Below are 72089 nucleotides of genomic sequence, written 5' to 3'. Positions count from 1 at the left end.
CCTTACCTTGGCTATATCGAGCTAAGTGTAGAGCTCTGTGACAAGTTTCTTCCACAGTGTGGCGTGTTGGTCGTTAAAGATCCTCCAGGTGCAGGACCTTCCACGGTTCCGGGTGTATTGGGGATGAATGTCATTCGGAAGTGTTACCACGAGCTTTTTGGGCAACACGGTGAAGCATTGTTTAGTTTGGGCTTTGTCACCGAGGCCCCTAAACCCCTTGTGCAGGCGCTGCAAAAGTGCCATGATGTTAGTATAAGAGCCCCACTGGATTTGTCTGGCCATGTGAGAGTGAGGGGTAAGCGAGCATGTTGCATTCCGGGTGGTGTAATGAAAGTAGTGGCCGCCACCTGTTCGGAGCAATATTCAGGTGCCACCGTGTTATTTGAATCTAATGATGTTAACTTGCCTGCTGGACTTTTAGCGTCCCCTGCATTGGTTCGAGTGGTTAGAGGTACTGCATACATACCAGTTGTTAATGTAGGGACCACGGCGGTCTTGCTTCACCCCAGGACCGTTATAGGGACCCTGGAAGATGTTCATGTGGTCAGTTTGCCCGCTGGTGTGACAGAAATACCCCCTAATGTAGCCACAATGGCATCTCACCCCGCCACTCCTACTGTGCAGGATCAGATGGAAGGGATTGATTTGTCTAAACTGTCAGCAGAGGAACAGGGACAGGTGAGGTCTCTCCTTAAGAAATACAGCTCTGTCTTTTCTGCTCATGATACTGATTTGGGTTGCACTAACTTGATCTCCCATGACATTCCAGTCTTAGACGATATCCCCGTGCGGCAGCGTTATAGGCGCATCCCCCCTTCAGAGTACGAGGTTGTGAAAGAGCATATTAACCAGTTGTTAGGGGCCGAGGTGATTAGAGAGAGTAGCAGCCCCTATGCTTCTCCCATTGTGCTCGTTAAGAAGAAGGATGGCAGCCCGCGCATGTGTGTTGATTATCGGCAACTGAACAACAAGACAAGGAAAGATGCATTCCCCCTGCCGCGCATTGAAGAATCCTTAGATGCGCTGACTGGTGCCCGTTGGTTTTCCACCATGGATTTAGCAAGTGGCTATAATCAGGTCCCAGTTACGGAAGAGGATAGGCCCAAGACTGCCTTCTGTACTCCTTTCGGCCTATTTGAATGGAACCGAATGCCATTTGGGCTCTGTAATGCCCCTAGCACCTTCCAGAGACTAATGCAACGCCTTTTCGGTGATCAACAGTGCCAGTCTCTGCTTCTCTATCTTGATGACATTGTAATCTTTTCATCAACAGTATCGCAACATCTTGAGCGGCTGGATGTGGTGCTAGGTCGGCTTCAGCAGGAAGGTTTAAAAGCCAAGCTTGCCAAATGTGCCTTTTTCCAGCGGGAGGTTCGCTACCTAGGCCATGTCATCTCCGATCAAGGTGTCTCTACGGACCCTAGCAAGGTGGAAGTGGTGGCTAACTGGCAGCCTCCTAAGACTGTTTCGGAACTACGCTCCTTCCTTGGGTTTGCCAGCTATTATCGCCGTTTTGTGGAGGGTTTTGCCAAGTTGGCGGCACCTCTGCATAGACTGGTGGCAGAGTGGGGAGGCAGAAAATCAAAGAAGAGGTCAGAGCATGGTGTCGCGGAGAACTGGACTGCAGAGTGTGCTCAAAGTTTTGAGGCATTAAAGACTAAGCTGACGACAGCACCAGTGCTGGCTTATGCAGATTTCTCTTTGCCTTTTATTTTAGAAGTGGATGCCAGCCATGCCGGCCTAGGGGCAGTGCTTTCCCAGGAGCAGGGAGGTAAAGTGAGGCCAATAGCCTATGCCAGTCGGGGTTTGAGGCCCCCTGAGCGCAATATGCTAAATTATAGCTCCATGAAGCTGGAGTTTTTGGCACTTAAGTGGGCCATGACTGAGAAATTTAGAGAGTACTTGTTGGGCCACAAGTGTATTGTTTACACCGACAACAATCCTCTTAGTCACTTGTCTTCTGCTAAACTTGGGGCTACTGAACAGCGCTGGGCAGCTCAGCTCGCTTCGTTCGACTTCGACTTAAAGTACAGGTCAGGAAGGAGTAATAAGAACGCAGACGCTTTATCTCGCCAGCATCCACCTGATCCTCAGGAGATTAAAGCCATGGTTCCTGGTACAGCCTTGCCTGGACCTCTTCAACAAGCCTTGCAGCTGGGACCAGCTGAGGTATCACAAGCTGCCATTACGGTTTTGCCCCATCTCACTACTCCTGATCTTCATGCCCTCCAACAGGTCGACCCAGTGATAAAGGAGATCTTGGTGTTCTGGAGACGGAAGCAGCGACCCAGCTTTGAGGAGCGGCAGCAGCTTGCTCCACCTGCTCTGGTGCTGCTACGACAATGGGATCGTCTGATTGAAAGGGAAGGAGTTCTGTATCGTCAGGTTCATCGCCCTGACGGTGCCGAGGTGGTACTTCAGCTTTTGCTGCCTAGTGCACTGATTGAGCAGGTGTTGATTCATGTTCATCAGGACCATGGCCATCAAGGGGTGGAAAGGACCCTAGCGCTTCTCCGCTCACGGTGCTACTGGCCCGGTATGTCTGCTGAGGTAGCTCGTTGGTGTCAGAGATGCGAACGTTGCCAAGTTGCAAAAGACACCCAACCAGCAGCTCAAAGTTTCATGGGACATTTGTTGGCTTCTCGACCAAATGAAATCTTGGCCATTGATTACACCTTGCTCGAACCTTCCCGGAATGGGCTGGAGAACGTTTTGGTGATGACTGATGTTTTCAGCAAGTATACATTGGCTGTCCCCACTCGTGACCAATGTGCTGCTACAGTGGCCCAGGTTCTCGTGACTGAGTGGTTTTCGAAGTTTGGTGTACCAGCGCGTATCCATTCCGATCAGGGTCGTAACTTTGAAAGCTCCCTGATCCAGCAGCTCTGCAGGTTTTATGGTATCGAGAAGTCCCACACTACTCCTTATCATCCGGCTGGAAATGGTCAGTGTGAACGTTTTAATAGGACTTTGCACAATTTGTTGCGGACCCTGCCAGTATCCAGAAAAAGAGACTGGAATGTATGTTTGCCCCAGTTACTCTACTGTTATAATACCACTCCCCATCAGGCTACTGGGGAAACCCCATTCTTATTGATGTTTGGGCAAGAACCCAGGTTGCCAGTGGACTTTCTGTTGGGCAGAGTACCGGACCCCATCAGTGGAGATGTGCACGAGTGGATTCAGGAGCATCAAGCCCGGCTACAGGTTGTACATGAAGGAGCCAAGGAACGATTGCAATTGGCTGCCGACCGCAGAAAGAGGCACCATGATAAAAAGGTGAAAGAGGCACCATTGAACAATGGCCAGTTGGTGTTCCTGCGCGATCTGAGTGGAAGAGGGAGATGTAAAATCCAAGATAAATGGAAACCCGTGGTATATAGAATCCTAAAGGCACCTAAAGGAGGTGGGGCAGTATATACCATTGCACCTGCAGATGATCCCAGCAGTGTGAAGCATGTTCATCGTACCTTGTTGAAGGCTGTGATAACGGCAGCCACACCATCAGAAGGGCCTGCTCCAAGCAGTAGCCCACGTGGCCCAGAAATATCCTCCCCAGAACCAGGACATGACTCATCAAGTGACAGTGACCTGTTATTCCTGAGCGTAGGAGCTCCTCAAGTAAATGTTTCACCATCTTACAGCCCAGTGGCAGTGATTCCAAGTAGCCCTGAGTTGTTGCTCCGGCCAGAAGACCGAACTTCCGATGTCCCAGCCACTTGTACAGTTACTCCGAGTGTAGCACCAGTTCCATCTAGCTCTCTTCCTGCTCCCTCTACGAGTTCTGATACAAGAAATGTGGTGGTGCGAAAAACAACCCGGTCCACAGCTGGCCAGCATTCAAACATCCATCATCTCCCAAGACCAACAGGGGAGGTGGCACAAGGGGCTGCTAACTCTATTTCTGAGCCTAGGGTACATGCTGTCTCTGCATTTTTTAGGCCTTGGGACTAATCTGGGTGTCTTTGTAATTCATCGTCGGGGCGACGATGCAAGAAGGAGGGGTAGAATGTGGCAGGATGAATGTTATCCCTCGGTCCAACCCACTTTCAGCCTGGCCCATTAGGGGGCGCTGGTATAAATAGTGGCCATTTGAGTGTCTCTGCATTGCTTGCCTGTGATCTCCTTTTTGGTCACCTGACTTCCTCGGGGTGGTAGAGATCGTTTGTGGGTTACTCCTCTAAAGTCTCCATCGCGGCTGGTCGTAGCTATAGAAGCCTCCTCTGAGCTATTCTGCTTACGTTCTGTGACCCGGCTTACTTGGTACGTAATCAACTTTTGTTACGCTCTCTGCCTTCTATTGTTCTTTTATAGTAATTATTTATTATGTTTCGCAGGAAGTGTGGGCCTTAGTTTTGCGCCAAGTTACGTGAACTGAAGTGCTGCTGTTTTGCCTTGCTGTGCTTTTACCGTCTGTTCCCGTTGTGAGAATTCTTCCCTGCTGCTGTCAGCTTTTACAGTGGACGTCGGCGTGGACAACGGCCATATGCATGCCGGTTATCGGAGTCAGCTGGCGTGCATATTAATTGACTGTTAACTTATCGTCGTGTGGACGGCAAGTTGGAGCAGTACGGTGATTCCGTTTGCTCCAGATTTTAGAGTTTTATCCAGATTGTATGTTGTTTTATTGCTTTTGATTTGTAGTTTGGAATTTTGTTACACCACTGGTGGGAGGCCCTTTTTCTAGCTGTAGATCACCAGTGTGGTCCTGCAGTTGGGTTATCCCCCGGTGCTACACATTAGTTTGTTGTAATATATTAAAATTTTCTTTGTTTCTTTTTATTCAGATGCGGAGTGCCGACGTGGAGGAGACTAGGGTGCCTTGGTGGTGGGATCCCTTGAGTGTACACACCTGCCTTGTTTAGTTTATTAGTGTGTGTGTGATAGTCTGTTGCACTTGTGTTTTGGGTGTGTTTTCTTTCTTTAGTTTGTGTGTGGCATCCCTGCCCCTCCACTGGTAAGCCTCAGCTCTGAATACCTTTTTAAGCATATTTGTATTTGAATATTTATGATTGTGCTTTTATATGGTGTTTTAAATAATTATTAATAAATTGTGAATTTGTTGATCATTGAACATCGTCTCTGGACTGAGTATAGCGAACCTAAGTGCCTTTCTGGTGATTTAGTGTTACTTTCAGTATTCTCTGGGTGAAATTCCCAGGGTGGCGTTGTCTTTTTAAAACTGCAAAGAGTATTTACTTTATACCCCATCCTCGTCTCGCCACAAACTTGGCGTTGTTGTCGACAGGATATACTCTTTAAAACAGAGACGTGTGTTCTTCTTTTTTTGTTTGGTGTAACGTAAATTGTTTTTTTATATTATTTTGTACAGAATAAAGGCAAAGCAGCAGCTACTTTGGTGTGGGATTTCACAGCTGTGTTACAGAGATGGAGGAAGAGTTACAGGAACTCAGGGACTTGATCGCGCAGCTGAAAGCAGACAATGAGAGGCTGCGTCAGGAGAGGGCTGATGGGTCAGGTACTAGTGCTACACCTTCTACTTCAACTGCATCATCTGTTAACCCCCCTACGGCTGGTGTCTCTGTAGCAGAGAGACTAGTTTTTGTGCCCCGTGACAGAAAGTGCCCTATGTTTAGAGGAAAATCAGGTATAGGGTTGAATGAATGGTTGGAGGAAATAGAAGGTTGTGCTAGAGCACGTCATTTGTCTTTGGCTGATAAAGCATTTTTCCTGTTTGACCACCTAGAAGGGGAAGCACGTGAGGAGATCAAATATCGCTCTAGTGCAGAGAGGACTGATCCTGCTAAGATAATCACTATATTGCAAGAACTGTATGGCTGTTCAGACTCCTATGTAGCATTGCAGGAAGCTTTCTTCTCTAGAAAACAGCAGGAAAGTGAGACACTGCAAGAGTTTTCCCTCGCTCTCTTGGGTCTTATGGAAAAAGTTAAATCGAGTGCCCCCAATGGCATGCCCAATGCTGACGTTTTATTAAGAGATCAATTTGTTGAACAGGTCTTAGATAGTACCTTGCGGCGGGAGTTAAAGCAGCTAGTAAGGAGGCAGCCAACACTGACATTGCTGGAGATTAGAGGGGAAGCTATTAGGTGGGAACGTGAAGGGTTGCCTAGTGGCGTTAGGCATAGAAGCAGTTCTGTCCCTTCTGTTTATGGCATTCAGTATGGGGTCCATAGCGGTCCCTCAGGAATAGCTCAGTCTACCCATTTGTCTGAGATGAGCGAGATGAAGGAATTGTTAAAGCGCCAGCAGGAGCAACTTAATCAGCTCACTCAGAGCATTGCTCGATTGCAGGGCCCCCATCGAATGCCTCGCTCAGGACGGGGCGACTCCATTATATGCCGTCGTTGTCAGCAACCTGGACATTTTGCTCGGGAGTGTGATGGGGAACGCGTCCCTCGTTCCCGGCCTCCTTCGCAGGCCCCTCTGCATAATCGCAGGCACTCTCCTTTAAATACGGCTTCGGAAAACTAGCACCCTCCGTATTGCCGAGCCACAGTTCGGGTGGGGTGTCTATTGGCTCAAGGGTTGCTTCTAATGGTCCAGAGGCAGTCTCCAAATTAATTTCATCCTGTCCTCATATAGATGTGGACATGGGCGGTATAAAAGTACCTTGTTTGGTTGATACGGGGTCCATGGTCTCCACCATTACTGAAAGTTTTTTCCGCCAGCATTTTGAGTCCTGGGGTCAAGAGCGTCTCCAAGCTTGTCATTGGTTGCAGCTTAAAGCGGCTAATGGGTTGTCCATTCCTTACCTTGGCTATATCGAGCTAAGTGTAGAGCTCTGTGACAAGTTTCTTCCACAGTGTGGCGTGTTGGTCGTTAAAGATCCTCCAGGTGCAGGACCTTCCACGGTTCCGGGTGTATTGGGGATGAATGTCATTCGGAAGTGTTACCACGAGCTTTTTGGGCAACACGGTGAAGCATTGTTTAGTTTGGGCTTTGTCACCGAGGCCCCTAAACCCCTTGTGCAGGCGCTGCAAAAGTGCCATGATGTTAGTATAAGAGCCCCACTGGATTTGTCTGGCCATGTGAGAGTGAGGGGTAAGCGAGCATGTTGCATTCCGGGTGGTGTAATGAAAGTAGTGGCCGCCACCTGTTCGGAGCAATATTCAGGTGCCACCGTGTTATTTGAATCTAATGATGTTAACTTGCCTGCTGGACTTTTAGCGTCCCCTGCATTGGTTCGAGTGGTTAGAGGTACTGCATACATACCAGTTGTTAATGTAGGGACCACGGCGGTCTTGCTTCACCCCAGGACCGTTATAGGGACCCTGGAAGATGTTCATGTGGTCAGTTTGCCCGCTGGTGTGACAGAAATACCCCCTAATGTAGCCACAATGGCATCTCACCCCGCCACTCCTACTGTGCAGGATCAGATGGAAGGGATTGATTTGTCTAAACTGTCAGCAGAGGAACAGGGACAGGTGAGGTCTCTCCTTAAGAAATACAGCTCTGTCTTTTCTGCTCATGATACTGATTTGGGTTGCACTAACTTGATCTCCCATGACATTCCAGTCTTAGACGATATCCCCGTGCGGCAGCGTTATAGGCGCATCCCCCCTTCAGAGTACGAGGTTGTGAAAGAGCATATTAACCAGTTGTTAGGGGCCGAGGTGATTAGAGAGAGTAGCAGCCCCTATGCTTCTCCCATTGTGCTCGTTAAGAAGAAGGATGGCAGCCCGCGCATGTGTGTTGATTATCGGCAACTGAACAACAAGACAAGGAAAGATGCATTCCCCCTGCCGCGCATTGAAGAATCCTTAGATGCGCTGACTGGTGCCCGTTGGTTTTCCACCATGGATTTAGCAAGTGGCTATAATCAGGTCCCAGTTACGGAAGAGGATAGGCCCAAGACTGCCTTCTGTACTCCTTTCGGCCTATTTGAATGGAACCGAATGCCATTTGGGCTCTGTAATGCCCCTAGCACCTTCCAGAGACTAATGCAACGCCTTTTCGGTGATCAACAGTGCCAGTCTCTGCTTCTCTATCTTGATGACATTGTAATCTTTTCATCAACAGTATCGCAACATCTTGAGCGGCTGGATGTGGTGCTAGGTCGGCTTCAGCAGGAAGGTTTAAAAGCCAAGCTTGCCAAATGTGCCTTTTTCCAGCGGGAGGTTCGCTACCTAGGCCATGTCATCTCCGATCAAGGTGTCTCTACGGACCCTAGCAAGGTGGAAGTGGTGGCTAACTGGCAGCCTCCTAAGACTGTTTCGGAACTACGCTCCTTCCTTGGGTTTGCCAGCTATTATCGCCGTTTTGTGGAGGGTTTTGCCAAGTTGGCGGCACCTCTGCATAGACTGGTGGCAGAGTGGGGAGGCAGAAAATCAAAGAAGAGGTCAGAGCATGGTGTCGCGGAGAACTGGACTGCAGAGTGTGCTCAAAGTTTTGAGGCATTAAAGACTAAGCTGACGACAGCACCAGTGCTGGCTTATGCAGATTTCTCTTTGCCTTTTATTTTAGAAGTGGATGCCAGCCATGCCGGCCTAGGGGCAGTGCTTTCCCAGGAGCAGGGAGGTAAAGTGAGGCCAATAGCCTATGCCAGTCGGGGTTTGAGGCCCCCTGAGCGCAATATGCTAAATTATAGCTCCATGAAGCTGGAGTTTTTGGCACTTAAGTGGGCCATGACTGAGAAATTTAGAGAGTACTTGTTGGGCCACAAGTGTATTGTTTACACCGACAACAATCCTCTTAGTCACTTGTCTTCTGCTAAACTTGGGGCTACTGAACAGCGCTGGGCAGCTCAGCTCGCTTCGTTCGACTTCGACTTAAAGTACAGGTCAGGAAGGAGTAATAAGAACGCAGACGCTTTATCTCGCCAGCATCCACCTGATCCTCAGGAGATTAAAGCCATGGTTCCTGGTACAGCCTTGCCTGGACCTCTTCAACAAGCCTTGCAGCTGGGACCAGCTGAGGTATCACAAGCTGCCATTACGGTTTTGCCCCATCTCACTACTCCTGATCTTCATGCCCTCCAACAGGTCGACCCAGTGATAAAGGAGATCTTGGTGTTCTGGAGACGGAAGCAGCGACCCAGCTTTGAGGAGCGGCAGCAGCTTGCTCCACCTGCTCTGGTGCTGCTACGACAATGGGATCGTCTGATTGAAAGGGAAGGAGTTCTGTATCGTCAGGTTCATCGCCCTGACGGTGCCGAGGTGGTACTTCAGCTTTTGCTGCCTAGTGCACTGATTGAGCAGGTGTTGATTCATGTTCATCAGGACCATGGCCATCAAGGGGTGGAAAGGACCCTAGCGCTTCTCCGCTCACGGTGCTACTGGCCCGGTATGTCTGCTGAGGTAGCTCGTTGGTGTCAGAGATGCGAACGTTGCCAAGTTGCAAAAGACACCCAACCAGCAGCTCAAAGTTTCATGGGACATTTGTTGGCTTCTCGACCAAATGAAATCTTGGCCATTGATTACACCTTGCTCGAACCTTCCCGGAATGGGCTGGAGAACGTTTTGGTGATGACTGATGTTTTCAGCAAGTATACATTGGCTGTCCCCACTCGTGACCAATGTGCTGCTACAGTGGCCCAGGTTCTCGTGACTGAGTGGTTTTCGAAGTTTGGTGTACCAGCGCGTATCCATTCCGATCAGGGTCGTAACTTTGAAAGCTCCCTGATCCAGCAGCTCTGCAGGTTTTATGGTATCGAGAAGTCCCACACTACTCCTTATCATCCGGCTGGAAATGGTCAGTGTGAACGTTTTAATAGGACTTTGCACAATTTGTTGCGGACCCTGCCAGTATCCAGAAAAAGAGACTGGAATGTATGTTTGCCCCAGTTACTCTACTGTTATAATACCACTCCCCATCAGGCTACTGGGGAAACCCCATTCTTATTGATGTTTGGGCAAGAACCCAGGTTGCCAGTGGACTTTCTGTTGGGCAGAGTACCGGACCCCATCAGTGGAGATGTGCACGAGTGGATTCAGGAGCATCAAGCCCGGCTACAGGTTGTACATGAAGGAGCCAAGGAACGATTGCAATTGGCTGCCGACCGCAGAAAGAGGCACCATGATAAAAAGGTGAAAGAGGCACCATTGAACAATGGCCAGTTGGTGTTCCTGCGCGATCTGAGTGGAAGAGGGAGATGTAAAATCCAAGATAAATGGAAACCCGTGGTATATAGAATCCTAAAGGCACCTAAAGGAGGTGGGGCAGTATATACCATTGCACCTGCAGATGATCCCAGCAGTGTGAAGCATGTTCATCGTACCTTGTTGAAGGCTGTGATAACGGCAGCCACACCATCAGAAGGGCCTGCTCCAAGCAGTAGCCCACGTGGCCCAGAAATATCCTCCCCAGAACCAGGACATGACTCATCAAGTGACAGTGACCTGTTATTCCTGAGCGTAGGAGCTCCTCAAGTAAATGTTTCACCATCTTACAGCCCAGTGGCAGTGATTCCAAGTAGCCCTGAGTTGTTGCTCCGGCCAGAAGACCGAACTTCCGATGTCCCAGCCACTTGTACAGTTACTCCGAGTGTAGCACCAGTTCCATCTAGCTCTCTTCCTGCTCCCTCTACGAGTTCTGATACAAGAAATGTGGTGGTGCGAAAAACAACCCGGTCCACAGCTGGCCAGCATTCAAACATCCATCATCTCCCAAGACCAACAGGGGAGGTGGCACAAGGGGCTGCTAACTCTATTTCTGAGCCTAGGGTACATGCTGTCTCTGCATTTTTTAGGCCTTGGGACTAATCTGGGTGTCTTTGTAATTCATCGTCGGGGCGACGATGCAAGAAGGAGGGGTAGAATGTGGCAGGATGAATGTTATCCCTCGGTCCAACCCACTTTCAGCCTGGCCCATTAGGGGGCGCTGGTATAAATAGTGGCCATTTGAGTGTCTCTGCATTGCTTGCCTGTGATCTCCTTTTTGGTCACCTGACTTCCTCGGGGTGGTAGAGATCGTTTGTGGGTTACTCCTCTAAAGTCTCCATCGCGGCTGGTCGTAGCTATAGAAGCCTCCTCTGAGCTATTCTGCTTACGTTCTGTGACCCGGCTTACTTGGTACGTAATCAACTTTTGTTACGCTCTCTGCCTTCTATTGTTCTTTTATAGTAATTATTTATTATGTTTCGCAGGAAGTGTGGGCCTTAGTTTTGCGCCAAGTTACGTGAACTGAAGTGCTGCTGTTTTGCCTTGCTGTGCTTTTACCGTCTGTTCCCGTTGTGAGAATTCTTCCCTGCTGCTGTCAGCTTTTACAGTGGACGTCGGCGTGGACAACGGCCATATGCATGCCGGTTATCGGAGTCAGCTGGCGTGCATATTAATTGACTGTTAACTTATCGTCGTGTGGACGGCAAGTTGGAGCAGTACGGTGATTCCGTTTGCTCCAGATTTTAGAGTTTTATCCAGATTGTATGTTGTTTTATTGCTTTTGATTTGTAGTTTGGAATTTTGTTACACCACTGGTGGGAGGCCCTTTTTCTAGCTGTAGATCACCAGTGTGGTCCTGCAGTTGGGTTATCCCCCGGTGCTACACATTAGTTTGTTGTAATATATTAAAATTTTCTTTGTTTCTTTTTATTCAGATGCGGAGTGCCGACGTGGAGGAGACTAGGGTGCCTTGGTGGTGGGATCCCTTGAGTGTACACACCTGCCTTGTTTAGTTTATTAGTGTGTGTGTGATAGTCTGTTGCACTTGTGTTTTGGGTGTGTTTTCTTTCTTTAGTTTGTGTGTGGCATCCCTGCCCCTCCACTGGTAAGCCTCAGCTCTGAATACCTTTTTAAGCATATTTGTATTTGAATATTTATGATTGTGCTTTTATATGGTGTTTTAAATAATTATTAATAAATTGTGAATTTGTTGATCATTGAACATCGTCTCTGGACTGAGTATAGCGAACCTAAGTGCCTTTCTGGTGATTTAGTGTTACTTTCAGTATTCTCTGGGTGAAATTCCCAGGGTGGCGTTGTCTTTTTAAAACTGCAAAGAGTATTTACTTTATACCCCATCCTCGTCTCGCCACATAAGGTTTTAAAAACTGAGCTTTAAAATGTATAGTGATGATAAAAACCGAGAGAAGCCAACAGGGATCACTGACTTTTTTAGGGGCTTGTTCTGAGTAAATACAACAAAATATAAAGCATTAAAACATGTTAAAAATACAACAGGAGTAGTTTGGACCCAGAAGCAGGTTTCATCAGGTCATCACTTAAAGATTGGATATCCCAACTGTTGTGAATGTTTTAATGCAGTACAGTTGTTATTATTATCACATCTTGTTTATGACAGTTAAGATAAATAACATTCATATAAGAAATAAAATTGTCTCGTGTAAACTGTATGTGGTGTTAAATAGGCCTATACTGCTGTACTTTAATGTCGGTCATAAGGGTGGCACTTCAAGAGCCATATATTTTATGAGGTGGTACTCATTGAGAAAAGTTTGAGGATTGAACAGATCAGTGGTTCTCAATCAAAGTTACTTTTGAATTAGGGTCAAAGACCAGAGATCCAACCTAGTCAGTCCTGATCATGTAAAAGGTCCCTGAAACGAAAGTATCTTTTACACCCAACAATACTTGCAATACACTGAATCTACTTCAAAACAAGGTAGAAAAACTGAGATGTCAAATTGACTGTACCTTAAAAACACACCAGCAAACAGAAAAATGCTGCAAGAAGAGCATTTTTAAGTTTAGTCCAGTTTGGGTTGTTTGGTTTGTTATTAGGTCCCTTTTCATGCCCTGGTCTTCTCTCTGTGTCCTTTTTGTCTTGCCACTGTGTGTCCTCCCCAGCATCACCTCCTATGGGTGCCTTCCTGTGAAGAGCACACACAGGAACACTTGTCTTCATGTTGCCTAGTTGTCTGTTTCTCCATTTAATTCTCTGTGTGCTCTCTCATCCCGCTGTTTATGTTCTTTGGCTGTTTTAGTTTTCTTATCTATTCTGTAGGTTTCTGTTGTCTTGCATTTTGTATACTTCGTGTTTTACCTTGACAGTCACTTGTTCGGTTTGTACTATATTTCGCTGTGCTTCCCCTGTCTCTTCAGTTGATTGTGTTCAGCCGTGTACCCCAGGTGTTTCCTCTCTGCCCTGAATCCATCTGGTTTGGTGTTGTTCCTCATTCTTGGCTGTGTATTCTGTTTGTGAGTTTACTTCCTAGTTTTTCCCAGTTGTATTCATTCCTTCCAGTTAAGTTCTGCCTGCCCGAGTCTGCATTTTGGGTCCAATCTCTTTCCCTCTTTACGACAAAGTTAACAGTTTTGAATAGATAGATTTGAATAGTGGGGATAGGTTAATTGGATAATCCAAATTTCCACTAGGTCTGAATGTGCGAGTGAACGTGAGTGCGAATGGTTGTCTGTCCCTGTGTGTTGGCCCTGCGACAGACTGGCGACCTGTCCAGGGTGTACCCTGCCTCTCGCCCTATGACAGCTGGGATAGGCTCCAGCGCCCCCCGCGACCCTGAAAAGGATAAGCGGAAGCGAATGGATGGATGGAGGGAGATTTGAATAGATTAGTCAGAGATTTCAGATTACACAATAGATATAAAATCAGTTTGTGTCTAGAGTAATACATTTTTCGATCTTCATAACTGAGATAACAAGTGACAGAACAACACCATACCCCCAAGTTTTATACCTAGTTGCTCATTTTCTGAAGCACTAATTCCTGAAGTCAATTCAACATTTTGGTTAAACCCTTGAAAGTCAGCAGTTTGATCACATCTCAATTGTTTGAACACCACTTTACTGTGGTGATGTTCATAGGCAAAATTAGAAAAACTTTGTTGTTCTTCAAATAACTATGTTACTGTCTATATATTTGTGTATATTTGTTTAGGGTAACCAGCAATCTTTCCATGAATAAGGTTGTGAAAGGAGCCTTTAGAAAAATGCAAGTAAGTTTTTTGGGTCTGCTAGTTTTCTTCTCCAGAAAATCTAGAGAAGGTGGTCAAGAATTCAGAAACGGGTCAAATCAGCTTTAAATCTCTTTGCAACACAGGGTAACACCTGGTGGGGAGTCTTTGATCCAATTGTGTAAAAGGCACTTCTGAGCAATTAAAATAAACTTCTGAAGATGTTTGTAGTCTCATGCAGGGATATACAATTCCCTTGAGAGAATGCCCAAGAGGAAATCAGCAAGTTCTTTTTCTTACATTTCGTCCTAAATATTCCCCCAATTTCCTTTGAATTAACTACTTTAAAAATAGATTGCACCCCAAAAAGTAGTGGAAATATTTTCCACTATCAGTGTGGCATTTAGGAGCGAGGAAATGTTACCATTTGTGCATAGTAAGATGGGATAATATATTTGAACATTTTATATAGATAATCGCACGCATCACAATCGCAAATACATATGCACAAGAATTAACCTATCAACAGTCAGTGTCAGAGGGCTGCAATATAGATGACCATATCTGATCAAACTAGGAAAGGTTATGCAAATAGGATCACTGTAATTAAACCAAATTCATGCATAAAACATTGAGCTACCTTACTCTCTCTCTGTCTCTCTCTCTGTGTGTGTGTGTGTGTGTGTGTGTTTGCAGAAAGTCTGCCTCCCTGCTGCTTCATATCCTTGGGACAAAAAAATGGGTGGGGCCATTATTCCTGACACTGCATATAATATTGAGATGTTAGATAAAGCATTGTATGCTTTATCTAACATCTAAAAAAAACACCCTCAAAACACACAGGATGTGTACACATACTTGTTTAAATACTATCTAAAGTGAAAAGAGTTTCTATTTTTTTTTCTCTTCTAAACCAACATTGACGATAAAAGCAGAGCTCAAGCACTTTCATGTAGATAAGTGACTCAGCAGCATGATTATTCTTCTGAAACATAAAAAAGGCTTGGAAGCAAAAGTAAATGCAAATATATTTAGACAGATAGATAGATAATTAAATAGATAATCTTAGACTACAGATCATCAAATTTCATACAAAAAATAAAACAGATTATTATTGTATGGCTGGGGCACTTGCTTACAGACTTCACTATTCTCTGGCTGTCTATGTGACTCACTGTAATTATGCTTATCCTCTGTTGGGGTGACGCCCACCCACAAAACTCCATTTGGCCCTGAAATCTTTCTGGATCCTGATTCAGTTGTCATGGAAACAAGGAGAACGCCAGGCACGTGGTTGTGCCTTTAAATCCAATTAATATGCAGTCTGACTTATCTGTTTTTCTTAGAATGGGGTGTATGTCTTGGGTGACAGGGTGAATGGGGTCTGGTAGTTGGTGTAAAAAGAAAAGTTGGACAGGGGAGATTAATTATTCTTTATTCTGATTTTGGGGTGTGAAAGTGAGAATGTGTGCTTAAATGGTGTAAGGACAACTGGAGGATCAATTCATGTTATTGTGAGTGATGGGTAAAGATATGAGAATGAAGGGACACAAGATAATTCACAGAGCTCTCACAATTTTCTATGATATATGTCTATCAACTAGCACTACACATTATCCTTTCTTATTAGACACAATGTAAGGGTCCTTCAGGTGCAAGAGAGGCCTTGATCTTACAAGGGGGGCCCTGACACCACGAGCGCGCAAAGATGAGGAAAGAGAAAGAAAAGTAGAAGAATAAAAAAATGAACATAAGGAGGAGTGAGAATATGTGAAAAGGAGAAGTGATGCAAAAGAAATAGGAGTGGAGCCAGGTGACAGCCTTGTAGAAGCAGCCAGCTGGAGAGAGCCAAACACTGAAACCAATTAATTCCCTCCACATGTTTTGAGACAAAAGTCTGCACTTGACCCTGCTCAGAGCTGAGGAAAAAGCAGGAAGGGTGTAGACACCAAGGGGGGTGCAGGTTGTGGCGACAAACAGTGCACTATAGAAGTACGAGGATTAAGGAGCTAGAAGAGAGCAATTGAGAAGGGAGCTAGAAAAGAGTGACACAGACAGTGTATGTAAGGGGAGTGAGACAAGATGAGTGTAGGAAAATATACAGCATGTAGAAAGATTCATACAAAAAGGAATAGGGATTATGAGACAGCTTATTTCATATATATATATATATATATATATATATATATATATATATATATATATATATATATATATATATGAAATAAGCTGTCTATATATATATATATTTTTTTTGTTCATTTGTTTTTTGTTTTGGAATATACTGATCCTTGGTTTGCATTTAGTGCACTTTTATGTTCATTTGTAAGTCTGTACAGCAATATGGTTTAAAGTAATTGTTTGTGCACGTCAACCTCGGAACTTAGACATATGTATTATCTCTTGGCTGCTAGACTGCAATTTACAATGGTGCTTTCATAAAGACACACCTTAACATCTTTATGAAAGCACAGACAGAGTCTTCACATTTTTTTAGAAGAGAGTAAATATAATAAGCTCAGCGATCATTTAGGAATGTACTGGACCATGACAAAAAGTCAACTGTAGTTTGCACAACACTATTTAGAAAAAGGGTGTACAAAGCCTTGGGTATGATCATGTTTTTTAATGATTACAAGATAAAACTTAAGACAAAACTGTTTTTAAACAGTGTGCATTTTACAGGATCTTGGTAGCTAATAAGCAAAAGTTGATATGACTTACTATAAATGTGTTGAATTTAAAAAAGTTAACAAATTTGTTTCATTTTCATTTTTGCATCTTTTTTTTGACCTTTAGGGTGAAACTGCTGCTCCAGTGTATAAAGTGACATTAGAAAAGGAAGGTATTTTTTCTGTTAATTATTGGTAAATAATGCACACCAGAAATCTACTCGAATTACACAGAAATATGCGATACTTATTGGATTAACAAAGAATCTACTTAGCTGGACTTTTAATGTTTTAAGCAGTTAATTACATATTACACAGACTTTGCAAAACAATTAATGAAAGAGTTATATCTATATTACAAATAATGCCTGAACAGGCTCAGGCGGAAGCGATGTCTATTTATATGCCTGGCCTATATTCTTATTATTAAAGCTACCCTACCTTCCAAGTAGAAAAAAGAAATAACATCAACAAACAGTTAAAAAAGAATATTCTCACATGTAACATTCAAAAATATATTTGTTGAGCATTCTATTGAAGACCACAAATAAATATTTAACGCAAAGTAAACACTATATTTACTTAAAATAGGGATACTGAGAAAACTTGTGCACATATTTTTGTACTATGCAATACTGATTCATTATATATTGCCTTATTTTATGACAATATATAATGTGGTTTTATACTGTAATAAGATATTGCGTTGTGTTAGCATCTTAAATAGCTTTAAAAAAATGAAAATATATTTTTCAATGCTATTTATGTCATTTTTTGCATGACAACAAATGTCCCGGTGGATAAGAAGAAATAATTAGAGCATATGGATATGTCCACAAACAATTGCAAACCAAGCCAAAATGTTGGTGAAACCATAAAAAGTGTTATGTATATGACTCTGTCCCTTAAAGTAAACATTGTGGCTGCAGTGGTAAAGCCTATGGCGACTACTTGGATGCACAGTAAGAGTGTAGGGCACACCCACTGATGTCTGCTCTTCAACACAAATGACAAAGAGATTTGTGCATTCTACTGAAACTATGCCGTCCCTTTGTTACTTATCACATGTCAGTCATTGGTGACACAGTCTTTTAATCCCACTTAACCTTATCTAAATGTGGGTGGTACTTCTACAGAAAGCAAACAACGGTCACTGCCTCTAGGATTCCTGTCTTTTTAGGCTCATTATAGACTGTTTGTCAAATCATCATTTTTCATATTTTAAACTTGAAGTGTAAACACTAATGACGTGTCAAAATTTAAACTCTAATTCTGTCCTAAAGAACTGCTATTAAAAAGGACCAGACAATTCTAAAACAAAATAATGTTTGCAATAATTTTTTTCCTCCTCTTCTTCTTAAATTTGATTTCAGTTTTGAAATCCTGTGTGAAATGAAATAATATATATCTTATATTTGGAAAGGAGAAAGACCATAAAAACAGATCATTTGAAAATATAAGTGATCTTTTTGGACCCAAAGTCAAAGGGCATAAGGGCAGTTTCAGCTAGCAATGCTTTGTCTTCTCTTTGGCGCATTCAAAGCCAGGGAGAGAAAAAAGACAAAATGATTGGAAGAGAAAATCCTATCATTTGATTGTCTGACTACATCACTCCACCTCCACATGTTCAACACCCCATGATAGGAACATCTCTCTGGGACAATAGAGTGAAACAAGTACTTGAGCGGGGGAGGCAATCTGGAGCTAGAGATGTCATTACGGAGGACCTGAGAGCAAGCAATTGAGCAGAGTGCTTCCCTGGAGAGTTGGTTCTTTCATTGATATTCCCTCTGAACATTCCTCGTCATCTTTCTTCCTTTCTTGCTTGCTTCTATCGAATATATGGTATCTTCTCAGGTTTAACAAATATATGAAGCTATTTTTATGCAAATTGTTTCTTTTTGAAAACTGAGTCTGCTTTGCTGGAATTCTCATCTGCACACTCGTGATACAGTTCTGTTAATTGTCCTTGTGGAGTCATCTAATCAAATTAATTATTTTGCATTTTGTACTTTCATACCTACTACAACAATAACAGTAAAAAAAAACAAACAAAACAAAAACTTCTTAAACAAATAATAATTTCAGATATTTCTTGTGGGACGCTCAGTCAACATGACACTTAGTTATACAACTCTCCAAATAGGGAGACTTATGCTTTAATTTCAGATATTTAGTTTTCTTCTTGGTACTTTTTTTTCTTCTTTTTTTTGAGAATATGCCTCTTCACTACATTAACATTGTACATTGAAAAATTTGGTGTCTTGATCAATCGACTATACTGTGTGTAACATATCTGTAATGAAATTGGTCTGAAGTGTCATGGCATAAACTCCAAAGGAAGCACCATGTTCCTGTCATTCAATTGAAGATTCGTCTAACCTTTTTCACAATCTATCAAATAGAGTCAGAATCAAATTTTTTGTTTGTTTGTTTTTATTATGATGAAAAATAAATCATGTGTAATAATATTTACAACCAAACCAAACAATTGTCAGCAATTTTACATACCATCTTCAACTGTGAAAGCAAATCCATCTTTCAAAAACACTGGGAGACGCTGTAAAATGTAAATAAATAAAATAATCTCATAAAACCCTTTCTATTTACTATAGAACATAGAAACATATCAAATGTTTAAACTGAAACTTTACTATTTCATGAAAAATATTACCTTATTTTGAATATTGCAGCAGTGAAAAGTCTAAAAAAACAATTCTACAAATTTCAGAATAATGCTCCTCAAAATTGAGAAGTCTTTGAATATCTCATTATCTGGAGTACATAATATTATTAAAAGATTCAGAGAATCTGGAGAAATCTCTGTGCACAAGGACATCAATACTGGATGCCCATGAGTTTCAGGCGCTAAGGTGAAAATGTATTTAAGGCATGATTCTGTCATGCCTTTTTAAATACATGGCATGCAGTGGGCTAAGAAACAATTCCTGAAATCACTGTCTATGAACACAGTTGGCTGTGCCATCTATAAATGTGGTAAAGCATGTTATGCAAAGAAGTCATATGTGAACATGGTCGAGAAACCTCCTCTTCTCTGGGTCATAGCTTATTTAAAATGGACTGAGGCAAATTGTAAAACTGTTCTGTGGTCAAACAAATTGAATTTTGTTTTTGGAAACATGGATTTGGTATCCAGACTAAAGAGGAGAGGGTCCATTCAGAGAGGAGATGCACCATCCAGCTTGTTATCAGCATTCGTTACGAAGTCAGCATCTCTGATGGTATGGTGGAACATTAGTGCCTTAAACTGACAGCTTACACATCTGGAAAGGCACTATCTATGATGTAAGGTGTATAAAGTTTTTAGAGCAACAAATGTACCTATCCAAAGTATATCTTTTTCAGTAAAGCATATCTCTTATGGTATTTTTCAGCAAGACAATGGTAAACTGCATATGGCATTACAACAGCAACGGCCTGCCTGCAGACTGCCTGGGCACATCGTGAAATAAAAGATATGGCAAAGAAGACACAGGACTATTGAGCAGCTAGAATTCTTTATCAGATAGGAATGGGACAATATTCTTATCCCTAAAGTCCAGTTACTAGTCTGCTCAGTTCATGGATTATTATTGTAGAATTCTTGCTGCTGTTTTTGATGATGATGATGATGACGTTGATGAACGGTTTATATAAAAATGTAAATATGAAACAGATACATCTCTTTAACATATCCTTCAATTGGATATATTGACATTTGACAAGACTGTGTATAACAGTAAGCAAACTTACAAAAAAATCCCAAACAATTATTATTTCAGCAGGATGGTCATCAAACGTTTCTCAACAAACCTCAGCATAGGAAAATAAATGGTAAATGGTCTGTATTTGTATAGCTCTTTGCTTGGTCCTAAGGACCCCAAAGCGCTTTACACTATACAGGGAGTGCAGAATTATTAGGCAAATGAGTATTTTGTCCACATCAACCTCTTCATGCATGTTGTCTTACTCCAAGCTGTATAGGCTCGAAAGCCTACTACCAATTAAGCATATTAGGTGATGTGCATCTCTGTAATGAGAAGGGGTGTGGTCTAATGACATCAACACCCTATATCAGGTATCAGGTGTGCATAATTATTAGGCAACGTCCTTTCCTTTGGCAAAATGGGTCAAAAGAAGGACTTGACAGGCTCAGAAAAGTCAAAAATAGTGAGATATCTTGCAGAGGGATGCAGCAGTCTCAAAATTGCAAAGCTTCTGAAGCGTGATCATCGAACAATCAAGCGTTTCATTCAAAATAGTCAACAGGGTCGCAAGAAGCATGTGGAAAAACCAAGGCGCCAAATAACTGCCCATGAACTGAGAAAAGTCAAGCGTGCAGCTGCCAAGATGCCACTTGCCACCATTTTAGCCATATTTCAGAGCTGCAACATCACTGGAGTGCCCAAAAGCACAAGGTGTGCAATACTCAGAGACATGGCCAAGGTAAGAAAGGCTGAAAGACGACCACCACTGAACAAGACACACAAGCTGAAACGTCAAGATTGGGCCAAGAAATATCTCAAGACTGATTTTCCTAAGGTTTTATGGACTGATGAAATGAGCGTGAGTCTTGATGGGCCAGATGGATGGGCCCGTGGCTGGATTGGTAAAGGGCAGAGAGCTCCAGTCCGACTCAGACGCCAGCAAGGTGGAGGTGGAGTACTGGTTTGGGCTGGTATCATCAAAGATGAGCTTGTGGGGCCTTTTCGGGTTGAGGATGGAGTCAAGCTCAACTCCCAGTCCTACTGCCAGTTTCTGGAAGACACCTTCTTCAAGCAGTGGTACAGGAAGAAGTCTGCATCCTTCAAGAAAAACATGATTTTCATGCAGGACAATGCTCCATCACACGCGTCCAAGTACTCCACAGCGTGGCTGGCAAGAAAGGGTATAAAAGAAGTAAAACTAATGACATGGCCACCTTGTTCACCTGATCTGAACCCCATTGAGAACCTGTGGTCCATCATCAAATGTGAGATTTACAAGGAGGGAAAACAGTACACCTCTCTGAACAGTGTCTGGGAGGCTGTGGTTGCTGCTGCACGCAATGTTGATGGTGAACAGATCAAAACACTGACAGAATCCATGGATGGCAGGCTTTTGAGTGTCCTTGCAAAGAAAGGCGGCTATATTGGTCGCTGATTTGTTTTTGTTTTGTTTTTGAATGTCAGAAATGTATATTTGTGAATGTGGAGATGTTATATTGGTTTCACTGGTAAAAATAAATAATTGAAATGGGTATATATTTGTCTTTTGTTAAGTTGCCTAATAATTATGCACAGTAATAGTCACCTGCACACACAGATATCCCCCTAAAATAGCTAAAACTAAAAACAAACTAACAACTACTTCCAAAAACATTCAGCTTTGATATTAATGAGTTTTTTGGGTTCATTGAGAACATGGTTGTTGTTCAATAATAAAATTATTCCTCAAAAATACAACTTGCCTAATAATTCTGCACTCCCTGTACACAATCATCCACCCATTCACACACTCGTGATGGCAAGCTACAGTGTAGCCACAGCCACCCTGGGGTGCACTGACAGAGGCGAGGCTGCCGGACACTGGCACCACTAGGCCCTCTGACCACCACCAGTAGGCAACGGGTGAAGTGTCTTGCCCAAAGACACAACGACCGAGACTGTCGGAGCCGGGGCTCGAACCGGCAATCTTCCGATTACAAGACGAACGCCCAACTCTTGAGCCACGATCGCCACCACCAAAATAATAGATTTTCTTATACAGACTGGATCTATTTTCACTCCTGGACTTCTAGATGTGTTTTCATATTGCAGAATGATCCCTAATTATTCTGCATTTTTTTATTCTATGTATCTGCGAGTGCCCTGCCCAGGGTGTACACTCTCACCCTCTATAATTGCTGGGATAGGCTCCAGTCCCCCTGCATCCCTTCTGAAAGCTGATGGAAGGATGGAAAAAAAGTTGGGTTTACTACAGACGATTCAATTTTCAATTCAATTCAATTCAATTTTATTTATATAGCGCCAAATCACAACAAAAGTCACCTCAAGGCGCTTCATAAATACAGAGACAAACCCAACAATCATATGACCCCCTATGAGCAAGCACTTTGGTGACAGTGGGAAGGAAAAACTCCCTTTTAACAGGAAGAAACCTCCGGCAGAACCAGGCTCAGGGAGGGGCGGCCATCTGCTGCGACCGGTTGGGGTGATCATAGTTTAAAGATATAAGGCCTCCCAAACGTTTATGTGTAATGGGATGGAAGGATGGTACGTAAACATTGTGATTCCAGGAAGAAAAAAACATCTCACACTTTGTGAGGTAGAAGTTGATGATACTGTAAACAATCCATGACAGACCCAACCACATCTCAACGCTTTTCAGCACACTTTATTATGGTTGCTTGTTTACACGCTGCTGCAGCTTTTCAGCCGCCAACCGAACACACACCAACAAGAATATAGCTCAGGACCCAGTACAGACTTTTAAGCTGTTGAGGCGTGATTGTGGATGCTGCTCAGGTGTGTCCGTCCACCTACCCTGCAGACCAAGCCAGAAACGAGGTTTCTGTAAGGCAGAGTAAATTGATGTAATCGAGTAATGTTTAATAATAACAGTTCTTCCTGGTGCAGATGTGGATACTGTATTGTTCTTTCTTTGTGATTTTTCATGTTTTTTGCCAATTTTTAGTTTGTTGCTTGTCTGTTTAGGAGCAGACACGGTCTCTAAGGGCATGGGGGCTCTGGGGGTGATAACAGGAGGGGAGAAACTGCAGAGAGGCTTGTAAGACTGCAACTTTGCTTCCTGGCCTCAACTCTGGATAGTCACGTTTTAAGGGGTTTAATAAATTTGGCCAGATTTCTAGAAATGAGAGCTGCTCCATCCAAAGAGTTATGGATGCCATCTCTCCTAACAAGACTGGGTTTCCGCCAGAAAGTCTCCCAATTATCTATAAAGCCCACATTGTTTTCTGGACACCAATCAAATAGCCAGTAATCTCAAGAGACCATGTGGCTAAACATGGCACTCCTGGTCCGATTGGGAAGGGGATCAGAGAAAACTACAGAGTCTATCATTGTTTTGGCAAAGTTACACACCAATTCAATTTCAGTTTTAGTGATCTTCGATTGACGTAGCCAGGTGTCACTACTGCCAAACTGAATTATAATTTTACTGAATTTACCTTTATCCTTAGCCAGCAGTTTTCAATTTCCCTCAATGTCACCTGCTTTGACCCTTGGAGACAATTGACCATGGTTAGGGTTAGGGTGTCTCTGGCTTTACATGTCTGAAAACAGAATCACCGATTACCAGAGTTTGATCCCCAGCAGGTGTGTCACCACGTGGGGAAAATGTCTCAGACAGATAAGACTATGCTTCCTCCTTACCGTCACCTAGCCATATTGCTTTCCTGGCCGTTGGGGACAATTTGCCAGGGGAGAGCTAACGCTACTTTCGGGTTAGCTTAGTGGGGGCCTGGTTAGCTTCAGGTTTTTCAAGGGTCCGAAGCCGAGTCTCCAATTCAGTTCCAGAGCTGCCTTTGAGGCCAAGAGCCTTGTCACAGCTGGTTGCATTAGATAGTACCTGCAGCCCATTCTGTTTACTTACTCTAGGTAGTCCATCTCTTTCAATTGTGCCATCAGCTCCCAACACAATGTTTATATTGTCAAGGAAACCAGAAAAGTAGCTGTTACATGAGGGAAGCTAGACTATAGAAAAGGATCAACCGAGCAGCAGGAGTAGATAACTACTCCTTTGTATAAGAAGGAACAGGAGGAGCACTTCCCAAACCTTATAACATGACCTCCATCAGGCTACTTCTGCACATATTTCTGAACAACAGGTGAGAGACAGACTCTGTGAGGGTGGCATGAAGGCCTGCCATCAGTTAATGGGACCTGTTCACAGCCTAACACTGTGCTACTCAAACACAGAATTGGCAGAGACACTGTACTGTATGTATACTTTATGTTGTTTAAAATGTCATCTAGCATGACTTGTTTGGGAAACACAACAAATAATGGCACACATGGATGTGCCATGCTGCAGGAGCTGGAGTATCTCTGGAACCTCAGAGGGTGGAAGAAAAATCAGTCAGGAGGTAGAAGGAGCAATGATCTGTAGCCACCACCTGGTAAACCGTTCCATTTTGGGAGTTGCCTTGTTATTGCCTGTCCAATGCACATGTTGTCACTTTTTAATTCAATTCAATTTAGTTCAATTCAATTTAGATAGTGCCAAATTACAACAGCAATTACCTTAAGGCACTTTAAAGCACTATCGCAAGGTATAGATCCTTCAATATTACAGAGAAAAAAACCCAAATCAAAGGAACCTTCTTTTGAGTAAGTACTTGGTGGGAAGGAAAAATTCCCTTCTGACAAGAAGAAGTCTCCAGCAGTATCAGGTTGAGGTAATAGGGGAAAAAAATCACACTGTATAACTTATCAATGTCAATCTGCCCAATTTGACAGAGCCAAAGAGTGAAAGCCATGGTCTGTCTGGTTAGGCACCAGATGCTTGCCATCCAGATTAAACACCTGGTTAGACAATATATTTCTAGTGAATTTATTTGGATTTAGAAGCATGAAATTAAAAGACTTTCCTACAGTGTGTGTTATCTGGCTTCATGTATCGATAAAGAAAAGAGGACCTCCCATTTATATGAACAAATTGGAGTCTATAAGGGATGGAGCTGTATAGTTCCTTTGATTTGTTAGTCTGTTTGCCTAATGATTCTGTTTATCGGTTCCATTTGCACTTGCACTATAACCAGCTGATTTCAGTTCATGTCATCGAGGACGAAAATAGAGGTGTTGTCTACAGCAGGAATATGTACAGTATTTGAATTTTTATTGCACAAAAGGACAAGTGCATTATGGTAAAATGGAAACTGCATCGAGGACAGACACAACAGCATTATACAGTGGGGCAAAAAAGTATTTAGTCAGCCACCGATTGTGCAAGTTCCCCCACTTAAAATGATGACAGAGGTCAGTAATTTGCACCAAAGGTACACTTCAACTGTGAGAGACAGAATGTGAAAAAAAAATCCATGAATCCACATGGTAGGATTTGTAAAGAATTTATTCGTAAATCAGGGTGGAAAATAAGTATTTGGTCACCTCAAACAAGGAAAATCTCTGGCTCTCACAGACCTGTAACGTCTTCTGTAAGAAGCTTTTCTGTCCCCCACTCGTTACCTGTATGAATGGCACCTGTTTGAACTCATCATCTGTATAAAAGACACCTGTCCACAGCCTCAAACAGTCAGACTCCAAACTCCGCCATGGCCAAGACCAAAGAGCTTTCGAAGGACACCAGGAAAAGTATTGTAGACCTGCACCAGACTGGGAAGAGGGAATCTACAATAGGCAAGCAGCTTGGTGTGAAAAAATCAACTGTGGGAGCAATCATCAGAAAATGGAAGACATACAAGACCACTGATAATCTCCCTCGATCTGGGGCTCCACGCAAGATCTCATCCCGTGGGGTCAAAATGATCATGAGAACGGTGAGCAAAGATCCCAGAACCACACGGGGGGACCTGGTGAATGACCTGCAGAGAGCTGGGACCAAAGTAACAAAGGTCACCATCAGTAACACACTACAACGGCAGGGAATCAAATCCCGCAGTGCCAGACGTGTTCCGCTGCTGAAGCCAGCGCATGTCCAGGCCCGTCTGAAGTTTGCCAGAGAGCACATGGATGATACAGCAGAGGATTGGGAGAATGTCATGTGGTCAGATGAAACCAAAGTAGAACTTTTTGGTATAAACTCAACTCGTCGTGTTTGGAGGAAGAAGAATACTGAGTTGCATCCCAAGAACACCATACCTACTGTGAAGCATGGGGGTGGAAACATCATGCTATGGGGCTGTTTTTCTGCCAAGGGGACAGGACGACTGATCCGTGTTAAGGACAGAATGAATGGGGCCATGTATCGTGAGATTTTGAGCCAAAACCTCCTTCCATCAGTGAGAACTTTGAAGATGAAAGGAGGCTGGGTCTTCCAACATGACAATGATCCAAAACACACCGCCCGGGCAACAAAGGAGTGGCTCCGTAAGAAGCATTTGAAAGTACTGGAGTGGCCTAGCCAGTCTCCAGACCTCAACCCCATAGAAAATCTGTGGCGGGAGTTGAAAGTCCGTGTTGCTCGGCGACAGCCCCAAAACATCACTGCTCTCGAGAAGATCTGCATGGAGGAATACCAAAATACCAGCTACTGTGTGTGCAAACCTGGTAAAGACCTATAGTAAACGTTTGACCTCTGTTATTGCCAACAAAGGTTATGTTACAAAGTATTGAGTTGTATTTTTGTTATTGACCAAATACTTATTTTCCACCCTGATTTACGAATAAATTCTTTACAAATCCTACCATGTGGATTCATGGATTTTTTTTTCACATTCTGTCTCTCACAGTTGAAGTGTACCTCTGGTGCAAATTACTGACCTCTGTCATCATTTTAGGTGGGGGAACTTGCACAATCGGTGGCTGACTAAATACTTTTTTGCCCCACTGTACTTCTAGGAGAACTCCAGCTCTTTGCAAACATCTGCACAGACACCATGCTAATACAAGGCATGTCATCAGATATGGCAGCCTGACAGAATGGTACAATAGTACAATCAGGCTGCCAGCTAATAGCATCACGATAAATAGCATATTTGCAATGGCAGACCTGAACTATGTCTGTTTCATTTGCAGTTAGGATGTAGTTTGTAGCTAAAAGCCAAAGGAGCTGCACAAGAAATTAATGCATAAAGGCAGACAGAAAATATGTCATGTAATGGGAAAATAAGATTGTGGACAAAGAAATAATGCAAATCTGTAGTTACGTTAATGAACAACATGTATGTGGAGTGACAGTCACCTTCAAGGGAGGCAGACACCTGGTATTTGACATGGATTTGTATGAAACTAAGCAAAGTTACAAGAACAACATTTATTATTTGAACATGATTTTTCATTCTTTAAACAACTCATAGTCATGATCACAGTAAGCATATATAACAATGGGTGAGTATATGAAAATGCAGATCGAACCTACTTTGAGACACATACCTATGCTTTAAGGTAAGTCCTTGGTAGAATATGTTTCCAGTTTTTCATGTATTTTATATTATATATATATTTAATGTAGTACTGGTAAAGAACAAGAAAATTAAAAACTGAGACAAAAATCAGTTTTGCACAAATTTTATTCTTGTTGGGAATTTTTTCCCTTAAATCTTCTCCAAAAATTGTGTAAGTGTTCAAAACATTTAATCAATATCTTTTAAACTAGTTTATAGGCAAATAGTTATGGCAACTAGGAAATTCTGAATTATTACATGACATCCCATGATGTTTTCAGAATAGAGAAATACAGTAAGTGAGGTTGTCTGGTTGGGTCCGTGACAAAAAGTTCTGTTGTATGCACAGCACTGTTATGAAAAAGGGAGTCACCTGGTATTTGACAAGGGTGTATATGAAATTAAGCAAAGTTACAGGAATAACATTTATTATTTGAACATAAATTTTCATTCTTTAAACAACTGTCAGTCACATGATCACTGTGTAAACATATATAATAATGGCTCAGTTTGTGAAAATGCAGATTGAACCTACTATGAGACTCCTACCTACAACTAAAGGTAATTCCTTGGTAGAATAGGATGATATGAGTTTTTCCATGTATTTTGTAAAATATATCTATATAGATATATATAGATATATATTACCAGAAACAAAAAAAAAGAAAAAAAAGAAAAAAGAAAAAAAACCAAAGGGAAAAAAAACAAAAAAAGTACTTAACTTAAACGTGACAGTAATATCATTAATAACCTTCAATTGTCAAACTAATATATTTTTGGAAATATTCTACCTTATCAAGGCTTAATTACTGTTATAATTTAAAAATTGACAATTGTATTTAAAAAATTACTCTAAAAGAAATTTCAAATTGCAAACCATTAAAAAAATATTGTACATCTGTCAAATCCTCTACTCCAGATTAAATATGATAAACTTTATCTGAAATAATGTTTTCTTTTGTCTATAGGATGTTGACTACGGCTGGAATATTTGTCTTGTTGTCTATTCTAGGAAAGCTGAGTGGAAATTTGGGTGAGATTAAAAAATGTATCTAAGAAATATAATAAGTAAACGTGAATTCATTACAATTCTAGGACTTGGTTAATTTAACAAACGAAAAGATAGTAAAAGTAAATAACTGATTTGAAGAATTCATATTTAATTATATATTTTAATTAGATCAGTGAAAAAGTGTTTTCAAAAAGATTATAAGAAAAATTCAATTAAAGAAGCTGACTGTAGATATTTTGGTGAAATGACTTACACCACTGTTAATTACATTTGGTAATTCTGTGCATCTTTCTATCTTTTAAATATCAAGGTGAAAATGTTGCCAGACTTGGACAAGTGAGTCAATCTTCAAAGTATGGGAATGCCAAACCCGAAAATGCCATTGATGGGAATCGTGCCAGCAACTTCAACCAGGGATCCTGTGCCTGTACAAACAACAACTTGAATCCATGGTGGAGACTTGACCTTTTGAAAACATATAAAATCAACACTGTGACTATCACCAACAGACAAGACTGTTGCCCTGAGAGGATCAATGGAGCTGAGATCCGCATTGGAAATTCACTTAATGACAATGGCAATGCGAATCCCAGGTAAATGAGCTATTCATCTTATACTTGATTCAACTTTTGTCATAACCGTCATATATGTGGCAATCATTAATTATAATTGTAATAGATTTCTACTTCTATCTCTGTTTTTTTTAGAGTTAAGTTCATCAGGCAATAAAGAGCAGCACCTTGATTATATGAAATTGACATTTATACAAACTTTTACTTTAGATTAATCTTATGTTACTTGTTAATCTTTTTTCTTGTCATTTGTTTTCAGATGTGCTGTAATCTCATCAATCGCTGCTGGGGCATCACAAACCTTTGCATGCAATGGAATGGAAGGTCGCTACATAAACATCGTTATTCCTGGGAGAACAGAATACCTGACACTTTGTGAGGTGGAAGTTGATGGTACACTTTCAGGTAAATCTTGTCCAATTCTTCTCGTGTGTTCCACGTTTAATGAACACATAATGTTTTTTGGAGTTCTTCTTATCATATTAATGCTAATATTTGCAACTTTTCAGAGAATAATGTTGCCAGACTTGGACAAGTGAGTCAGTCTTCAACGTATGGGAATGCCAAACCCGAAAATGCCATTGATGGGAATCGTGCCAGCAACTACAACCAGGGATCCTGTGCCTGTACAAACAACAACTTGAATCCATGGTGGAGACTTGACCTTTTGAAGACATATAAAATCAACACTGTGACTATCACCAACAGACAAGACTGTTGCCCTGAGAGGATCAATGGAGCTGAGATCCGCATTGGAAATTCACTTAATGACAATGGCAATGCGAATCCCAGGTAAATGAGCTATTCATCTTATACTTGATTCAAATTTTGTCATAACAGTCATATATGTGGCAATCATTAATTAAAATTGTAATAGATTTCTACTTCTACTTCTGTTTTTCTAGAGTTAAGTTAATTAGGCAATAAAGAGCAGCACCTTGATTATCTGAAATTGACATTTATACAAACTTTTACTTTAGATTAATCTTATGTTACTTGTTAATCTGTTTCCTTGTCATTTGTTTTCAGATGTGCTGTAATCTCATCCATCGCTCCTGGGGCATCACAAACCTTTGCATGCAATGGAATGGAAGGTCGCTACATAAACATCGTTATTCCTGGGAGAACAGAATACCTGACACTTTGTGAGGTGGAAGTTGATGGTACACTTTCAGGTAAATCTTGTCCAATTCTTCTCGTGTGTTCTGGGTTAAATGAACACATAATGGGTTTTGGAGTGCTTCTTATCATATTAATGCTAATATTTGCAACTTTTCAGAGACTAATGTTGCCAGACTTGGACAAGTGGCTCAGTCTTCAACGTATGGGAATGCCAAACCCGAAAATGCCATTGATGGGAATCGTGCCAGCAACTACAACCAGGGATCCTGTGCCTGTACAAACAACAACTTGAATCCATGGTGGAGACTTGACCTTTTGAAAACATATAAAATCAACACTGTGACTATCACCAACAGACAAGACTGTTGCCCTGAAAGGATCAATGGAGCTGAGATCCGCATTGGAAATTCACTTAATGACAATGGCAATGCGAATCCCAGGTAAATGAGCTATTCATCTTATACTTGATTCAAATTTTGTCATAACCATCATATATGTGGCAATCATTAATTATAATTGTAATAGATTTCTACTTCTATCTCTGTTTTTTTTAGAGTTAAGTTCATCAGGCAATAAAGAGCAGCACCTTGATTATATGAAATTGACATTTATACAAACTTTTACTTTAGATTAATCTTATGTTACTTGTTAATCTTTTTTCTTGTCATTTGTTTTCAGATGTGCTGTAATCTCATCCATCGCTGCTGGGGCATCACAAACCTTTGCATGCAATGGAATGGAAGGTCGCTACATAAACATCATTATTCCCGGGAGAACAGAATACCTGACACTTTGTGAGGTGGAAGTTGATGGTACACAACTCGATTCTTACAATGAATCTGAGTGTAGCTGGGTCTAAACAAAAGAATTTAGTCTTGTAGTATTCCTTAAGTTTTAAAGTAGGTGTGTGACAATAAGGGTCATTTAGTTAGATCAATCACTTTTTACTGAATGCTTCCATTCATATATGACTTCATAAATAAATTTTGCCTTTATCTGTTGTATCACATGTAATATTTTACAAAACATATTACACTTTCTGTTTCTTTTCCATGCACATGTTTAAACTCCAAATAAATATTGGTGCAGCACACGTTTGAAGAGTCATTCGTTTCCGTTCCAGAGACATAGTTGAAAGGTTAGAATCCTTTGCTCTACCCATCAGTCAATCAATCAATCCTTAGAGAACCACCATTCTGTCGTTCCCTAAAAGTGAACATTAACTTTGTTAAAAGTCCAAATACCCACAGGTACAAACATCTGACTGGCACTACCCCTCTAGGTATCCCACGCAGGATTCTCATTGCATCATTATATGCAACATGCAGCTTCTGGATGTTGCATTGCTTGTAAGATGACCACAAGGAAGCAGTATATAGTGCTGTGCAATACGTTTTAAGCCAGTGGTTCTCAACCAAGAGAGGCCAGCAGTGATCACTGACTGTTTTTTAGGTGCTTGTTCAGATTAAATAGAACAAAATACAAAGCATTAATGTACAAAGCGTGGATGTTTTAATCCAGTACATTTGTTATTATTATCATCATTTGTCACATCCTGTTTATGACAGTTGAAATATATAACATTCATATAAGAAATAAAATTGTCTCCTGTAAACTGTATGTGGAGTTAAATAGACCTATACTACTGTACTTTAATGTCAGTTATGAGGGTGGTACTTCAAGAGCCATATATTTTATGAGGTGGTACTCATTGAGAAAAGTTTGAGAACCACTGCTTTAAGCAAAGCCACTGAACAGAAGCTGAACTTACATGCAGTGGTATTTTCCTGGATATAGCGCTTACAACATTGTCTATATAAATATATATATATCTAATCGTCATCATTCATTTGATCAGTAATAAAGTGACCCACGTATTTCACCTTTTTACAAACCTCAAGAGTAGGGCTGGGTATCGTCACTGATCTCTAGAATGGATTCGATTCCGATTCACATGGATCGATTCGATCCATGATTCGATTCGTTTTGGTTTGATTTGAATCGAGGAAATTTTGCCTCAGACAGCCAGAAATATTATTTTATAATTCTGATTTTTATATCTATAAAAAGAGAGCTGACACTTGTGAGACTTTATCAAAGGTGTAAGCATCACAGCAGATGTCAAAGTAATTGAGGATAAAACAGAAAAACATGAAGGAGATTTTACTGGCCTGGCTTTTTAAATCAGATAACCTTAAAAATATTCTGCACTCAAACAAAACTGAAGAAAACCATAAATCAACATATAAACATTACCTGGTGCTGCTGAAGTGAAGCAGAGCAAAGTTACAGAGGTTTTATTAGAGACACAGCCAAGCATTTTGCAGTTTCGCATAATTTTAAAAAGTTTACATTTATTCAGTATTGAGACTTACTTGTCAGAAGTCAGTTAAATAAAAAAGAAAAGAAAAAAAACCAGCGGCTGACAGCGCTGTAAACAATGGTAGACTGGTGGTTAACAAGCAAGCGAATAATGCAGAAAACAGATTTTTAGATGGAGTACACAGAGAGAGACAGAGAAAGAGCTGTACATGAAGTGTCATTTTATCGTGGTGGAAGCAACAGCAAAAGTAAGAGGGAATTCATGACAATTTATGTGAACCGAAATGGATCTTCATTTGCTGCTGGTTCAGTCAATATTGTTTGGAGAGTGATGAAACCTGGAGCTTCCGAATCTAGTGCAAAAAAGACGTAAACACAAAGCGCAGACCCGGCAAAACATCAGAATCTGTGAGCTGTCGGCTTTTAGCCCCAACAGCGTGTCCGTGTGAGAAAGCCAACATCTCACTGATTGTGATGCGTCACCGGGTCCGCACTTTGTGTTTATGTCTTTGTGCAGAATCCGTGTTCCTGCTCTCATTTACTGTTTTAGCTGTTTGGTGGTTGTTGGAATTTTGTGAGGTTTGACCTGGATTCTGTAGATTCTGGAGTTTTGGGGAAAATAATTTTATATTTACAAATTGATTCAGGATTTTAATGAATCGATATCGAGTTATTCATGCTCAAATCGATTTTGGTTGGTGAATTGGTAAATTGTCCAGATATCTGGCAGACTAGAACTCAAATTCAGACTCGTCCTCTACAAACAAGAAGTCCTGACATAAAGCCAGATGGTCTGTCCTTCAAGCTCAGGTCCTTTACCAGAGGCCCAGGCGCTTGAGGGTCCTGCGAAGTTTCTTAGCTGTTCGTAGGACTGCGCTCCTGATGTTCGTGGGATCTGCTGGAGCCACTCAGCTAGTTGGGGAGTCACTGCACCTAGTGCTCCAATTACCACTTGGACCACTGTTACCTTCACACTCCAGATCTTCTTGAGCTCTTCTCTGAGCAGTGGCGTGTCTAGAAAATTTTTGTTGGGGGGGCCAGGTAGGGGCACAGATTTGGAGAAGGGTGGCAGATGTAATTGGCAGATAATGTTTAAAAAACATTCTACCAACCGTTAACCATAATTTAATAACCCTATAAACCTAATAACCGAATGCGCTTTTAACTCTTATTAGAATGAGATTTTAACCACTACGGTGCAAAGTTTTTAGATACTATGTTGATAGAGTACAAGAGATACAATCAGTGCTTTGTCACTGTTTACTCAGCATTCAAGGACAGCAATATTTGCATAGTATTTTTACTGACATATAGTGCACATATGTTTTGGGCAAAAACATTTTTGAATATTAAAATACAAACATCTCTAACAAACAAATTGACAAATTAGCCAATGCCAATGTAAAACTTTATCTGCCTATTAAAAAAAGAAGATAATCTTCTCACAAACTGGTGTTTGATTTTGAAACAGGAAAAAAGTGGGGAAACAACTGAAAAGACTAACATTTGAATAAAACCTGAAAGCAAGTAAATACTTTCTATGCTGCCTTATGGTAAGCTTTGGTAATATTGATAAAGAACAACATTGGCTGATGATGAAATACAGTCAGCTGGCATGGTAACACTGCCAGTATTAACTGGGACAGAAAATCGGGCATTTTGACTAGAGACCGGCCCACTAGGAATTAAAGCCATAAAGCCTTTGAATGAAAACAAACGCTGTTGTGACAGTGATGTACACTGTCTTGTTGGTATATGTATGATTTCTATACATTTTAAGTCAGATAAAAACTTTGGTTGTAAGATTTAGATAATTATTTAATAAAAGCTAGATATTTTAAATGAGAATAAGAAAGTAAATGGTAAATGGCCTGCATTTGTATAGCGCTTTTCTAGTCCCCAAGGACCCCAAAGCGCTTCATACTACATTCAGTCATTCACACACACATTCACACACTGGTGATGGCAAACTACATTGTAGCCACAGCTGCCCTGGGGTGCACTGACAGAGGCGAGGCTGCCAGACACTGGCGCCACCGGGCCCTCTGACCACCACCAGTAGGCAAACATGGGGTTAGTATCTTGCCCAAGGATATTTGGCATGCAGGCAGGAGGCAGCCTGGGATCGAACCACCGACCTTCTGATTAGTGGCTGACCTGAACTACAGCCAGGTGGTAGAGCAGGTATTTCTTTGTGCCCCCCCCTTTCCCTGTTAATGCCCTACCTGGCCCCCTGGGCGGATCTAGGAACGTTTTGCCCCCTGGCAAAACTTTCCTAGACCCGCCCCTACACAGTTACCAGCTGTCAGCTGCTTAGAAAAGGATGCTGGTGTTATTCGTCTCTCAGAAACAGTTCATAACTTCCATTCAACTCATTCATGTGACCTAAAAGGTAAACCTGTTTCTCCATCACCTGTTCAGCTCTGATGATTCAGTAAGGACATCTCCTGGTTTCATGTTTCCCTCTCACCACATATCCAAACCGATATCATGACCAGCAGTTTTACAGCTGTGGCTCCAGCAAACATCAGCTGATACTAGAAATTAATATTAAATAAATTCTAACAACAGCTGATCAAGCTTAAACGTGCTGCTATTGTTTAGCGCGACATCTGCTGGTTTCCTCTTTCTGGCGCAAAGTGGGCGATAAACAAACAAGAGAGAAAAGCCGATCAGCTGATCATTGATCAGTTTCATGATTGAAGTAGCAACAGGAGAGGCAGGGGGAGAGAATGAGAGAAGAAGATGCAGCTGTGCAGCGTAACGACAGAATAACTCCAGCTTTGTGCCTTTTTTTCATTATAGCGAAAGTACGGGACAAACTGTGTCTCTTCTCAGCTCAATACGAAACGCATAATATTTTCTCTGAATGAGGGACCATTCCACTTTTTTAAGGAGCCGTTGGCAACTCTACTAACTAAACTTATGAATAAAATAAAGTTCACTATCAGTAACATCATAGCACCCACCCAGCTGTATAGAAACTCCGTCATGCTAGCTAGTAGCAGTACGAGTTATTGTAACTGACTGTAAAAAGTCAGCACAACGAAAATAAACTCCACCTGAACTTGGTTTATATCTGACCCAGATAGACTGCAGGCCATAACTTCTTACCTGAAGTTCAGTTCACCTGACACTCGGACTGGCGGCTGCCTCGGGGCTCTCCTCCTGCCTCCCCTTCCCTCATCCACCTGCTGGCCTCTGTGGAAGCCCCGCCATAGCCACCACCAAACAACTGAGTTATTTTTACACATCGACCTGCATCTGGCCAATCCACCACCTCTCATTGTTCATGCCGTTACAAAAAAAAATAAAAAATAAGTCACTGGGCATATGCCCGGTATGCCCGATGGCCAGTCCAGCTATGTTAACCTGGGGTGGCCAGTCTGGTTGGGGGGGTGGCCTGTGCCCCCCCAGGCCACCCCGCTGGAAACGCCACTGTCTCTGAGCCCTTGGTATGTCTCCAGCTTCTCGTGTTCCTTCATCCTGATGTTGCTGTCATTCAGTATCGCTACATCTATCACTGTTGCCATCTTCCTCTGCTTGTCTTTCACTACTATATCTGGTTGGTTAGCCATCACCATTTTATCCGTCTGTATCTGGAAGTCAATTTTAACCACCCTAGGGGGCGTCTCCCATTTTGACCTTGGGATTTCCAGGCCATACTCAGCACAGATATTTCTGTATACTATGGCGTTCCATGTATGCCCTGCCTGCTAATATCTTGCACTCTGCTGTTATGTGTTGGATTGTCTCAGGGGCATCTTTACACAGCCTCTATGGATCTTGTGTTCAAAGCTTGTTTCTGTGCTGACATGATTAATGGCAGGACTACAGGTTGAATGACTGACTGAGCAGCAGCCTGAATGGCTGAGTGTAGTGATGGTTGTGGTGGAAGAGAAGCAGGTGGTAGTGTGGATGATGGAGCTAAGGGCGACTGAGTGGTAGTAATGGCGGTTGGGGAGAAGGCTGGACTGTGCTCTGGGGAGAAGGCTGAATGACTGACTGAGGAGCATCCTGAGCAGCTGAGTGTAGTGATGGTTGTGGGAGCAGATGTAGGACAGCTGGTGGTGTAGGTTCCCCTGAGCCTGCAATGCGGATGAAGGGTGCAGGCACCTGCTGGACACCAGTCGCTCCCACCTGAAGAGTAGGTACAGGTGCAGAGATCGGCTGGGTCCTGGCGGGCCTCACCTCAGGGGTTGGCACAGGTTTCGGCAGGGACTGGGCGGCTGCTGTCCCCACCCGAGGAGCTGATACGGGTGCAGGGACCAGCAGAGCCTCAGCCAATCCGAAAACCGGAACAGGGAACAGCTGGGCGCCAGCCCCCCTCACCTGGGGAACTGAGGCAGGTGCAGGGGAGTGCTGAGCCACAGCTATCCCTAGAGCACAAGGGGCCTGGGAGGCGGGCCTAGAAAGAACAGACTGCAAGAGATTAATTCCCTGCCCTGAGTGAGCGGATGAGAAACAGCACTCTGACTTCGCAGATTTAAGTGTGCTAAAGCTGTAGCTTACAGGCACTAAAGCACCACCTTCAGGGTTTACAACCTCTAGAGAAGTGTGATCTGCTGATGCACCAACAGTCTTTGAGCTTCTTTCTTCGGAACTAACCATGCTTATACTGTCAGAGGAGGGGTTAATAGCCAATGTAAACATAGTCCCGTGCACCGGAAAGGCAGATGAAACAAAGTCTTTTACCTCCGGATCGCTGGAAATAGTCTCGTTGTAGCAGCTGCTGTTGCGCTACTGAGAGCCCCGTCTGCTGCTGCTGTGGCGTGGAATCTCAGTTTGACGAGGCGACCTCCACGGTTACCCCGTCTCCTGCGTCGCATCCAGTGGCAGTGGTAAGGAACGCCAGTGTGGTGGTGTTACTTCCAAATCGGGAGGCAGAAAGCCTTGGTTGTCATTTCCAAACCGAACTAAAGCTTGGGTAGATAAGCCTATTTCCAATAATGTCTGGCGATCATAAAACAATGTAGGGCTGACATGTTGCACAAAATTGACTAAAAGCAATAAAAAAAAAAATAAATAAATAAAAGAGAGCAATAGATGGCGTGCCAAACACACAGGTGCCATGTTGGCCACCTGACCTAAGCCTAATCGAGATGGAGAGCAGAGTGAAGGCATGCAATGCAAATAAATAAACATGTTCAGTATAATATATCTATTTTTTTGTAATGTTGTTTAATTTATATAGCAAATGTAACACAGTAAGGGGAATTGTTGAAAAGAATATATCAATGGGCCAATAGGCTCGACTATACGAGCACACGGGTGAGTTTAAATGAGACACAGAGACAAGAATGTAACTCAAAAGAACCAGCCAACTTTAGTGAAATAAACCATAAGGTTGAGAAGCACAGGTTAAAGACACTTTACAATGGTAGAAAGGAAGCTTACAAAAATTAAAAGAAAAGTAAAACACATAAACTACTAAAGCAATGACTTGGCCAAGTGTTACTTTTGGTTTTCAATGTCCGGGTTTCAATGCTCGGGTTTCAATGTTTGGGTGCACCCTAGTAACATGACTCCTTAACTCTTATAGAAACAGTTACACAAATCCAATGTACATTCAAATGAAAATCTCACACTCTTTTCACATGTGGAGAATGTTCTACACAACAGCTCATTATTTAAAGTCCCAAATAAAAAATGTCCAAGGGGTAGTGTCCAAAAAATTCCCAGGGTGTGAAAGAAAATAGGGGTGAGAGAATGTCAGTCAGTGGTCTTATGTATAACCAGCTGTGCGTGAAAGTGTGAGTGTGTATAGGAATTTCTTTTACTTATGTATTAACACTTATTTTATTATTATTATTATTATTATTATTTATTATTATTTTATTGTATAATGCCTTGGTGCCACTGGATTTTAACATGTCTGACACACATACCGCAAGACAAATGGTGGGGGTCTAGTAAGGAAGTTGGGGGGAAGCAGACACTCCACACGAAGAGTCTTTTGTCTCTTCAAGGACTTCAAGGAGGTAGCCAGTAGAGCAGGGCGATATGGCCAAAAATATTTATCACGATATATATTTGAAAATTTGCGATAACGATATAACCGACGATATAATTGATGCGAGACAAAATACAACTCCACAACATTACTAGCGCAAAAAGACAACCTTCCATTTATTTTCACTTAAACAAGAAGCTGGTTTTTATGTACATTAAAGCTTTATAAAAATGTAACAGTGCAAATGCAAATTCCTTGCTGAAAGTTTAACCAAAAGGCATTTCCAGTAGAAATGGGCTGACATATCCTGAGCATAACCATGTATAATATCCACTGAAGTTAAAAAGAGGTGCTTTGCAACATTAAACTGCAGTGTGCAGTACGTATTTTTCGGACCATAAGGTGCACGGGATTACAAGGCACATTAAGCGAAACAAAGCAGTCAGATAAATCAAACTTTATTAAACTCATTCTTCTTGCTTCCTCCACTTCTGTACCATTGATTCATTAATGTTGAATTCTCTGGCAGCTGCTCTATTCCCATGTTGTTGCAGTATATTAATGACTAACCTCGTATTGTGGATGGATTATCTCAGTTGTTCTCCTGACTGAAGTTTGGTCCGTTTACAGTATCCTGCCATGCGATTGCATTTGTCTCTAACCATGAAGAACCTTCACGTTAACTTTTATAAGTGGAAAAGTGTTAGTGTTCGTCCTCCAGCTTCACTGTTTATGTTATGCTAACATAGCTGTGTCGCTAGCGATCACGTAGCACATCATTATATACCAGCTAGCCCAATTTCAGTAACCCTACAAACGTCACTGCTGTTTAGTTTCCTGTCTTCATTTATGTTGGAAGTGATAGCAGAGCTGTACGTTTGATTTTTTTCAGAAATCTCTCAGTCAGAACATGCTATATCATGCTTAGGTAACTAGCGAAACTAGCGAGCTAACTTCCGCTAGCTTCCTGCTAACTTCTAACTCCGTTAAATGTAATACATTTTGTTTTCATGGATGCCTGGAAGTTAAACTTTATAGTTACACCTGGTAAAGCAGCAATGCTGATCGTTTTATTAAAGATGAAAGAATTTAGACAGTTTTTAACTCTAAGTGATGCTGCAGTGTTGTTTGACCTGAAACATACGGAGTTTAGGACCCAGATTACTCCCAGATTTAAGAGCATCTTAGTCCGACAAATACGACAATAACGACGGCCGCTTGCATGTTCTGCAAAAAAATGTGCTTTGTTGTGTATCTGACGGACAAACACCAAACTAGTTCCACATCACTGAAGTTGCACCATTTTTACAAACCAATTCTGGTTCATCTGTTTCACTCAACAATCGGCCATGTGCGTATGAAAACAAAGGCACTGCGCATGCGCGTTTTACTCCCATTCTATCGCGATATTTCATTTTCCTATCGTTGCCTAACATTATACCGGTATTACCGTGAACGGTATAATATGGCCCAGCCCTAGTAGCCAGGGAGTGTGAACTAGGGCTGGGCGATATATCGAGTTTTTTAAAAATATCGATATATTTTCATACGAGATATAAGATGTGACAATATCGTTTATATCAATATAGTCTATGTTACGTTATAATTATACTTGTGGAGCCGCAGGTTTGCCTCTCTTTCGTCCACTTTTGTCTCTACGCAACGTTACTCGGCCTCGCCTCTCCTTCACTGAACACAACTCCCCCTCCCCCATAGCTTCACCTGCAGGCAATGACAAGATGAAAGCGGAAAATCTCCGTTAGCGAGTTACCGTGCGTGGGGCTGGATGGCGTCAACGTGTTAGCGAGCAAACCGCGCTAGCGAGCTAACCGCGCTAACGACATGCAGCCCGGAGGGGCACGGCCTAAAATCCTTTCATTTTTTCAAAAATCGACAGTGCGCCTTATGTATGAATTCTGGTTGTGCTTACTGACCGCGAACCGATTTTATGTGGTACACAGCGCTCAGCAATCTGTCAAAAAATGTTTTAATATGACCTTGCTAAGCTACGGAGCTGCACCGCTTGATAGATTGTCGGAGGATTATGGCTACCGAGGAGGAGCCTCGCGGAGTGATACGTACTGTGTGTGTATAAGGACCACAAATGGCACCTGTTCAGAGACGTGGTGCAGCTGTGAAATCTGTCTCTTTGTTATTATGCTCAGCGTCTATTAGTTTACATTTTGACTGCACAATTGTGAGCTTTTTGTTATGCACAAAAACAACATTGTTTTCTTTTATTTATGGACCATGATTATTTAATAAATGCTGATAATTTATTTTTGAGTAATTTCTTCATGTACATCTACGCTGTATGTAAATAAAAGTGCCCGTGTGACATCTGGGACACAGCGTGACTAAGAACTCTCTTTTTGTTCTTAACTTATGGCTTAAAAAAAAAAAAAGAAAATCGAGATATATATCTTATATCGCCATCCAGCTAAAAAATATCGAGATATGAATTTTGGGTCATATCGCCCAGCCCTAGTGTGAACCTTAAGGTGTGAAACAGCTGTGTACTGCCTTTTGTTCCTGAAGAAGGTATTTAACTGACAGCCATGCTAGGCTCAGTGAGACTCTGCTGACCCTGCTCTGCGGTCATGCAGGCTCTCCACAAGCTTGGTGTTCTGTTCTTTGTGTGTTTGGATTAAAGAATGTTAGCTACCACTCACCGCTTGTCTGCAGGCTTTATTTAAATGGAAAACTTCCACAACAGAGTGATACAGTCCTACCACACAGCAAGGTGCAGCAGATCATCAAGTGGAAAAGAAGTGAATCTCAGTCTCTCTACGTCCAGGTGGGAAGGCTCGCCATCTATTTCAAACCCTGACCTGTCAACAGACAGGGTCAGAAGAGCAATTCAAATATTAATTATGCTGTTCAAGCTATAATTCACAATTTAGGATTTTGTTGAAATCACATTCAACATCAATTTGCAATTAAAATACTCAAATTTGCAAAAATAAAACATCTCTCTTACACAAACTATGCATTAAACCAAGTAAAGTCAGTGCATATACGACAGTTATTAATCAAACAATTCAGATAAATTCAGTTTCTCAACAATAAAATGCAAAACAGACTTAACTGAGACATACAATATGTGCTCACCGATCTCAGTGCATCACGGCCGAATACAATGGTATGCGGGGCTCTAAATAACGTAACAGGACATGTTGTTTTTCTCTTTAATAACTGCAATACGACGTGAAGGAAAATAAACATAAGTTGCGCTTCAAGTGTTACCTTACTTCTGGAAGCAGATTGAGATGAACTTTCAGGCAGTTGATAACAACTAGAGCTAATGAAGGCTAACAGTTTAGCTCCACACGGTACTTTCTAAAATCGCCAGAAAACTGCAGCATTCGCCTGTTTACTCACTGTGGCTTCTTTTAACATGAAAGGTAGCTGATAACCAGCGAACTTGGTTGCAACTTATATCTAATACTTTTTCCTGCTCAAAAGCTTCAGTCTCTCTTTTCTCCTGCCAGCATGCAACTACCTCCACACATAGCAGCGAACACAGAGCACATGGGTGGGACATACAGCGGCAGGCTGCTCTGCCATTGGTCAAAGCATACTGGGACCTGTGCATTTCGATTGGTTGGGCAGGCTGTCCATCTCTCCTCATATCAGTCCTTAAAGTGGTACCCTCATTGTATGTGGGTTACAAACAACATGTATGTGGAGTGACAGTCACCTTCAAGGGAGGCAGACAACTGGTATTTGACATGGGTTTGTATGAAACTAAGCAAAGTTACAAGAACAACATTTATTATTTGAACATGATCACAGTAAGCATATATAACAATGGCTGAGTATATGAAAATGCAGATCAAACCTACTTTGAGACACATATCTATGCTTTAAGGTAAGTCCGTGGGAGAATATGTTTCCATCTTTCCACGTATTTTATACTGGATATATATTTTTAACCCCCTCCCCCCAACAAAACCCCCAAAACAAAACAACAACAACAACAAAAAGCAAAAAAAGCAGTACAACTTAAATGTGACAGCAATAACATAAAGTTAGGCAAGACTGAGGCTGAAAAGGTCAAAGTTGCAGTAAGTGAAGGTAAGGTGTCTATGAAGTGTCCGGTCCGTGATCTTCCCCACTTTCCTCAGGCACCAGTTCTTGTAGACATCCTGGAGGGGGCTAAGCTCACCTCCAATTATCCGTTCAGAACACCGCACCACTCTCTGAAGAGCTTTGCGGTTGAAGGTCCTGAGGATGCGGGGGCTCATGCCAAATCTCTTCAGTCTCCTGAGAAAGAAGAGGTGCTGCTGCGCATTCTTCACTGTTTTGTTCATGTGAACAGACCATGTGAGATCCTCTGCCAGATGTACACCTAGGAAATGGAAGCTGCTCACTCTCTCCACAGCAACGCCGTTGATGGTGATGGGGGTGTGTGCTTCTCTACAACTCTGGAAGTCCACTATCAACTCCTTTGTCTGTGTGACTTTGAGGGTGAAATGGTTCTCCAGGCACCACTGTGTCAGGGCGCTGACCTCCTCCCTGTAGGCTGTCTCATCACCTTTGGTGATAAGACCCTCCACTGTTGTGTCATCCGCCAACTTCACAATGGTGTTGGAGTTGCTAGTGGCCGTGCAGTCGTAGGTGTAGAGTGAGTATAGGAGAGGGCTCAGTGCACACCCCTGTGGAGCACCAGTATGTGTGTGGCATCTGTCAGACAGCTGCAGAGAGAGCTGCTCAATCCTAGGTTCTGCAGTTGTCTGTCCAGCTTCGAGGGAACGATGGTATTGAATGCTGAGCTGTAATCTACAAACAGCATCCTTTTCTCCATGTGCGAGAGGGCAGTATGTAGTGTCAGGGCTATGGCATCATCAGTGGACCTGTTGGGGTGGTATTCAAATTTTAGAGGGTCCAGTGAGTTGGGTAGTCCAGAGCAGATGAAGTCCCTGACCAGCCTCTCAAAGTATTGCTCACGAAGGGGGTCAGGGCTACTGGTCGGCAGACATTCAGTGATGAGATGGTGGAGGATTTGGGTACAGGGACGATGATGGCTGTTTTGAAGTAGGCTGGGGCTGCAGACAGAGAGAGGGAAAGGTTGAAGATGTGTGGAAACACTCCAACCAGCTCGACCTCAAGCATGACTTGAGGACACAGCCGGGATTCACATCCAGACTAGTAGCTTTGCATGCATTCACCTTTTTGAAGCACTTCCACACATCCTCCTCAGCACTGACGTCATCCACAATGCATACATTGTCCGGTATCCTGGTATAGGAATAGCAATAAAGTGTGTTAAAGACAGACCTTAAAAAACACTGTAGTACTGGTAAAGAACAAGAAAATTAAAAACGAGACAAAAATCAGTTTTGCACAAATTTTATTCTTGTTGGGATTTTTTCCCCTTAAATCTACTCCTTAAATTGTGTAAGTGTTCAAAACATTTAATCAATATATTTTAAACTAGTTTATAACTAGGCAAATAGTTATGGCAACAACCAGTGGCGGAGCGGGGGGGGTGGCTTACTGGGCTTAAGCCCGGGTTGTTTTCTCAGAAGCCCGGGGTAATTTTTTCATAGTTAGATGCCTGGCTGACAACTGTATAAAACAAAAAACTACACATAGTGCACATAGTGCACACTGTGGGAATTTACGACTGTGCGTAAATCCCCCCTAATAATGGTATGATCTGAACTCAGGCACTAAGTGGGGTGGGGCAGTTGCTGACTACGAGTGCGCTGTTGGAGAAACGGAGCCAGGCAGACAGAGGAGAACTGAAGTTTGACCAGGTACCAAAGCAAATCATTCATACTGTACAAATAATGTAAATATGAAGGTGTATCACAAAAGATATCAAACTGATCACTTGACCCATTATTACGTTAGGCTACTTGCTCTTCAAGTGAATCAACAAATGGCGAAATGAAAAGCTGAAGAACAACAATGCTGTTTTTTTAGAGAGTCTTAGCGTACATGTTTGTTTATTTCATATTTTCAGTTGTTACTAGGGGTGTGGGAAAAAATCGATACTGTGTAGTATCATGATATTTTGTTTTCTAATAATGTATCGATACAGGGACAGCAGAAATCGATATTTTGTTACAAAAAAAGTTTTTGTGGAATGGAACATGCTCTGACTTCAGAGCATGTTGATCCTTTTTCTGAGCAAAAGATTAACTTTTTTTTGGCAGCAATAAACATGACAGTTTACTTATTTTAATTTAAGACATTTTTTTTATTTTAATTAAGTTTAAAACTTTTTTATTTAATGTAAAATTATATTTTGTTTTAATTTACTTTCAAATTCTTCAGTTGCTGAAGGGGCTGCATAGTTTTCAAAAATTGCATAGTTCAGAATAGCTATAATTGTACCAGATGGTTGCATTCAGTTAAGTTGGACTAGACTGTAATACAAACCGTTCAGTTTGTCAACATTAAAACTGACTGAAATGAGAGAAAGACTGAGTGTGAGACTTTGATATTAGATAAAATGAATATTGATAAAGTTTACCTTTATGTACAGAATTCGAATATCGCAAAATATTTTAAAAAATTGTAATAATATCGTATCGTGCGTTAAGTATTGTGATAATATCGTATCGTGGGATGTATGGCGATTCCCACTTCTAGTTGTTACCCTCCACAGCTAAATAAATCGGTTTCAGTAATGTACTGATATACAAGAATGGACATAAGGGGCTTCTTTCAAAGAAAAAACTCTGGTAGTATTTTATATATTATGCTTTGTTCAGTATATTTCTATGCAAAACAAGAGGAACTTCAATACACAGCAGTATATTCACAGTTTAAACCAGATATTTACATACACTTTATGGAAAACACAAGAACATTTTTTTTACTGTTAAACATCAATTTAGAGTAAACTTGTTTTGTTTTGGATAAATAAATATTGAAATATCTTTTGAATTAGTTAAATGTCAGAATAAAGAGAGACAGAGCTGTGTATTTTTTATCACTTTGATCAAATTTAGGAGTACATGTACATTAAGTTTATTGTTAATTAATAAGAAAACTCCAGACAATTCTATTCTGAGCTGAAGAAGCTTCTGATAGGTTAGTAGAGTCCATCTGAGTAAATTGGTGGCACAACTGTGGATGCATATAAGGCAAAACACAGAGCCTGTTTCTTTGAAATGGGAAAATCAAGAGATGTCAACCAAAACACCAGGAAAATAATTGTGGAGCTCCATAAGTGTGGCTCAGTTTTGAATACAATTTGGTGCCATTTACAATTAAGAAATACAGACAATTTATCTCTTTACTCTTAAAGTTAACAAATATGTTTTTTATATTTATCAATCTAAAAAAATAAACATTTAGTCTGATTTGATGTTACAATTAAAAAAGTGTTTGTGTTTTGATCTGAAGAGTTTGTAAATATCTGGTTTCAACTGTATATTTGATGATTGTCAGCACTAAGATCCGGTCTTTTATCAGTTCCCAGAGTCAGAACCAGACACGGAGAAGCTGCATTCAGCTTTTATGCTCCTTATATCTGGAACAAACTCCCAGAAAGCCTCAGATCAGCTGAAACACTCAGTTTATTTAAATCCAGGTTGAAGACTCACCTGTTCTCAGCTGCATTTGAATAAAGCACCAAATCCACACTTTAAGCTTAAATTTCAAAACTTACATTTAACTACTGATTTTATCTACTGTTCTGATTTTATCTGTTTTGATTTTATATACTGTTGTTTGTTTGTTTGTTAATTAGTTAGTTAGTTTATTTGCTTGTTTTAATCAATTTTAAATCATGTTTTTATTTGTTCTTGTTTCTAATGTCTCTGTAAAGCACTTTGAATCACCTTGTTGTTGAATTGTGCTATACAAATAAACTTGCCTTGCCTTGCCTTGCCTTGCCTAAGAGGGAGAGAAAGGAACAGAGAGAGAGAGGAGAATGAGGACAGAACAGAGATGGAACAAGAGCAGGTGAGACACACATGTTAGTCAAATGGTTGTTTACCAAAAGTATCACCGTATCATAGGTACTCATGTATCTCGTACCTAGTGTTTCTTTTTAGGTTTGCTATTTTTCAAATTCTACATTTATTAAGTTATGCAGGCTTTTTTGCACAACAAGGCTAAATAATTATATAAACTTTTCTCAATCTAAATAGTGGACTTTGGTAGAATTAAAAAATAAGTGTAGTGCAGGTCTATGATGATTTTTAGTGCTACTATCATCTAGTTCTGATTCCGTCTTGGTTAAGTCCTAAGTAGTCCTGATTTTGAACTGTTGTAGTCCTGTTTTAATTCTGGATCAGTTCTGGGTCTGGTTGAATTGGGGTTTAGTCCTCGTGTCTTGATACAGCCCTGACCTTGTTCTGCCTTGCTCCTTAATTAAAAAACTACTTTTAGGTGTCCTGTACATGTGATATATATTTTTCCCTATATGAAGTCATTCTTTCTTGAACAAAACTCAAAACAGAGCCAATTAATCTTTCAGTCATTTCTACCCCCCCCCCCCCCCCCAAAAAAAAAAAATGCATACCACCATTTAGGGCTAAGCCCCGGGTGTTTCAAATGTCTGGCTCCGCCTCTGGCAACAACTAGGAAATTCTGAATTATTACATGACATCCCATGATGTTTTCAGAATAGAGAAATACAGTAAGTGAGGTTGTCTGGTTGGGTCCGTGACAAAAAGTTCTGTTGTATGCACAGCACTGTTATGAAAAAGGGAGTCACCTGGTATTTGACAAGGGTGTATATGAAACTAAGCAAAGTTACAAAAATAACATTTATTATTTGAACATGATGTCACATGATCACATGATCACTGTAAGAATATATAATAATGGCTCAGTTTGTGAAAATGCAGATTGAACCTCCTATGAGACTCCTAACTACAACTAAAGGTAATTCCTTGGTAGAATAGGATGCTTTTCCATGTATTTTGTAAAATATATCTATATAGATATATATATATATATTACCAGAAAAAAGAAAAAAAAGAAAAAAAAAAGAAAACAAAAAACCAAAGGAAAAAAACCAAAAAAGTACTTAACTTAAATGTGACAGTAATATCATTAATAACCTTCAACTGTCAAACTAATATATTTTTGGAAATATTCTACCTTATCAAGTCTTAATTACTGTTATAATTTAAAAATTGACAATTGTATTTAAAAAATTACTCTAGAAGGAATTGCAAATTGCAAACCATTAACAAAAATTGTAAAATCCTCTACTCCAGATTAAATATGATAAACTTTATCTGAAATAATGTTTTCTTTTGTCTATAGGATGTTGACTACGGCTGGAATATTTGTCTTGTTGTCTATTCTAGGAAAGCTGAGTGGAAATTTGGGTGAGATTAAAAAATGTATCTAAGAAATATAATAAGTAAACGTGAATTCATTACAATTCTAGGACTTGGTTAATTTAACAAATGAAAAGATATTAAGTAAATAACTGATTTGAAGAATTCACATTTAATTATATATTTTAATTAGATCAGTGAAAAAGTGTTTTCAAAAAGATTATAAGAAAAATTCAATTAAAGAAGCTGACTGAAGATATTTTAGTGAAATTACTTACACCACTGGTAATTACATTTGGTAATTCTGTGCATCTTTCTATCTTTTAAATATTAAGGTCAAAATGTTGCCAGACTTGGACAAGTGGCTCAGTCTTCAACGTATGGGAATGCCAAACCCGAAAATGCCATTGATGGGAATCGTGCCAGCAACTACAACCAGGGATCCTGTGCCCATACAAACAACGACTTGAATCCATGGTGGAGACTTGACCTTTTGAAGACATATAAAATCAACACTGTGACTATCACCAACAGACAAGACTGTTGTCCTGAGAGGATCAATGGAGCTGAGATCCGCATTGGAAATTCACTTAATGACAATGGCAATGCGAATCCCAGGTAAATGAGCTATTTATCTTTGAAACTTTGTCATAACCGTCATATATGTGGCAATCATTAATAATGTTTATAAAACAAATGCTACTTCTACACCATTTTTTAGAGTTAAGTCCACAATACAATTTCGAGCAGCATCTTAACTATCTGAGAGGGACATTTATCCAATTTTTGTTTTACATTAGTCTTATGTTACTTGTTAATCTTTTTTCTGGTCATTTGTTTTCAGATGTGCTGTAATCTCATCCATCGCTGCTGGGGCATCACAAACCTTTGCATGCAATGGAATGGAAGGTCGCTACATAAACATTATTCCTGGGAGAACAGAATACCTGACACTTTGTGAGGTGGAAGTTAATGGTACACTTTCAGGTAAATCTTGTCCAATTCTTCTCGTGTGTTCCACGTTTAATGAACACATAATGGGTTTTGAAGTTCTTCTTATCATATTATTGCTAATATTTGCAACTTTTCAGAGACTAATGTTGCCAGACTTGGACAAGTGAGTCAGTCTTCAACGTATGGGAATGCCAAACCCGAAAATGCCATTGATGGGAATCGTGCCAGCAACTACAACCAGGGATCCTGTGCCCATACAAACAACGACTTGAATCCATGGTGGAGACTTGACCTTTTGAAGACGTATAAAATCAACACTGTGACTATCACCAACAGACAAGACTGTTGCCCTGAGAGGATCAATGGAGCTGAGATCCGCATTGGAAATTCACTTAATGACAATGGCAATGCGAATCCCAGGTAAATGAGCTACTCATCTTTGAAACTTTGTCATAACAGTCATATATGTGGGAATCATTAATTATGTTTATAAAAAATTCTACTTCTACCCCGTTATTTAGAGTTACGTCCACCATACAATTTCGAGCAGCATCTTAACTATCTGAGAGGGACATTTATCCAATTTTTGTTTTACATTAGTCTTATGTTACTTGTTAATCTTTTTTCTTGTCATTTGTTTTCAGATGTGCTGTAATCTCATCTATCGCTGCTGGGGCATCACAAACCTTTGCATGCAATGGAATGGAAGGTCGCTACATAAACATCGTTATTCCTGGGAGAACAGAATACCTGACACTTTGTGAGGTGGAAGTTGATGGTACACTTTCAGGTAAATCTTGTCCAGTTCTTCTCGTGTGTTCCACGTTTAATGAACACATAATGGGTTTTGGAGTGCTTCTTATCATATTAATGCTAATATTTGCAACTTTTCAGAGACTAATGTTGCCAGACTTGGACAAGTGGCTCAGTCTTCAACGTATGGGAATGCCAAACCCGAAAATGCCATTGATGGGAATCGTGCCAGCAACTACAACCAGGGATCCTGTGCCTGTACAAACAACAACTTGAATCCATGGTGGAGACTTGACCTTTTGAAAACATATAAAATCAACACTGTGACTATCACCAACAGACAAGACTGTTGCCCTGAGAGGATCAATGGAGCTGAGATCCGCATTGGAAATTCACTTAATGACAATGGCAATGCGAATCCCAGGTAAATGAGCTATTCATCTTATACGTGATTCAAATTTTGTCATAACAGTCATATATGTGGGAATCATTACCTGTTAATCTGTTTCCTTGTCATTTGTTTTCAGATGTGCTGTAATCTCATCCATCGCTGCTGGGGCATCACAAACCTTTGCATGCAATGGAATGGAAGGTCGCTACATAAACATCATTATTCCTGGGAGAACAGAATACCTGACACTTTGTGAGGTGGAAGTTGATGGTACACTTTCAGGTAAATCTTGTCCAATTCTTCTTGTGTGTTCTGGGTTAAATGAACACATAATGGTTTTTGGAGTACTTCTTATCATATTAATGCTAATATTTGCAACTTTTCAGAGACTAATGTTGCCAGACTTGGACAAGTGGCTCAGTCTTCAACGTATGGGAATGCCAAACCCGAAAATGCCATTGATGGGAATCGTGCCAGAAACTACAACCAGGGATCCTGTGCCCATACAAACAACGACTTGAATCCATGGTGGAGACTTGACCTTTTGAAAACATATAAAATCAACACTGTGACTATCACCAACAGACAAGACTGTTGCCCTGAGAGGATCAATGGAGCTGAGATCCGCATTGGAAATTCACTTAATGACAATGGCAATGCGAATCCCAGGTAAATGAGCTACTCATCTTTGAAACTTTGTCATAACAGTCATATATGTGGCAATCATTAATTATGTTTATAAAAAATTCTACTTCTACCCCGTTATTTAGAGTTACGTCCACCATACAATTTCGAGCAGCATCTTAACTATCTGAGAGGGACATTTATCCAATTTTTGTTTTACATTAGTCTTATGTTACTTGTTAATCTTTTTTCTTGTCATTTGTTTTCAGATGTGCTGTAATCTCATCCATCGCTGCTGGGGCATCACAAACCTTTGCATGCAATGGAATGGAAGGTCGCTACATAAACATCGTTATTCCTGGGAGAACAGAATACCTGACACTTTGTGAGGTGGAAGTTGATGGTACACTTTCAGGTAAATCTTGTCCAGTTCTTCTCGTGTGTTCCACGTTTAACGAACACATAATGGGTTTTGGAGTTCTTCTTATCATATTATTGCTAATATTTGCAACTTTTCAGAGACTAATGTTGCCAGACTTGGACAAGTGGCTCAGTCTTCAACGTATGGGAATGCCAAACCCGAAAATGCCATTGATGGGAATCGTGCCAGCAACTACAACCAGGGATCCTGTGCCTGTACAAACAACAACTTGAATCCATGGTGGAGACTTGACCTTTTGAAAACATATAAAATCAACACTGTGACTATCACCAACAGACAAGACTGTTGCCCTGAGAGGATCAATGGAGCTGAGATCCGCATTGGAAATTCACTTAATGACAATGGCAATGCGAATCCCAGGTAAATGAGCTATTCATCTTATACTTGATTCAAATTTTGTCATAACCATCATATATGTGGCAATCATTAATTATAATTGTAATAGATTTCTACTTCTATCTCTGTTTTTTTTAGAGTTAAGTTCATCAGGCAATAAAGAGCAGCACCTTGATTATATGAAATTGACATTTATACAGACTTTTACTTTAGATTAATCTTATGTTACTTGTTAATCTTTTTTCTTGTCATTTGTTTTCAGATGTGCTGTAATCTCATCCATCGCTGCTGGGGCATCACAAACCTTTGCATGCAATGGAATGGAAGGTCGCTACATAAACATCGTTATTCCTGGGAGAACAGAATACCTGACACTTTGTGAGGTGGAAGTTGATGGTACACTTTCAGGTAAATCTTGTCCAGTTCTTCTCGTGTGTTCCACGTTTAATGAACACATAATGGGTTTTGGAGTTCTTCTTATCATATTATTGCTAATATTTGCAACTTTTCAGAGACTAATGTTGCCAGACTTGGACAAGTGGCTCAGTCTTCAACGTATGGGAATGCCAAACCCGAAAATGCCATTGATGGGAATCGTGCCAGCAACTACAACCAGGGATCCTGTGCCCATACAAACAACGACTTGAATCCATGGTGGAGACTTGACCTTTTGAAAACATATAAAATCAACACTGTGACTATCACCAACAGACAAGACTGTTGCCCTGAGAGGATCAATGGAGCTGAGATCCGCATTGGAAATTCACTTAATGACAATGGCAATGCGAATCCCAGGTAAATGAGCTACTCATCTTTGAAACTTTGTCATAACAGTCATATATGTGGGAATCATTAATTATGTTTATAAAAAATTCTACTTCTACCCCGTTATTTAGAGTTACGTCCACCATACAATTTCGAGCAGCATCTTAACTATCTGAGAGGGACATTTATCCAATTTTTGTTTTACATTAGTCTTATGTTACTTGTTAATCTTTTTTCTTGTCATTTGTTTTCAGATGTGCTGTAATCTCATCTATCGCTGCTGGGGCATCACAAACCTTTGCATGCAATGGAATGGAAGGTCGCTACATAAACATCGTTATTCCTGGGAGAACAGAATACCTGACACTTTGTGAGGTGGAAGTTGATGGTACACTTTCAGGTAAATCTTGTCCAGTTCTTCTCGTGTGTTCCACGTTTAATGAACACATAATGGGTTTTGGAGTGCTTCTTATCATATTAATGCTAATATTTGCAACTTTTCAGAGACTAATGTTGCCAGACTTGGACAAGTGGCTCAGTCTTCAACGTATGGGAATGCCAAACCCGAAAATGCCATTGATGGGAATCGTGCCAGCAACTACAACCAGGGATCCTGTGCCTGTACAAACAACAACTTGAATCCATGGTGGAGACTTGACCTTTTGAAAACATATAAAATCAACACTGTGACTATCACCAACAGACAAGACTGTTGCCCTGAGAGGATCAATGGAGCTGAGATCCGCATTGGAAATTCACTTAATGACAATGGCAATGCGAATCCCAGGTAAATGAGCTATTCATCTTATACGTGATTCAAATTTTGTCATAACAGTCATATATGTGGGAATCATTACCTGTTAATCTGTTTCCTTGTCATTTGTTTTCAGATGTGCTGTAATCTCATCCATCGCTGCTGGGGCATCACAAACCTTTGCATGCAATGGAATGGAAGGTCGCTACATAAACATCATTATTCCTGGGAGAACAGAATACCTGACACTTTGTGAGGTGGAAGTTGATGGTACACTTTCAGGTAAATCTTGTCCAATTCTTCTTGTGTGTTCTGGGTTAAATGAACACATAATGGTTTTTGGAGTACTTCTTATCATATTAATGCTAATATTTGCAACTTTTCAGAGACTAATGTTGCCAGACTTGGACAAGTGGCTCAGTCTTCAACGTATGGGAATGCCAAACCCGAAAATGCCATTGATGGGAATCGTGCCAGAAACTACAACCAGGGATCCTGTGCCCATACAAACAACAACTTGAATCCATGGTGGAGACTTGACCTTTTGAAAACATATAAAATCAACACTGTGACTATCACCAACAGACAAGACTGTTGCCCTGAGAGGATCAATGGAGCTGAGATCCGCATTGGAAATTCACTTAATGACAATGGCAATGCGAATCCCAGGTAAATGAGCTACTCATCTTTGAAACTTTGTCATAACAGTCATATATGTGGCAATCATTAATTATGTTTATAAAAAATTCTACTTCTACCCCGTTATTTAGAGTTACGTCCACCATACAATTTCGAGCAGCATCTTAACTATCTGAGAGGGACATTTATCCAATTTTTGTTTTACATTAGTCTTATGTTACTTGTTAATCTTTTTTCTTGTCATTTGTTTTCAGATGTGCTGTAATCTCATCCATCGCTGCTGGGGCATCACAAACCTTTGCATGCAATGGAATGGAAGGTCGCTACATAAACATCGTTATTCCTGGGAGAACAGAATACCTGACACTTTGTGAGGTGGAAGTTGATGGTACACTTTCAGGTAAATCTTGTCCAGTTCTTCTCGTGTGTTCCACGTTTAATGAACACATAATGGGTTTTGGAGTTCTTCTTATCATATTATTGCTAATATTTGCAACTTTTCAGAGACTAATGTTGCCAGACTTGGACAAGTGGCTCAGTCTTCAACGTATGGGAATGCCAAACCCGAAAATGCCATTGATGGGAATCGTGCCAGCAACTACAACCAGGGATCCTGTGCCCATACAAACAACGACTTGAATCCATGGTGGAGACTTGACCTTTTGAAAACATATAAAATCAACACTGTGACTATCACCAACAGACAAGACTGTTGCCCTGAGAGGATCAATGGAGCTGAGATCCGCATTGGAAATTCACTTAATGACAATGGCAATGCGAATCCCAGGTAAATGAGCTACTCATCTTTGAAACTTTGTCATAACAGTCATATATGTGGGAATCATTAATTATGTTTATAAAAAATTCTACTTCTACCCCGTTATTTAGAGTTACGTCCACCATACAATTTCGAGCAGCATCTTAACTATCTGAGAGGGACATTTATCCAATTTTTGTTTTACATTAGTCTTATGTTACTTGTTAATCTTTTTTCTTGTCATTTGTTTTCAGATGTGCTGTAATCTCATCTATCGCTGCTGGGGCATCACAAACCTTTGCATGCAATGGAATGGAAGGTCGCTACATAAACATCGTTATTCCTGGGAGAACAGAATACCTGACACTTTGTGAGGTGGAAGTTGATGGTACACTTTCAGGTAAATCTTGTCCAGTTCTTCTCGTGTGTTCCACGTTTAATGAACACATAATGGGTTTTGGAGTGCTTCTTATCATATTAATGCTAATATTTGCAACTTTTCAGAGACTAATGTTGCCAGACTTGGACAAGTGGCTCAGTCTTCAACGTATGGGAATGCCAAACCCGAAAATGCCATTGATGGGAATCGTGCCAGCAACTACAACCAGGGATCCTGTGCCTGTACAAACAACAACTTGAATCCATGGTGGAGACTTGACCTTTTGAAAACATATAAAATCAACACTGTGACTATCACCAACAGACAAGACTGTTGCCCTGAGAGGATCAATGGAGCTGAGATCCGCATTGGAAATTCACTTAATGACAATGGCAATGCGAATCCCAGGTAAATGAGCTATTCATCTTATACGTGATTCAAATTTTGTCATAACAGTCATATATGTGGGAATCATTACCTGTTAATCTGTTTCCTTGTCATTTGTTTTCAGATGTGCTGTAATCTCATCCATCGCTGCTGGGGCATCACAAACCTTTGCATGCAATGGAATGGAAGGTCGCTACATAAACATCATTATTCCTGGGAGAACAGAATACCTGACACTTTGTGAGGTGGAAGTTGATGGTACACTTTCAGGTAAATCTTGTCCAATTCTTCTTGTGTGTTCTGGGTTAAATGAACACATAATGGTTTTTGGAGTACTTCTTATCATATTAATGCTAATATTTGCAACTTTTCAGAGACTAATGTTGCCAGACTTGGACAAGTGGCTCAGTCTTCAACGTATGGGAATGCCAAACCCGAAAATGCCATTGATGGGAATCGTGCCAGAAACTACAACCAGGGATCCTGTGCCCATACAAACAACGACTTGAATCCATGGTGGAGACTTGACCTTTTGAAAACATATAAAATCAACACTGTGACTATCACCAACAGACAAGACTGTTGCCCTGAGAGGATCAATGGAGCTGAGATCCGCATTGGAAATTCACTTAATGACAATGGCAATGCGAATCCCAGGTAAATGAGCTACTCATCTTTGAAACTTTGTCATAACAGTCATATATGTGGGAATCATTAATTATGTTTATAAAAAATTCTACTTCTACCCCGTTATTTAGAGTTACGTCCACCATACAATTTCGAGCAGCATCTTAACTATCTGAGAGGGACATTTATCCAATTTTTGTTTTACATTAGTCTTATGTTACTTGTTAATCTTTTTTCTTGTCATTTGTTTTCAGATGTGCTGTAATCTCATCCATCGCTGCTGGGGCATCACAAACCTTTGCATGCAATGGAATGGAAGGTCGCTACATAAACATCGTTATTCCTGGGAGAACAGAATACCTGACACTTTGTGAGGTGGAAGTTGATGGTACACTTTCAGGTAAATCTTGTCCAGTTCTTCTCGTGTGTTCCACGTTTAATGAACACATAATGGGTTTTGGAGTTCTTCTTATCATATTATTGCTAATATTTGCAACTTTTCAGAGACTAATGTTGCCAGACTTGGACAAGTGGCTCAGTCTTCAACGTATGGGAATGCCAAACCCGAAAATGCCATTGATGGGAATCGTGCCAGCAACTACAACCAGGGATCCTGTGCCTGTACAAACAACAACTTGAATCCATGGTGGAGACTTGACCTTTTGAAAACATATAAAATCAACACTGTGACTGTCACCAACAGACAAGACTGTTGCCCTGAGAGGATCAATGGAGCTGAGATCCGCATTGGAAATTCACTTAATGACAATGGCAATGCGAATCCCAGGTAAATGAGCTATTCATCTTATACGTGATTCAAATTTTGTCATAACAGTCATATATGTGGGAATCATTACCTGTTAATCTGTTTCCTTGTCATTTGTTTTCAGATGTGCTGTAATCTCATCTATCGCTGCTGGGGCATCACAAACCTTTGCATGCAATGGAATGGAAGGTCGCTACATAAACATCATTATTCCTGGGAGAACAGAATACCTGACACTTTGTGAGGTGGAAGTTGATGGTACACTTTCAGGTAAATCTTGTCCAATTCTTCTTGTGTGTTCTGGGTTAAATGAACACATAATGGTTTTTGGAGTGCTTCTTATCATATTAATGCTAATATTTGCAACTTTTCAGAGACTAATGTTGCCAGACTTGGACAAGTGGCTCAGTCTTCAACGTATGGGAATGCCAAACCCGAAAATGCCATTGATGGGAATCGTGCCAGCAACTACAACCAGGGATCCTGTGCCCATACAAACAACGACTTGAATCCATGGTGGAGACTTGACCTTTTGAAGACATATAAAATCAACACTGTGACTATCACCAACAGACAAGACTGTTGCCCTGAGAGGATCAATGGAGCTGAGATCCGCATTGGAAATTCACTTAATGACAATGGCAATGCGAATCCCAGGTAAATGAGCTACTCATCTTTGAAACTTTGTCATAACAGTCATATATGTGGGAATCATTAATTATGTTTATAAAAAATTCTACTTCTACCCCGTTATTTAGAGTTACGTCCACCATACAATTTCGAGCAGCATCTTAACTATCTGAGAGGGACATTTATCCAATTTTTGTTTTACATTAGTCTTATGTTACTTGTTAATCTTTTTTCTTGTCATTTGTTTTCAGATGTGCTGTAATCTCATCCATCGCTGCTGGGGCATCACAAACCTTTGCATGCAATGGAATGGAAGGTCGCTACATAAACATCGTTATTCCTGGGAGAACAGAATACCTGACACTTTGTGAGGTGGAAGTTGATGGTACACTTTCAGGTAAATCTTGTCCAGTTCTTCTCGTGTGTTCCACGTTTAATGAACACATAATGGGTTTTGGAGTTCTTCTTATCATATTATTGCTAATATTTGCAACTTTTCAGAGACTAATGTTGCCAGACTTGGACAAGTGGCTCAGTCTTCAACGTATGGGAATGCCAAACCCGAAAATGCCATTGATGGGAATCGTGCCAGCAACTACAACCAGGGATCCTGTGCCTGTACAAACAACAACTTGAATCCATGGTGGAGACTTGACCTTTTGAAAACATATAAAATCAACACTGTGACTGTCACCAACAGACAAGACTGTTGCCCTGAGAGGATCAATGGAGCTGAGATCCGCATTGGAAATTCACTTAATGACAATGGCAATGCGAATCCCAGGTAAATGAGCTATTCATCTTATACGTGATTCAAATTTTGTCATAACAGTCATATATGTGGGAATCATTACCTGTTAATCTGTTTCCTTGTCATTTGTTTTCAGATGTGCTGTAATCTCATCTATCGCTGCTGGGGCATCACAAACCTTTGCATGCAATGGAATGGAAGGTCGCTACATAAACATCATTATTCCTGGGAGAACAGAATACCTGACACTTTGTGAGGTGGAAGTTGATGGTACACTTTCAGGTAAATCTTGTCCAATTCTTCTTGTGTGTTCTGGGTTAAATGAACACATAATGGTTTTTGGAGTGCTTCTTATCATATTAATGCTAATATTTGCAACTTTTCAGAGACTAATGTTGCCAGACTTGGACAAGTGGCTCAGTCTTCAACGTATGGGAATGCCAAACCCGAAAATGCCATTGATGGGAATCGTGCCAGCAACTACAACCAGGGATCCTGTGCCCATACAAACAACGACTTGAATCCATGGTGGAGACTTGACCTTTTGAAGACATATAAAATCAACACTGTGACTATCACCAACAGACAAGACTGTTGCCCTGAGAGGATCAATGGAGCTGAGATCCGCATTGGAAATTCACTTAATGACAATGGCAATGCGAATCCCAGGTAAATGAGCTACTCATCTTTGAAACTTTGTCATAACAGTCATATATGTGGGAATCATTAATTATGTTTATAAAAAATTCTACTTCTACCCCGTTATTTAGAGTTACGTCCACCATACAATTTCGAGCAGCATCTTAACTATCTGAGAGGGACATTTATCCAATTTTTGTTTTACATTAGTCTTATGTTACTTGTTAATCTTTTTTCTTGTCATTTGTTTTCAGATGTGCTGTAATCTCATCCATCGCTGCTGGGGCATCACAAACCTTTGCATGCAATGGAATGGAAGGTCGCTACATAAACATCGTTATTCCTGGGAGAACAGAATACCTGACACTTTGTGAGGTGGAAGTTGATGGTACGCTTTCAGGTAAATCTTGTCCAGTTCTTCTCGTGTGTTCCACGTTTAATGAACACATAATGGGTTTTGGAGTTCTTCTTATCATATTATTGCTAATATTTGCAACTTTTCAGAGACTAATGTTGCCAGACTTGGACAAGTGGCTCAGTCTTCAACGTATGGGAATGCCAAACCCGAAAATGCCATTGATGGGAATCGTGCCAGCAACTACAACCAGGGATCCTGTGCCTGTACAAACAACAACTTGAATCCATGGTGGAGACTTGACCTTTTGAAAACATATAAAATCAACACTGTGACTATCACCAACAGACAAGACTGTTGCCCTGAGAGGATCAATGGAGCTGAGATCCGCATTGGAAATTCACTTAATGACAATGGCAATGCGAATCCCAGGTAAATGAGCTATTCATCTTATACGTGATTCAAATTTTGTCATAACAGTCATATATGTGGGAATCATTACCTGTTAATCTGTTTCCTTGTCATTTGTTTTCAGATGTGCTGTAATCTCATCTATCGCTGCTGGGGCATCACAAACCTTTGCATGCAATGGAATGGAAGGTCGCTACATAAACATCATTATTCCTGGGAGAACAGAATACCTGACACTTTGTGAGGTGGAAGTTGAGGGTACACTTTCAGGTAAATCTTGTCCAATTCTTCTTGTGTGTTCTGGGTTAAATGAACACATAATGGTTTTTGGAGTACTTCTTATCATATTAATGCTAATATTTGCAACTTTTCAGAGACTAATGTTGCCAGACTTGGACAAGTGGCTCAGTCTTCAACGTATGGGAATGCCAAACCCGAAAATGCCATTGATGGGAATCGTGCCAGCAACTACAACCAGGGATCCTGTGCCCATACAAACAACGACTTGAATCCATGGTGGAGACTTGACCTTTTGAAGACATATAAAATCAACACTGTGACTATCACCAACAGACAAGACTGTTGCCCTGAGAGGATCAATGGAGCTGAGATCCGCATTGGAAATTCACTTAATGACAATGGCAATGCGAATCCCAGGTAAATGAGCTACTCATCTTTGAAACTTTGTCATAACAGTCATATATGTGGCAATCATTAATTATGTTTATAAAAAATTCTACTTCTACCCCGTTATTTAGAGTTACGTCCACCATACAATTTCGAGCAGCATCTTAACTATCTGAGAGGGACATTTATCCAATTTTTGTTTTACATTAGTCTTATGTTACTTGTTAATCTTTTTTCTTGTCATTTGTTTTCAGATGTGCTGTAATCTCATCCATCGCTGCTGGGGCATCACAAACCTTTGCATGCAATGGAATGGAAGGTCGCTACATAAACATCATTATTCCCGGGAGAACAGAATACCTGACACTTTGTGAGGTGGAAGTTGATGGTACACAACTCGATTCTTACAATGAATCTGAGTGTGGTTGGGTCTAAACAAAATTATTTAGTCTTGTAGTATTCCTTAAGTTCTAAAGTAGGTGTGTGACAATAAGGGTCATTTATTTCAAGTTTTTTGCAACTTTTTAGTGACTCTTTTTTGTACCCCCTACTCTTCACGACACACTGCAGGGATATTCTATTCCGATCAATCACTTTTTACTGAATGCTTCCATTCATATATGACTTCATAAATAAATTTTACCTTTATCTGTTGTATCACATGTAATATTTTACAAAACACATTACACTTTCTGTTTCTTTTCCATGCACATGTTTAAACACCAAATAAATATTGGTGCAGCACACGTTTGAAGAGTCATTCGTTCCCGTTGCAGAGAAATAGTTGAAAGGGTAGAATCCTTTGCTCTACCCATCAGTCAATCAATCAATCCTTAGAGAACCACCATTCAGTCGTTCCCGAAACGTGAACATTAACTTTGTTAAAGGTCCAAATACCCACAGGTACAAACATCTGACTGGCACTACCCCTCTAGGTATCCCACGCAGGATTCTCATTGCATCATTATATGCAACATGCAGCTTCTGGATGCTGCATTGCTTGTAAGATGACCACAAGGAAGCAGTATATAGTGCTGTGCAATACGTTTTAAGCCAGTGGTTCTCAACCAAGAGAGGCCAGCAGTGATCACTGACTGTTTTTTAGGTTCTTGTTCAGATTAAATAGAACAAAATACAAAGCATTAATGTACAAAGCGTGGATGTTTTAATCCAGTACAGTTGTTATTATTATCATCATTTGTCACATCCGCTTTATGACAGTTGAAATATATAACATTCATATAAGAAATAAAATTGTCTCCTGTAAACTGTATGTGGAGTTAAATAGACCTATACTACTGTACTTTAATGTCAGTTATGAGGGTGGTACTTCAAGAGCCATATATTTTATGAGGTGGTACTCATTGAGAAAAGAACCACTGCTTTAAGCAAAGCCACTGAACAGAAGCTGAACTTACATGCAGTGGTATTTGCCTGGATATAGAGCTTACAACATTGTCTATATAAATATATATATATATCTAATCGTCATCATTCATTTGATCAGTAATAAAGTGACCCATGTATTTCACCTTTTTATAAACCTCAAGAGTAGGGCTGGGTATCGTCACTGATCTTTAGAATGGATTCGATTCCGATTCACATGGATCGATTCAATCCATGATTCGATTCGATTTGGTTTGATTTGAATCGAGGAAATTTTGCCTCAGACAGCCAGAAATATTATTTTATAATTCTGATTTTTATATCTATAAAAAGAGAGCTGACACTTGTGAGACTTTATCAAAGGTGTAAGCATCACAGCAGATGTCAAAGTAACTGAGGATAAAACAGAAATCAACATATAAACATTACCTGGTGCTGCTGAAGTGAAGCAGAGCAAAGTTATAGAGGTTTTATTAGAGACACAGCCAAGCATTTTGCAGTTTCGCATAATTTTAAAAAGTTTACATTTATTCAGTATTGAGACTTACTTGTCGGAAGTCAGTTAAATAAAAAAAGAAAAAAGAAAAAAAAAACCAGCGGCTGGTATAACACACAGTGAAATGTAGCCTGACATGTGCAAAAATTGGGGGGGGGGGGGGGGGTAGAGGAAGAACATTATATATATATATATATATATATATATATATATATATATATATATATATATATTAGGGGTGCAACGATACACAAAATTCACGGTTCGGTTCGGTTCGATACTTTGGTGTCACGGTTCGATATTTTTTCGATACAAAAAAAATGTTCATGCATTTTTAATTTGTCATTTATTAAAATTATAAATATATATTTTAACTCAAAAGTACAGTTTTTAAATTTAACCCTAACCCTTGTGCGTGTTTTTTATTTTGACAGCGAATGCGCACCTGCGGACCACTTATGTGCAGCCCTGGTTATTTAGCTCGTCATATTGCAGCCACAGAAATTCTTTTGTCCATGAAACCATAAAGCTGCACTTTCTTTTTGCCTTATAGTCTGATTTGTCATAACTTCTCCGTTTTGTGGCAAGCTTTTATTTGGCTGTCACTTCTTCACCCTGACCTGTCTTATTTGGCTCAGCAGAACTGAAATGCTTTTACACACGCACTCACATAAGCTCAGCGATTCTCTGCGCGATCAACCTCTCACATGTTTAAGCTTGCTGCGGGAGATTTCACTTGTCATGTTTGCATAGTAAGCTAACGATTAATAAGACGATGTCAGAGGAATTGGTGCACAAATTATCATCACTCACAGATCAGTGCTGTCGCTCTCTATACACAGTTCGCACGATTGCAAAGTGAAAGCAAAAAAACAAGTGCAAATTCAAACGCGATTTCAATATGTCACATATTGACAGTGGCTCACCGATGCCAATGACATAATTACCCAGCTACATTTCTGAAAGAATGCAAAAGCATTGACATATATTTTTCCTACAATAGCCCGACGGGCAGGGCAGAGATAGATTTTGGTAGCCCGACTGAAAAAAATCGCTAGCTCCGGGACGTCGGGCTAGCGATATTGCAAGCCCTGTATCTGATTGAGGAATCACTCATCTTTGGAAAAGAGAGTTTATTACAGAGAAATGGCTCTTTCCAAAATAAAAGCTATACTATCCGCTTCTTCTGGGCTATATTCTCAGCAGCATAAGGAGAGTCATGTGCTAACAGCTGTCTAAATGACTCGGCTAAAGTTAGTAGCATGCTTGCTTTTTTTGTCTGCTTCCACTTGTCTTTGCACTAGGATGATGTCGGCGTAAATGTGCAGTCATATTCGTTGTGTTCCCACTAGTGCTTTCAGGTTAATCTCGTTGAAATGACCTTAACGCCACAACACGGCAAAACTCCGTTAACGAGCTACCGCCGATCGCTCCGTGCATGGGGCTAGACGGCCAACACGTTAACGAGCTAACTGCGGTAACACACTAGTTCACACCAATGTAATAGAGCATTGCATGGCACATCCAACATACTGTTTTACTTTAGTCCATGACTCGCTTACCTTCAGGGTCATACGTCACATGAAAACCAAAATAATTCCAAACGCCAGATCTGAATGAGGTTCAATTTGCCTGTTGAAAGGAGAGCTTAACTTCTGTCTCGCTAGCTTGCCCTGCGCTCTTCCTTCTGACTATGCTGTCTGTGTGGAGCGCTCAGGGGATCTGCGCTCGACAGTGCAGCCTAGGCGGAGTAGTCGAACACAGATTCACTGAGCGCTCAACACAGACAGCATTGTCAGAAGGAAAATTGATAAAATAAATTACAAATGTTGCATTGTTCGATACATATGCGTACCGAACCGAAAGCACTGTATCGAACGGTTCAATATCGATACGAATATCGTTGCACCCCTAATATATATATATATATATATATATATATATATATATATATATATATATATATATATATATATATATATATAGCATATACACTGGGTGAATGTGCAGTAGTAGCAGCAAGCAGGTGAATTCTGTACATTAATATGAATAGACATCTGACTATTTTGCAGGATAGACAATATAAACATATTTAAAATTAAAGGAATTTGAAATGTACATTGTGCCTTGGTTTAGAGTGTCTGGAAGAGAGTCCTGTCTCAGTCAATTATAGATGATGTGAGAGGGCGGGTGTGTGTATTTAGGGCACGGATGGCTTGGGGATAGAAGCTCCTCTTGAGTCTCTCTGTCCTTGCCCGGAAGATGCGGAACCTTCTACCAGATTGCAGAAGTTGGAACAGTTTGTTGCCAGGATGAGACGGGTCCTTCAGTATCTGCGCTGCTCTAGTCCGGCATCTCCTGGTGTAGGTGTCCTGAAGCGGGGGGAGAGCAATCCTGCAGCAGCGTTCTGCTGTATGGATCACTCTCTGGAGAGCTTTTTGGTCCTTCACACAGCTGTTCCTGAACCACGATGTCATGTTCTGTGTGAGGATGCTCTCCACAGCCCCTGTATAGAAAATCCTGAGGATCTTTGGAGAGACCCTGAACTTCCTCAGTTGTCGTAGGTGATACAGGCGCTGCCTAGCCTTTTTGGTCTGGACCTGAATGTGGGCAGCCCATGTCAGGTCTGAGGAGATGTGGACACCAAGATACTTGAAGGACTGCACCCTCTCCACTGGAGCTCCATTGATGATAATGGGCTTGTAGTCTCTGTGCTGACCCCTTCTGAAGTCCACCACCAGCTCCTTGGTCTTGCTGACGTTCAGCTGGAGGTGGTTGTCCTGGCACCACGATGCCAGATTCTTCACTTCATCCATGTAGGCCGCCTCATCGTTGTTGGAGATGGCACCCAACACCACTGTGTCGTCAGCAAACTTCACAATGGTGTTGGAGCCATGGGTGGCCACACAGTCTGAAGTGTAGAGGGAGTAGAGCATTGGCGAGAGGACACATCCCTGAGGTGCTCCTGTGTTGATGGTGATGCTGTTGGAGAAGCACCTGCCCACCCTCACCACCTGAGTTCTGCCAGTGAGGAAGTCCAACACCCATGCACACAGACGGCTGTTAAGTCCCAGATCCCTCAGCTTTGTGAACAGTCTGCAGGGCACTATTGTGTTAAACGCTGAACTGTAATCAACAAACAGCATTCGCACATAGTTACCCTGTTTCTTGTCCACGTGGCTGAGAGTGGTGTGTAGGACGTGGGCGATGGCATCCTCTGTGGATCTGTTGGATCTGTAGGCGAACTGCAGCGGATCTGTGGTGTCTGGGATGGAGGAGGAGATGATGTTCTTCAGCAGCCTCTCAAACACCTTCATTACTACCGAGGTCAGTGCAACTGGCCGGTAATCGTTCAGGGATGAGGGTTTGCTGTTCTTGGGCACAGGGATGATGGTGGATCTTTTGAAGCATGTGGGGACCACAGACTTCGCCAGGGACTCGTTGAAGATGTAAGTGAACACACCTGCTAGCTGGTCAGCACAGCAGCGCAGCAGACGGCCGGTGATGCCGTCTGGCCCCGCCGCTTTCCTTGTGTTCACTCTCCTTAGTGCCGTTCGGACGTCATGCTCCGCGATGCTGGTCACCGGTCTCTCGCTGATGACGTCACTGTCCTCGGTAGTCAGGCGGTAGATAGCATTAGCCGCCTGGCTAACCTCGAAACGGGCGTAGAACCGATTCAGCTCGTTCGTGAATGCAGAGTCGGCGTTGATCGGCGCAGTGTCCCTGGCTTTGTAGTCCATAATGGTGCGTAGTCCATGCCACATACTCCGTGTGTCGCCCTGGTGGAAGCGGGACTCCACACGTTCCCGGTACCGGCGTTTGGCATCTCTCACCGCGCGCCGCACGCCGTATGAGGCCGCTTTGTAGGCGCTCATATCGCCAGTGGCGAGACCCACGTTGTAGGAGGCGGTCCTGGCGTTTACTGCAGTGCGGATCGATCTGTCCATCCACGGTTTCTGGTTTGGGAATGTGGTGACTTGTCGGAAGTCAGTTAAATAAAAAAAGAAAAAAGAAAAAAAACCAGCGGCTGACAGCGCTGTAAACAATGGTAGACTGGTGGTTAATAAGCAAGTGAATAATGCAGAAAACAGAGATTTTTAGATGGAGTACACAGAGAGACAGAGAAAGAGCTGTACGTGAAGTGTCATTTTATCGTGGTGGAAGCAACAGCAAAAGTAAGGGGGAATTCATGACAATGTTTATGTGAACCGAAATGTGAAGCGCAGTTTGGATCTTCTTTTGCTGCTGGTTCAGTCAATATTGTTTGGAGAGTCTTGAAACCTGGAGCTTCCGAATCTAGTGCAAAAAAGACGTAAACACAAAGCGCAGACCCGGCAACACATCAGAATCTGTGAGCTGTCGGCTTTTAGCCCCGACAGCGTATCCGTGTGAGAAAGCCAACATTTCACTGATGGTGATGCGTCACCGGGTCCGCACTTTGTGTTTATGTCTTTGGTGGTTGTTGGAATTTTGTGAGGTTTGACCTGGTTTCTGTAGATTCTGGAGTTTTGGGCAAAATAATTTTATATTTAAAAATTGATTCAGGATTTTAATGAATCGATATCGAGTTATTCATGCTCAAATCGATTTTGGTTGGTGAATTGGTAAATTATCCAGATATCTGGCAGACTAGTTCAGAACTCAAATTCAGACTCTTCCTCTACAAACAAGAAGTCCTGACATAAAGCCAGATGGTCTATCCTTCAAGGTCAGGTCCTTTACCAGAGGCCCAGGCGCTTGAGGGTCCTGCGAAGTTTCTCAGCTGTTCGTAGGACTGCGCTCCTCTGATGTTCGTGGGATCTACTGGAGCCACTCACCTAGTTTGGGAGTCACTGCACCTAGTGCTCCAATTACCACTGGGACCACTGTTACCTTCACACTCCAGATCTTCTTGAGCTCTTCTCTGAGCCCTTAGTATGTCTCCAGCTTCTCCTGTTCCTTCATCCTGATGTTGCTGTCATTCAGTATCACTACATCTATCACTGCTGCCGTCTTCCTCTGCTTGTCTTTCACTACTATATCTGGTTGGTTAGCCATCACCATTTTATCCGTCTGTATCTGGAAGTCAATTTTAACCACCCTAGGGGGCGTCTCCCATTTTGACCTTGGGATTTCCAGGCAATACTCAGCACAGATATTTCTGTATACTATGGCATTCCATGTATGCCCTGCCTGTTAATATCTTGCACTCTGCTGTTATGTGTTGGATTGTCTCAGGGGCATCTTTACACAGCCTCTATGGATCTTGTGTTCAAAGCTTGTTTCTGTGCTGACATGATTAACACCTCTGTGCTGTCTTTCATTCCAGCTTTGTCCAGCCACTGGTAGGACTTCTGGATATCAGCCACTTCCTCTATCTGCCATTGTTGCATACTGTGCAGGGGCCTGTCCTTCCATGATCATTCCTCCTCTTGCTCCTCTTTCTTGGGTTTCTGTTGCCTGAGGTATTCACTGAGCATGTGGTCAGTTGGGGCCATCTTCCTGATGTATTTGTGGATGTTTGTTCTCTCATCCTGGACCGTAGTGCTGACACTCACCAGTTCCCGGCCTCCTTCCTTATCATACAGCCTCAGGGTGCTGGACTTGGGGTGAAACCCTCCATGCAGGGTCAGAAGCTTCCTGGTCTTGATGTCAGTCGCTTCTTTCTCTTTCTTTGGCCAGCTTATTATCCCAGCAGGGTACCTGATCATGGGCAGGGCATGGGTGTTGATACCCCAGATCATGTTCTCACTGTTCAGTTGATTTCTCAGGACTTGCCTGACCCTCTGCAGGTAATTAGTGGTTTTAGCTTTCCTAGCGGCCTCTTCATGGTTCCCATTTGGCTGTGGGATTCCCAGGTACTTGTAGCTGTCCTCTATGTCTCCAGTGTTGCCTTCTGGCAGTGCAATCCCTTCAGTTCTGACTACCTGTATATCTGTATATCCTGGTGGTGTGGATCAGTGAATTGATGTCTAGTTGACTCTTGGCATACAGCTTGATGTCATCCATGTAGAGGAGGTGGCTTGCACAGAATCCATAATCAGTCTTGTCAAAGATCTCACTGAGAGGCTTCAGGCCTATTCAGAACAGCAGTGGGGACAGAGCATCTCCTTGGTATATCCCACACTGGATGGTGATGCATGGCGCATGGGTTGGTGAGCTTGGTATTGCAGTCTCAGACAACAACTGCTATGTCTACCAGGAGATGGTGTTTCAAACCCTTAGCCTTCTCTCAGTGAGCTTCATGATGTTGTCACCTGAAATGGTTTTCACTTCACAGGTTTGCCTTGTCAGGGTTCATTTGCGGAATTTCTTGCCTTGTTAATGGGGCTGGGACCATCGGTTGTGTTGTGTAGAAGTCAGGTTGGTACACAGCTGACAGCCCTATTTGACAACTGTTAGAATTTATATTATGGCAAGAACCAATCAGCTAAGAGAAGTGAAACGACAGTCTATCATTACTTTAAAAACTGAAGGTCGGTTAGTCTAGAAATTTGCTAAAACTTTGAATGTGTCCCCAACTGTAGTTCCAAAAACCACCAAGCGCTACGATAAAACTGGCTCACATGAGGACCACCCCAGGAAAAGAAGACCAAGATTCACCTTTGCTGCTGAGGATAAATTCATCCGAGTCACCAGCCTCAGAAATTTCAAGTTAACAGCACCTCAGATTAGAGCCCCGATAAATGCCACACAGAGTTACAGTAGAGGGCACATCTCTACATCAATTGTCGAGAAGAGACTGCACTTTTGTGGTCAAATACCCGCCAAGAAACCACTACTAAAACCAAGCAACAAGCAGAAGAGATTTGTTTGGGCAAAAAAAAAAAAAAAAACCCACAAGGAATGGACATTAGGCCAGTGGAAATCTGTACTTAGGTCTAATGAGTCCAAATTTGAGATCTTCGGTTCTACCCGCCGTGTTTTTGTGTGACGCAGAAAAGGTGAACGATGGTCTCTACATGTATGGTTCCCACCGTAAAGCATGGAGGAGGAGGTGATGGTGTGGAAGTGGTTGATGGTTGTACTGTTGGGGATTTTTTCAAAATTGAAGGCACACTGAACCAGCATGGCTACCACAGCATTCTGCACTGACATGCCATTCCATCCGGTTTGAGTTTAGTTTAGTTATTTTTCAACAGGACAGTGACCCCAAACACACCTCCAGGCTGTGTAAGAGCTGTTTGACCAAGAAGGAGAGTGATGGAGTGCTGCTCCAGATGGCCTGGCCTTCACAGTCACCTCATCATCATCATCATCATCATCATCATCATTTATTTATATTAGCACTTTAAAAACACACCTGGTAGACCAAAGTGCTGTACAATACAAATATGCATATAGTAATAAGATAGCAGAAACCAGACATAGCAATAAAATTAATTTTAAAAAAAAGAGAAAAATGTCAGTTACCCACAGAGTTAAACGCCAAGATCAACATCTGGAGTGTGAGAAAAACGATCCGATCATTAAAATTTAAAAAGTTTTTTGCCATCCATGCTTTAACATCAATAAGGCAGTCAAGCAGAGGTCCAGTTGGGAGACTATCAGAATGACTAAAAGGTAAATGAAGCTGGCAGCAGTCATCTGCATATAGATGGAATGGCACTTTATGTTTTCGGGAATTCGTGCCAAGAGGCAAAAGGTACAGTGTTAAGCAATAATGGCCCAAGAATAGATCCCTGTGGCGCACCCGAAAGCAGAGGGGCCACAGAGGATGAAGATGACTCCAACTTAACACAAAAGGTCCTATTTAAGAGATAGGACTTTAACCACAAAAGTGCCGAACCAGAAATTCCCACACAGTGCTGTAAGCGGGAGATCAGCAAATCGTGATCCATTGTGTCAAATGCAGCGGTCATGTCCAACCAGACCAGCACTGCATATTTACCACGGTCTGTCGCTATCAGGATGTCATTCATAACTTTTACGAGGGCTGTCTCGGTACTGTGAAATGGCTTAAAGCCGGACTGAAAGATTTCTGACAAATTAGAGTCATTCAAGTAGTCCATCAACTGAGTATAAACAATCCTTTCCAGAATCTTACTAAGAAAGGGAAGCTTAGAGATCGGTCTAAAATTTGATATGACTGAACTATCTAAGCCTGGTTTCTTAAGTAAAGGATGTATGACTGCATGCTTAAATTCCCTAGGTACTTGACCAGACAAAAGACTAGTATTAATAATGTTCAAAATTTTTGGTACGATGGTAGGAAATACCTTTTTAAGAAAATGGGGAGGAACAACGTCATTTGGAGAGCCACACAGTTTAGCATTCAACACAAGTTTCTCTAAATCAGATAAAATAATTGGTAGAAAAGCAGAGAACAGACTTGAGCAAGAACCATGCATGGTTGGGTCAGCAATAGATAGAGTCGGAGGTCTCAAACTAGCAACCTTGTCCACAAAATAATTAAGAAACTTATTCCACATAACCGCAGAAGAGTGCAAAAGAATATAGCCTTCCGTATTAAGTACAGAATTTATAGTGTTACATAGAACATGAGGGTTATGCAAGCTGGCAGCAATAAGTTGGGAAAAATAGGAGTGCTTGGCAGCCTTTACTGCTCTCTGATAGACTTTCCAGCTAGTCTTAAGAGCTTCCAGAGAGACATGCAGCCTATCTTTTTTCCACCGTCTTTCACATCTTCTACATTCTTTTCTAGCGGCTCTGGTAAAATCAGTTAGCCAAGGACTAGACTTTGGCTTATACTGTCTGATTCTAAAAGGAGCGACAACGTCGAGGACAGATTTACAAGCAGAATCCAAATAAGAAAGTAATCCATCTGAGGTGGACAACTCAGGAGGATAAGAAATAAGTTGGTCAAACAATATGGAAAACCGCTCGGCAGTATCTGAGCCAAAAGCATGATAGCATCGAGCAGGTACAGCTCGCTTAACAACAGGATTAAAAAGAACAATGTCACATAAAATAGGCATATGGTCAGAAAACACAACATCCTCGATGAGTAGGTTACGGACAGATAAACCATGTGATAAAACCAAGTCCAGTGTGTGACCACGTTCTTGAGTGGCACCTTTAGCAGACTGAACAAAATTAAAATAGTTCAGTCCAGAAAGTCCTTAGCCAGGGGCTTCCCGGGCAGCAGACGTGCATTTTAAAATCACCAAGCAAAAGGATCTGGTCATACCGTGATGCACAGTTAGCAAGAAACTCTGAGAACTCGGATAAAAACTCCTTATTATATTTTGGGGGCCGATAAACAATCAAACACAACACCGAAGACGAGTGGCCCAGTTTGCACAAACACAGTTCAAAACTGGTGTGGCGTGTCGATGGGGATAGCTGCTTAAAGTCAAGATGTGCCTTAAAAACAAAAGCTAGCCCTCCTCCGCGACCAGAAACTCTCGGAACACTAAAGAAGGCACAGCCAGCCGGCAATAATTCAGAAAAGGCACTTAACTCACCGGGTGGAATCCAAGTTTTTAGCCAAGCAAAGAAAATCCAGCGCATGGGAAGAGAAAAATTCCTTCAAAATGAATGTCTTATTTGCCACTGGCCATCTGGTATTAATTAAACCCAACCTGAGAGGAATTGGCTTGGGAGCTTCCAAGGCGTTAACAACCAGATCCACAGGTCGGAGGTTTGTTCGGTCCACTCCACGCCAACGCAGATGTCGGAGAGGAGGGGATTTTGCAGAACCCTTCTCGAGAGATCCCACAAGAGGAACCAAGCAGGAGTCCACCGGGTCCAAAGCATGCAACAGCACCAAGAGTTGCGGGCCGGATTGACAAATGGAGCGAAGCTCATGAGGAAAACAAGAAATCTTGAGTCTCAGTTTGACGAGGCAACCTCCACGGTTACCCCGTCTCCTGCGTCGCTTCCGCACATCCAGTGGCAGTGGTAAGGAACGCCAGTGTGGTGGTGTTACTTCCAAATCGGGAGGCAGAAAGCCTTGGTTGTCATTTCCAAACCGAACTAAAGCTTGGGTAGATAAGCCTATTTCCAATAATGTCTGGCAATCATAAAACAATGTAGGGCTGACATGTTGCACAAAATTGACTAAAAGCAATAAAATAAAACAAATAAAAGAGAGCGATAGATGGCATGCCAAACACACAGGTGCCATGTTGGCCACCTGACCTAAGCCTAATCGAGATGGAGAGCAGAGTGAAGGCATGCATTGCATACAAATAAATAAACATGTTCAGTGTAATATATCTATTTTTCTGTAATATTGTTTAATTTATATAGCAAGACTCTTACCAGGTTGATAGTCTAAATGCTTTACTGCACACTAAGTATACAAAAAAGACTTATATTCACACAAACAGGCACAGAACCATCAGTACTAGGTCAAGGATGACAGCAGGCAGATGAAGAGGCACTTAGGAGACCTTTCTCTTGTCTTTATTCTGGGCGTTCCCTTTAAGAGCTCTATACTCAGTGAGCCTATTGATAGGAAATAAATGATGGCTTGCAGTTGTTGGAAAATGAATAATTTGGCTTGATTATAAGT

At 41.4% G+C, this 72089-nt stretch overlaps 1 protein-coding gene across 1 annotated transcript; it reads left to right on the top strand.

Annotated features, from left to right (window-relative positions):
* Nucleotides 1–28372: 28372 nt before the first annotated feature.
* On the top strand, nt 28373–60183 carry LOC146563812 (uncharacterized). The gene is given in 42 exon segments (XM_085291128.1): nt 28373–28559; nt 28849–29131; nt 29370–29540; nt 29579–29902; nt 30140–30289; nt 30331–30672; nt 30911–31044; nt 36487–36498; nt 48097–48379; nt 48606–48748; nt 48853–49135; nt 49360–49514; nt 49610–49892; nt 49996–50164; nt 50248–50528; nt 50753–50898; nt 51003–51285; nt 51524–51669; nt 51774–52056; nt 52281–52435; nt 52477–52813; nt 52917–53062; nt 53167–53449; nt 53674–53828; nt 53924–54206; nt 54431–54638; nt 54683–54963; nt 55067–55221; nt 55317–55599; nt 55824–55973; nt 56015–56356; nt 56460–56614; nt 56710–56992; nt 57217–57385; nt 57469–57749; nt 57853–58060; nt 58105–58385; nt 58610–58755; nt 58860–59142; nt 59246–59391; nt 59496–59778; nt 60003–60183. Coding segments are annotated over 42 exon segments (9150 nt in total). The 5' UTR covers nt 28373–28474.
* Nucleotides 60184–72089: the final 11906 nt, after the last annotated feature.

Source organism: Mchenga conophoros, linkage group LG11, assembly GCF_057382185.1.
Source record: "Mchenga conophoros isolate Kocher_MC1m ecotype Shallow Benthic linkage group LG11, M_conophoros_male_GT1.1, whole genome shotgun sequence".
Taxonomy (NCBI): domain Eukaryota; kingdom Metazoa; phylum Chordata; class Actinopteri; order Cichliformes; family Cichlidae; genus Mchenga; species Mchenga conophoros.
The sequence above is the reverse complement of the archived record's forward strand: the minus strand, read 5'-3'. Positions and strand labels throughout refer to the sequence as shown.